This window comes from Mesoplodon densirostris, chromosome 20, assembly GCF_025265405.1.
Source record: "Mesoplodon densirostris isolate mMesDen1 chromosome 20, mMesDen1 primary haplotype, whole genome shotgun sequence".
NCBI classification, from domain to species: domain Eukaryota; kingdom Metazoa; phylum Chordata; class Mammalia; order Artiodactyla; family Ziphiidae; genus Mesoplodon; species Mesoplodon densirostris.
In genome coordinates this window covers 18032779-18104867 of record NC_082680.1, presented here as the reverse complement: position 1 = coordinate 18104867, position 72089 = coordinate 18032779, and positions in this window count along the sequence as shown.

Sequence of the window (72089 nt, the reverse complement as noted above, 5' to 3'; positions counted from 1 at the left end):
CGTTAGGTCGGTTTATTCCTAGATATTTTATTCTTTTTGTTGCAATGGCAAATGGGAGTGTTTTCTTAATTTCTCTTTCAGATTTTTCATCATTGGTGTATAGGAATGCAAGAGATTTCTGAGTATTAATTTTGTATCCTGCTAGCTTACCAAATTCATTGATTAGCTCTAATAGTTTTCTGGTAGCATCTTTAGGATTCTCTATGTATAGTATCATATCATCTGCAAACAGTGACAGTTTTACTTTTCTTTTCTCATTTGGATTCCTTTTCTTTTTCTTCTCTGATTGCTGTCGCTAAAACTTCCAAAACTATGTTGAATAATAGTGGTGAGAGTGGGCAACCTTATATTGTTCCTGATCTTAGTGGAAATGGTTTCAGTTTTTCATGACTGAGAATGATGTTGGCTGTCCGTTTGTCATATATGGCCTTTATTATATTGAGGTAAGTTCCCTCTGTGCCTACTTTCTGGAGGGTTTTTATCATAAATGGGTGGTGAATTTTGCCAAAGTTTTTTCTGCATCTTTTGAGATGATCATATGGTTTTTCTCTTTCAATTTGTTAATATGGTGTATCATGTTGATTGATTTGCATATATTGAAGAATCCTTGCATTCCTGGGATAAACCCCACTTGATCATGGTGTATGATCAATTTAATGTGCTGTTGGATTCTGTTTGCTAGTATTTTGTTGAGGATTTTTGCATCTATGTTCATCAGTGATATTGGACTGTAGTTTTCTTTTTTGTGACATCTTTGTCTGGTTTTGGTATCAGGGCGATGGTGGCCTCGTAGAATGAGTTGGGGAGTGTTCCTCCCTTTGCTATATTTAGGAAGAGTTTGAGGAGGATAGGTGTTAGCTCTTCTCTAAATATTTGATAGAATTCGCCTGTGAAGCCATCTGGTCCTGGGCTTTTATTTGTTGGAAGATGTTAATCAGTCTCAATTTCACTGCTTGTGATTGTCTGTTTATATTTTCTATTTCCTCCTGGTTCAGTCTCAGAAGATTGTGATTTTCTAAGGATTTGTCCATTTCTTCCAGGCTGTCCATTTTATTGGCATATAGTTGCTTGTAGTAATCTCTCATGCTCCTTTGTATCTCTGAAGTGTCAGTTGTTACTTCTCCTTTTTCATTTCTAATTCTATTCAGTCTTCTTTTTTTCTTGATGAGTCTGGCTAATGGTTTATCAATTTTGTTTATCTTCTCAAGGAACGAGCTTTTAGTTTTATGGATCTTTGCTACTGTTTCCTTCATTTCTTTTTCGTTTATTTCTGATCCGATCTTTATGATCTCTTTTCTTCTGCTAACTTTGGGCGGGGGTTGTTCTTCTTTCTTTAATTGCTTTAGGTGTAAGGTTAGGTTGCTTATCTGAGATGTTCCTTGTTTCCTGAGGTAGGATTGTATTGCTATAAACTTTCCTCTTAGAATTGTTTTTGCTGCATCCCATAGGTTTTGGGTCATCGTGATTTCATTATCATGTGTTTCTAAGTATTTTTGTATTTTCTCTTTGATTTCTTTAGTGATCTCTTGGTTATTTAGTAGTGCATTGTTTAACATCCATGTGTTTGTATTTTTTACAGATTTTTTTTTCCAGTATTGATTTCTAGTCTCATAGTGCTGTGGTCGGAAAAGGTACTTGATATGATTTCAATTTTCCTAAATTTACCAAGGCTTGATTTGTGACCCATGATATGATCTATCCTGGAGAATGTTCCATGAGCACTTGAGAAGAAAGTGTATTCTGTTGTTTTTGGATGGAATGTCCTATAAATATCAATTAAGTCCATCTTGTTTAATGTATCATTTAAAGCTCGTGTTTCCTTATTTATTTTCATTTTGGATATCTGTCCATTGGTGAAAGTGGGGTGTTAAAGTCCCCTACTATGATTGTGTTATTGTCAATTTCTCCTTTTATGGCTGTTAGCATTTCTTTATGTACTGAGGTGCTCCTATGTTGGGTGCATAAATATTTACAATTGTTATACCTTCTTCCTGGATTGATCCCTTGATCATTATGTAGTATCCTTCTTTGTCTCTTGTAATAGTCTTTATTTTAAAGTCTATTTTGTCTGATATAAGAATTGCTACTCCAACTTTCTTTTGATTTCCATTTGCATGGAATATCTTTTTCCATCCCCTCATTTTCAGTCTGTATGTGGCTCTAGGTCTGAAGTGGGTCTCTTGTAGACAGCACATATATGGGTCGTGTTTTTATATCCATTCAGCCGGTCTGTGTCTTTTAGTTGGAGCATTTAATCCATTTACATTTAAGGTAATTATCAATATGTATGTTCCTATTACCATTTTCTTAATTGTTTTGGGTTTGTTATTGTAGGTCTTTCCCATCTCTTGTGTTTCTTGCCTAGAGAAGTTCCTTTAGCATTTGTTGTAAAGCTGGTTTGGTGGTGCTGAATTCTCTTAGCTTTTGCTTGTCTTTAAAGGTTTTAATTTCTCCACTGAATCTGAATGAGGTCCCTTCTGGGTAGAGGAATCTTGGTTGTAGGTTTTTCCCTTTTATCACTTTAAATATATCCTGCCACTCCCTTCTGGCTTGCAGAGTTTCTGCTGAAAGATCAGCTGTTAACCTTATGGGGATTCCCTTGTATGTTATTTGTTGTTTTTCCCTTTCTGCTTTTAATATTTTTTTCTTTGTATTTAATTTTTGATAGTTTGATTAGTATGTGTCTTGGCGTGTTTCTCTTTGGATTATCCTGTATGGGACTCTCTGTGCTTCCTGGACTTGATTTCCTTTCCTGTATTAGGGAAGTTTTCAACTATAATCTCTTCAAATATTTTCCCAGTCCCTTTCTTCTTCTTTTCCTCTCTGGGACCCCTATAATTCGAATGTTGGTGTGTTTACTGTTGTCCCAGAGGTCTCTGAGACTGTCCTCAATTCTTTTCATTCTTTTTTCTTTATTCTGCTCTTCAGTAGTTATTTCCACCTTTTTATCTTACAGGTCACTTATCCGTTCTTCTGTCTCAGTTATTCTGCTATTGATTCCTTCTAGAGAATTTTTAATTTCATTTATTGTGTTCTTCATCATTGTTTGCTCTTTAGTTCTTCTAGTTCCTTGTTAAACGTTACTTGCATTTTCTCCATTCTATTTCCAAGATTTTGGATCACCTCTTCTGTCATTATTCTGAATACTTTTTCAGTTAGACTGCCTATTTCCTCTTCATTTGTTAGGTCTGGTGCATCTTTACCTTGCTCCTTCATCTGTTGTGTGTTTCTCTGTCTTCTTATTTTGCTGACCTTACTGTGTTTGGCGTCTCCTTTTCGCAAGCTGCTGGTTCATAATTCCTGTTGTTTTTGGTGGCTGCCCCCAGTGGCTAAGGTTAGTTCAGTGGGTTGTGTAGGCTTCCTGGTGGTAGGGACTAGTGCCTGTGTTCTGGTGAATAAGGCTGGATCTTTTCTTTCTGGTTGGCAGGTCCATATCTGGTGGTGTGTTTTGGGGTGTCTGTGGCCTTATTATGATTTTAGGCAGCATGTCTGCTAATGGGTGGGGTTGTGTTCCTGTCTTGCTCGTTGTTTGGCATAGGGTGTCCAGCACTGGAGCTTGTTGGCCATTGAGTGGAGTTGGGTCTTAACGTTGAGATGGAGATCTCTGGGAGAGCTTTCGCCATTTGATATTACATGTAGCTGGGAGGTCTCTAGTGGACCAATGTCCTGAACTCGTTTTCCCACCTCAGAGGCACAGGCCTGACATCCGGACTGAGCACCAAGACCCTGTCAGCTACACAGCTCAGAAGAAAAGGGAGGAAAAAAAGAAAGAAAGAAAGAAAAATAACATAAAGTTATTAAAATAAAAAATAATTATTAAACATAAAAAGAATTAAAAAGTAATTTAAAAAAAGAAAGATAGAAAGAAGAGAGCAATCAAACCAAAAACAAATCCACCAATGATAACAAGTGCTAAAAACTATACTGAAAACAAACAAACAAAACAAAGGACAGGCAGAACTCTGGAACAAATGGTAAAAGCAAAGCTTTAGAGACATTTTGTCTCTGCCCACGAAGGGGATCCTAGTGTGTGGAAATCTTCCCTCCTTCACAGTTCCCTCCCAGAGGTGCAGGTCCCATCCCTATTCTTTTGTCTCTGTTTTTTCTTTTTTCTTTTGCCCTACCCAGGTATGTGGGGAGTTTCTTGCCTATTGGGAAATTTGAGGTCTGCCAGCATTCAGTAGGTGTTCTGTAGGAGTTGTTCCACATGTAGATGTATTTCTGATGTATTTGTGGGGACAAAGGTTATCTCCACATCTTACTCTTCCACCATCTTGAAGGTCTCCTATCTCAATTATTAAAGTATTGTTATAGGGAATGGTTTATGCATATTTTTGAAATTTCATCTGATCCTTTCTTGGTTTACTAGAAAATCCTAACAATTATAAAGCTATTATTGTTTTGAAGTCACTGAGGTTGAAACTGCATATATTGTGACAGTCCTCTGGGATGTGTAAAGTCTGCCTTCCACCTGGTAATTCAGAAAGCCAGCTTCTTTCTCTCTTGTGATTTTGCCATCTCCTGGGACATTGGAGTCCTTTGCCCTCAGCTTCGTTGTGGAATTCGAAAACCTGCCTAACTTTTAAGTTATTTTATTTACTTAAGCATAGGTATTTTGGACTTTATGGGATGGTTCAAGAAGTGACTGTATTGCCAAATGTAAAAACCTAAATTATCTTCCAGTGTTCAAACCACTAACAGTCTTCAACAATGTCCACCCAGTGTATGTTTGACTGTTTATGTTTGACCAAAATATGTGTGGGGGACACGAGTGTATTATAAAGTAAAGACCTAGAGAAGTGGACTCAAGAATTCCAGTCTGGATCTTTAAACTGTGATCTACACTTCCATGAAGTAAGTACTGGCTGGACTGCTGTCTCACAGTGGAAGTACTGACTTTCACTTCCTGCTATGACCTTATATAATTTATCCATTTGTGCTTCCTGTTTGCATCTGGTTATCATCTTTAATCAGCTTACTTCCCAACAGGGGAGGATTTATTTCTGTTGCTGTCTTGCTGTTTTGCAACTTAAATTGTTTTTGCCTTTAAGCTTCTTATACTTTTTCTATTCCTTAACCTCAAAGGCCTGCCAACATATAGCAACAGTGATTGTAAAAATCAAACTGTCTATATGTGTGAAGGTCAAAAAGGTACTGTTAAAAAACAATCAAATGCTGTTCTGAAATTTTGTGTGTATGCTATGTATATCTTTGTATATGGTAACATGTATCCATTTAAATAAATGTAAGCTAATGTTCCTGTTAAACTTCTTTAAAAAACACTAAATTTTTAATATTTGAAAATAGCTCTCAAGAATCATTTCCCTTACAACTGATTAGGAAACAGCAACATGACCAGAAACAACACTAACCAAAGGAAGCACCAGGGCCTGGACAATGCTGGAAAGCCAAACTGAGGGCTCTTAGCAATGATCCACAACATGTCCTGCAATTTATATTCTATGTGTGGGCAGAGAGTATATTAGGCATGTTCACCTGTGTATCCTGAATGCCTGACACAGAGTAAGATTTTATATTTATCTTTGAAGCTTTCATTTATGTTGAATTAATTGGTAGGCAACTTTACAGTGATTTTTAATTTACTTAAATTGTACATTTATGATCTTTATTTAGAAGAAATGATATCATTGGTAATCCCTGTGATTTCATTGGTATTTCTGAGGATGTTGGTGAAATATTATTTGATAATAGTTCTATATGACTGGTTGGTGAAAAATACTATATATAATTAGCAGTATTTCTTTTTCTAGAACTAGCAATTTTCTGTTGCAGGTTATAAGTTTATTGCCTTGAAGAAAGACCGTCTGTCAGACACAGGATATTTTCATGCCTTCCATTGTTTTTTTGGGGGGGGGAAACGATGTTTCTTTATGACTTGGAATAAAATTATAAAGCCAAATAACTGGACTTGTGCGACATAGGAAAATTTCTCATGTAATATATTCATTTCCTAAAAAAAATATTTTAAGGTCAAATTTATATTCAACTACATAGGGCAGTGAAGTAGGTATCCTCATATGAGTAATATGTAACATGACAGAAATATAATCAAATCAATGCTGAATAACAGAAATTAGTTACAAAATTAAACTAATTTTTATTTCACATTTGTAAGATGAAAGACAAAATCTCAAATAGTGATTTTTTTTCAGAAGACTAACTTAATCATCAAAATATAGGCAATATATTATATGATGATCTGTCAGCTTCTGGTTTTCACAGAAATAAATTAACATATGGAAACTCAGGCAATATTTCCTTCAGCTTCCCTTTGTAATAGGAATACTGAGAACTCAAAGAGGAACCACGGGAGAGTGTCAATGGTGATGAAAGGACCATACACTATACTAAATTTCTGAATTATTTTAAGCGGAAAAGAGCATGATTTACAAATGAATTAAATACCCTATGATTGATAGTGAATAAGTGAAATAATGGGAAGAAAAATTATGACTATTCTAATATATGATATTTAAATATCACATTACAAAGCAGTCCCAGACAGGAAATATTTACACTATCTTGCGATGGTTAATTTTACATGTCAACTTGACTGGGCCCTGGGTGCCCAGACATTTGGTTAAACATTATTTGGGTATTTCTGTGAGAGTTTTTTGACTGAGATTAACATTTAAATCAGTAGACTGAGCAAAGCAGATTGCCCTCCATCATGTGGGTGGGCCTCATTTTATCAGTTGAAGGCCTGGATAGAACAAAAGGCTGACCTTCCCCCGAGTGAGAGAGAATTCTCCTGCCTGACAGGTGGCCTTTGAACTGGAATATTTGCTCTTGCTGGTTCCATAGCAGCTTCCAGCCTTTGGACTTGAACAGGGACACTGGCTCTGCCTGTTCTGGATGGCCAGCCTCCAAAATTGCTTGAGCCATTTTCTTAAAATCTCTCTCTCTCTCTCTGTCCCTCTGTCCTTGGATGGATGGATGGATTGATGGATAGATATAGAAGTCCTGTTGCTTACATTTCAACCCCAAAATGCCCACATTCATCCTATGCATTTCATCCCCACATACAATACTGTCTCATTGGGAATGGCCTGTAGGTGGGGGACAGGAATGGCTGGAGGCAATGTATGAGATAGTTATTACAAGTTTTCATCAGGCATGGATCTATAAATTCTATCTTTAAGATTAGTAGATATATTCTTTAATAGTTAACATAAACTAGAGCACAGTTCCCAATCCTTTTCTGCAATTCCAAAATCCAAAGATCCCTGAAAACAAGTTTTTTCCTGGGTTTGGTGTTAAAACTCATTTGGAAACAAAACTGATCTGAACTGACAGCAGAACATTCCTAACTCTTTTTAATCCCACTTAGTGTGAGTGTTCATTTATATCACTATAGAAATCTTAATGAGTTTGTCTCCAGAGTGCTGCCCTGCAAACCCTGGAATTCTACATGACATATCTAAATTCTGAACTGTATCTGGCACCAAGGAATTAGAATAAAATACTGTGGACCTGCAATTATTTTTCAGATACTGCCATGAGGAAGGTATATAACAGGTGATATTCTTAGGTTTCAAGAAATTTAAGAAAAGAATTTAAAATAAAAAGGAGATTTACAGAAGGATACTTCAATTGCACACAGAAATGAAGAGAGAGATGCAAAATTAGAGTAGTTTCAGTTTAACATGATTTCAATCAGGGAATTCAGGCAGTCAAAGCAAATTGTTGGCTACTGTCTCTCTCAGTTCTCTGCATGAAGGAAGACAAGGCTTCAGGGGCTCAGAGATCTGATACTTACATCATAGAAGAAAGAGGTTTTTCTGTGCCAACTCCATATAGAAATACATTGGATAAAATATTCAATTACTTTACTGGGTTCACATGTTAATTCTTAGGCCAGTCTTCCTGGTCATGGAACAGGGAGCAGGCCTTTTTCATGGGCTGAACTGTGGGCAGTGTGCCAGGGTCTGTCAATTGATAGCTCCTGGACTGGAGGAAAACAGAACCTCAAAGAAGGCTGGTTTTAAACTAGTAGGTAAAAAAGCTGTCTCCCATAAGATGACTAACCAGCAAAAAGAAAATCATACCTAGTATTCATCACTCTGGCAAAACTAGGGAACAGAGAGAACTATTTCAGATCACATTTCGAATTTAAGATTCCTAAACGAAAACTAAAGATAACGGGTCATTACATTTTAGGCAAAATCAACCTACTGAATCCTATTTTTTATTTTTAATACTTCAAAAAAAAATTTTATGGTATAATAGAATCATGCTTTACTTTATATTCTTGTGATCTTTCTCCACATATGCTGATAAATGAACAAGTATATCATCTACTATGCCAAAGGGTTTCTTTGAAAAACAAATCATTATCTGCCATGTCACCGGTATGGTATTTCATCAATTAATATTTTCAGTGGCTTTGAAATAATTCAAGGATATACATACCCAATGGGTTTAATAAAACTAAATTTGAACATCAGTGCTCCAATGTGGTGATGAATATATTTTCATTGAAAGAAAAATGAAAGGAAGAAATCCAAAAAAACAAATGTAGGCCCCTGGACTACATATTGATCATAATTATTTCTGCTCTTTGTGAAATAAAGAAAAATCTAATGCAAGCATTTCATTTGTTAATAAATAATTCTGTATCAACAGGCTGCAAAAATATTTAAAACAGTCATTTAGGAATAATGAAATGGTGATAATCATGAAAAAAATAAAATGACATAAAACTCTAGGGAGATCCTAAGATGTCTTTACTTTATCAAGTTTTCTTCATCCAAATCATTCCATATTGGTCTCCCAATTATTTGAGCTTTTATTACATCTGCTGCCAACCATTCAATTTGCCCTTTATTATATACAATCCAACATTATCACTGAATCTAATACTGAATGCAAATTATAGCTTCCATTAACTTGTGAGCTTTTTAAGGTAAACATATTACACTTCATTTATATTTTCTCTTCAGTACCTATTATTATATGTATACACTAGGCATTAAACAATACTTGAAAACTGAATTGTTATTTTTTTAAGGGTTAATGGGGAATTCTTGGATAATTAGTTTTAGACCCAGGGTTAATTTATTCAACAATTTATATATGAGATTTTTGCCAACTATAATGAGCTACCAAATTTCCTAAATTTTTCATTAGTGTATATTCCAATGACATCCCTATTAGATCAAGTGAGGAAAGTATTCACCTAAAGACAACACAAATGTCTTTTCCAGGACTAAGTTGATCACCTCTCACACATTACTGAAAGTTTAAAACATAAGTACTAACTCATGCATGTGATGTAAATACACTGTTGTAATATTCTATTTTTTATCTTTAATGCAGATCCAGGAAATATTTTCTGAATTATTTTTTCTACCACTATACTCCTTAATGCTATCAGGGCAGTCGATCTAAAATACATCTGTTGAATGGATAAAAAAGATGTGGCACATATATACAATGGAATATTACTCAGCCATAAAAAGGAACGAAATTGAGTTCTTTGTAATGAGGTGGATGGACCTAAAGTCTGTCATACAGGGTGAAGTGAGTCAGAAAGAGAAAAACAAATACCATATGCTAATGCATATATATGGAATCTAAAACAACGGTACTGATGAACCTAGTGGCAGGGCAGGAATAAAGATGCACATGTAGAGAATGGACTTGAGGACACAGAGAGGGGAAGGGGAAGCTGGGATGAAGTGGGAGAGTAGCATGGACATATATACACTACCAAATGTAAAATGGATGGCTAGTGGGAAGCTGCTGCATAGCACAGGGAGATCAGCTCGGTGTTTTGTGACGACCTAGAGGGGTGGGATAGGGAGGGTGGGAGGGATGGATATGGAGATATATGCATACATATAGCTGATTCACTTGGTTGTACAGCAGAAACTAACACAACATTGTAAAGCAATTATACTAAAATAAAGACAAAAAAAACACATCTGTGATTGTGTCTCTTTGTAACTTAAAAACTTTTCAGAATGGTCCAATGCAAACTGAAAAACTCAAACTCCTAAGTAGGAGGGTCCTTTTCCATCCCTGCCTTGCTGTCTTCTCATCTTGCTCTCCCAATCGTTATTCTATGTAACCTGTTGTAGCAACAGCCAAGGTATTATTCTTCTCCAAATACTCTAATAATTTTTCCACTGTGGTGAACTCCACTTTAAATACTTCTTCCCCTCTCATTTACCAGCCTAAGTTCAAATACTAAGTTCAACAATTAGCATTTGGAAGTTTCTTCTAGCTTACCTATAGTAAAAATAAGAAAACTTAAATCATCCAGAAGTCCAACATTTAGAAATAACCATTTTTAAGCAAAAGATAACCATCAACTCAAATATCTCTTTAGACAGATGTACCAGCCACTTGCATGTTTATTCTGCCTTTTCTCTGCATATTCTGCCATCCTTGGTCACTGGGTTCTGGCTAGGTTTTGCTGTTATGAGGAATTGACAGGATCACAAAGATTGGGGAAGAGTTAGTTCTCTTTTGTTTCTGCTTTGAGATGCTTCTCTGTCAATAGGTATTTCTCTCCATAGCCCCAGCTCACTTTGGACAGTCCCTGAATCTGTGGTTCTAGCTGCTACCATGCAGCTTTCACATACATTCAGTCAACCCATTCCAATCTGGTAACCCTAGCTTTGGGACTGAGGTACCATCACATCTATCATCTCCAGCTGTAGGGTGATACGGACTTCTTGGTGTTGCTAATCTATAAATTCTCTAAATGGCCCCTACTTGCCTTTCAGCTCTTTAAACATCTTTGCAATTAGTCTCCTGTAGTCAAGTCCTTCCATTGGACTACCTGGCGCGTGAGCTCGGTTTCTTGGACAAGATCCTGACTCATATGACATACTCAAGTAGAAGGACTGATCAGTAAGGAGATAAGGCAATTTTTAAAATGTGTTCATATAGTTTACACTATTTTAGTAACAATATTTACTTGGATTTATTTAAATTTAGTAAAAGAACATCTCAAGTAAAACTGAAAACCTCAGTAAAACCCTGTTGAAAAATTAAGTATAAATTTCTTTATCATAAGAGAGATTGTTCTCTTAAAAGATCCCTCAGAGGTTAGGAATAAATAGTAATTAAAGCAAAGGACTTCAGTTGGTATTATTTAACTATGTGTTTTAATTTTAGATATTACCAGATTCAGAGATTAAAGCTTGAAACTGATAGTTCTCACTTCCACTCTGATCACTTCCTTATTTTTGTAAACAAAATGTATAATATTTCTATCTCTTCTGCAACCAGTTTCACATATTTTCTTATAGAAATTCTGACAATCACTACTGGATCAAATTTTCTGCCATTCCTGAATTCTCTACAAGGATGCAGTACATAATTTGTTGAATTATTTTTTCAATTCTATTGCAGTATACAGTTTACAATTACAATACAATATACAGGTGATGTATTGCACAACTTCTTTCATATTTGAGAAGGCCTGCCTGTCACTTCTGTACATAAAGGAATGCTTGGTTAGACACTGGAAAGGGAAATGCTGTAGGCAGCTTTACACTACTATCTCAACCTGGAATTCTCACTTGCATACTTTTAATGTGGATATTTTTCCATTTTACTACAAGTTTAGCAAGTCTTGAACTATTTATAATTCAGCACTATAGGTCCCTAACCCCTGGCATATAATAGATTATCAATACATGCTTGATGCACAAAGATTAATGCATGAATGAATATATAAATATAATATATAGCCGCTAGAAAATTATAAAGTTTTCAGTTCAACCAAACAATCCTTACACATAAACGACACAAGAAATCAGTCTGAAACCTGAAATGTCTTTTCATGTAGTTGGATGAAATGAGTACCCCTTGTTCTTTGACAGAGTGGTAAGAAGTTTTGTACATCTTTTACATTTTTCCTTTTTTACTGATTTTATAATGGTTACAATGGAACAATTAAATAAGATTTCCTCCTCCAAAATAAAAGGTTAATTCTCTTGGGAGAAATAAAAATTTAGCTTAATTTTGAGTGAGATAATAACATCATTTTCTAAGGCTCAGGTTTGATGATAAAAGAAAGATCATACCTAAGCAAATGAATATGTGATATGGGCAAAATATTGCTACTATACAATGGAAAAGATTACAGTATAAAAATGTACTTCTTGGCCATCATCAAAAAGTCTACAAATAACAAATGCAGGAGAAGGTGTGGAGAAAAGGGAACCCTCCTACACTGTTGGTAAGAATGTAAACTGGTGCAGCCACTATGGAAAATAGTATGGAGGTTCCTTAAAAAACTAGAGTTACCATGTGATCCAGCAATCACACTCTTGGGCATATATCCGGAAAAAAACTAACTCGAAAAGTACATGCACCCCAATGTTCATAGCAGCACCACTTACAATAGCCAAGACATGGAAGTAACCTAAGTGTCCATCAACAGAGGAATGGATGAAGAAGATGTGGTATATACATATAATGGAATATTACTCAGCCATAAAAAAGAATGAAATAATGTCATTTGCAGCAACATGGATGGACCTAGAGATTGTCATACTGAGTGAATTAAGTCAGACAGAGAAAGACTAATATCATATGATATATCGTTTATATGTGGAATCTAAGGATACGAATGAACTTATTTACAAAACAGAAATAGAGTCACAGATGTAGAAAACAAACTTATGGTTACTGGGGTTGGGGGGAAGCAGGGGGAGGGATAAACTGGGAGATTGGGATTGACATATACCACTATTATATATAAAATTGGTAACTAATAAGGACCTACTGTGTAGTACAGGGAACTCTACTCAATACTCTGTAATGGCCTATATGGGAAAAAAATCTTAAAAAGTGCATATATGTATACGTATAACTGACTCACTTTGCTGTATACCTGAAACTAACACAACACTGTAAATCAACCATACTTCAATAAAAAAGATACTTCTTGGGACTTCCCTGGTGGTCCAGTGGCTAAGACTCCATGCTCCCAATGCAGGGGGCCTGGGTTAGATCCCTGGTCAGGGAACTAGATCCTGCATGCTGCAACTAAGACACAGTGCAGCCAAACACATAAATAAATATACATATAAAAAAGAAAAAATACTTATTTTGCTTCATAATATTATTACTTTACTATTATTATTAATATTATCCATTCATAGACTCTAGCCATCTCTAACAACAACTGGGAAGGAAGGAATATGGTTCTCATTATTTTCGTATGATGATTATTTACAGCAAAAATACAAACTAAAATCTTCCAATATGTATTTACAATATCAGGTTTCTGGATACAAAATCAGTATACAAAAATAAATTGCATTTTATTCAGCAGCAATAAAATCTCTATAAGTACTTTACAGGGGAAAAGCAATGAAACATTCTTTGGTCATTCCCAGCTGATTAAAAATGTTATAGGGCCTCCCTGGTGGCGCAGTGGTTGAGAGTCCGCCTGCCGATGCAGGGGACACGAGTTCGTGCCCCGATCCCGGAGGATCCCACATGCCGCGGAGCGGCTGGGCCCGCGAGCCATGGCCGCGGGGCCTGTGTGTCCGGAGCCTGTGCTCTGCAACGGGAGAGGCCACAGCAGTGAGAGGCCCGCGTACAGCAAAAAAAAAAAAAAAAAAAAAAAAAAAAAAAAAAAAAAAAAAAAAAATGTTATAAATATTGTACTAGAGTTTAAAAATTACCATGACAGTGACATTCAGTAGCATTTCTGCCTTTTACTGCTTTGCTTTGATTCCTTGCTTATGATTGATGCATACTCAATTAAAGAAAGTATATCTTCCTATATATTAGACTACAATTTAGGAATATATACCATCTCAAGCAAAATCACTCCCATCTGTAAAAAAGAGATTAGATCTCTTCTGGAGGAAGGTACTTGATCTTACGTTTATCAAGAGATACTTAAGATATACTAATAAGTTATTAAGAGGTAAATATGTTTAATATATTAGTTTGGACTACATGGAATTCCTAATTTGTAGGTTAAGAATGACTGAATATTAGCAAACTCATAATGCAATCTAATATGTCATGGTTTGGTGATACGTAATCTCCCATGGAAAAAGAAGTTTGAATTATGTGGGAACTTCTGAAAAGAATAAGTCTCAAACATAATTCCTTCTCCTCAAAATATGGGTTGTATTCTATAATTTGATATTTCAGAATAATGAGTTGTATCTCTTACTTGGATGAGATGTGGTGAAAAAATATTTTACGTTCCTTATCAAATTCTTTTATTTAAATTCAATTTAAATGTATAATTTATCTTCCACAGTAACACAACACTGTAAATCCACTATACGTCAATAAAAGACAAAAACAAAAAAAAAATAAAAAAATACAGAAAATGTATATCCAGAGTCAGATCACTTCTCATTATCTCCAACCTACCACTCTGGTCCAAAATACTATCTTCTCTCCTCTAAAATGACTGCAATAACTTTTTAACTGATTTCTCAGTATGAAGGATACTGTAAAAATATAGGATCATTATTTCACTCTTGAGTTCAAACCCTTCCACATCTTTCAGAATAAAACTCAGACTTTTCATGTGACTGTCAAGACCCTGTAAGATCAGAACTTCTGTTGCTTCACTGCTCTCACCTCTTGACCTTCACCCTGACCTCTGATATTTCCTCTCTTCCAGCCAGAAGAGTGCACCACCTTTCTGTTCCTTGAAATGTGAGAGAAACAACCATCTCAGGACCTTTGCACTTGCTATTTCCTCTGCCTGGAATGCTTTCCCCTCAGATACATTCATTGCTCCTTCCAGAGCTTCCTTCAGAAGGAACTTTTCAGCAAGACCTTTCCTGGCTGCCCTGTGAACAACTGCAACTCATTGACGCCAACCATCACCATCACTTCCCCACTTTATTACAACTCCTAGCGTTTACCCTTGTGCTGTAAACGTTCACACATGTAGCCAACTGAGTGTCCTTCCTCCCTCATAATAAAACTCCATTAAAAGCACAGATTTTTATCTGTATTGATCTCTAATGTAAACATTGCCTAACACCTGGTGGGTGTTCAGTTCCTATTTTTTACTTAATGATTGAACATAAACTGTATAGACTCAAAGTTTGTGCAATAAGATTAGCATTAGAACAAAAAATCCACTGCTGCAAAGGTTTTTTTAAATTAAAGGTTAATTTAATACAATTCTACTATAGACTATGGTGATTTATATAGGAATATTAATTTTAATAAAGAGTATAATTGGCCCAAAGGTAAACAGCATGTGTTCTGGACCTTTTGAATTGGAAGAAAGGGTTTTTAATCTCATTCCGTCCTAGATTTTCAGCTTTTTAAATTATGGCACACATTTTATAAAGGACTGGTCATGGAAATCCAGATTACATAAGCATGACAGATGGTTGTGTCTTTGTTTGCTGTAAATTTTATTTAAAATGTGCAAACAATCCTACCGTGAATACCATAAACAGTGCACAGTCATCTCATAATGACTTTGGGACAGGGAAACTGACTGAAATGAACAAATAATCAGAAATCTCATTTGTACCATATTTGTAAATTACTATTTCATGAAACCCTCTGTTGGACTAGCCAGTATAAAACACCTGATATACTGCCTTCCCTCTGGGGGTACAGCGCTCATATAAAAGCTGAAGGAGGGAGAAACAGTGAGCCCAGACCGTCTACGAACTGAGTAATTGAGAGTCCAGGCTGGTGGTGTGCTGTCTGAGGGTGCTTGTTCTTGATTCTCCCACCACATTTCAGCGACCACACTTCAGCAGTGGGTATATAAATGTGCCACAGTGTTCCCAATAAAACTAGTTATTAGCCTTCAGAGCAGCATGACAAGTACAATAGATTGTTTTCCAATGAGACCATAGCTAAAAATCTTAAGAAATGCATTGCACATATTCTTTGGTCAATATATTAAAAGCTGTAGATATAATTATTCATTCAACATTCATTTACACTCATCCAAATGTAATTTTCTTTTCTTAGCAATTTAGTAGTGCCTTATAAAACTGGCAGTACAGTGTGTTCCCTATGAGGATTTGACACTCTGTTACATAATCATTATTCTGTATTTTTCAGAAGACATAAACATTTACTTGCTGTTAAGGGGCTGAAGCAGAAAAGGCAGCAAGACATAATAAAAATGGAGATCTTTCTATAACAATTGTTTGAGCAACTTCCAATTTGCACATGAAGCAAAACTGTAAAAAAATCTATTTTTCAGTCTGTCATTTCTTCTTTCTTCAGGGTCGGCACTTTTTGTCAATATTTTATTTAACAGAAGCTTTCTTCTCCTCCTTGCTCCACCTGAGGTTTTATTTTTGTCAGAGTTCAAAAGCTAAACAAAGTTGACTGCCACATGTGCTCAAAGACTGAGGAAGTTATAAAAAAAGTTGTTTTGGCTGTAGAATTCCTGTGGCTGGAGCAGCTTTGACAAATGTTTAAGGCAACTGACATTGTAGTTATTACAGCAATATTCTGCTCAAAATTTATATAATATTTTGTCAACTTTATAGTAAAGCTTAAAATATACAGCTGAGAATAAAGACTGCTGTGGGATTCCCCTAACCATGGATGGCAAATAGGGATCATCTCTGGTATCAGCTATAATCCATTGGTAGATAATGGCATTTTGGTGTACTAATTCCTGAGACTTTCAAGTCCAATCTGAACTCAGGAAGAAAGAGGGTCTTGAACCACTGGTCGTGTCTGCCAAGAACAGAAGATAGGAGTAGCCTTCCTGTTCTAATACTGAAATTCCAACAAAGCTCATCATTATACTTATGCATACTGTCCCCTGTGTAAAGGGTCACAGCTCAAGAAAATTTGTGTTTCCATGTCTTCCAATTTCTTCTCCTATGGAATGAATTAATTTCAAAGACACCTTATTGGGTAGATAAAAGTTAGATAACAATGTATTCAAATCATTGAGTCAAGAGTTATTCTAATATGTCTAATATTTTTTGAAGGCCTAAATTTTTCCCCTATTTTTAACCCTTTTATTTGCCCTCAAAACGTGTAGAACTCGTATTTGTTCAAGTTCATGTAATATCTCAGGGAAATTACTTTCAGAATGTGGTCAGACCACAAAACCCCTTCCCTACTTGCCAAACTTATGGTGGTATCTGAAATGTGGAACAAGATCTCTTAACCAAAAGTCATATGAAAGGGCCTCCCTGGTGGCGCAAGTGGTTGGGAGTCCGCCTGCCGATGCAGGGGATACGGGTTCGTGCCCCGGTCTGGGAGGATCCCATATGCCGCGGAGCGGCTGGGCCCGTGAGCCATGGCCGCGGAGCCTGCGCTCCGCGACGGGGGAGGCCACAACAGTGAGAGGCCCACATACCGCAAAAAAAAAAAAAAAAAAAAAAAAAAAAGTCATATGAAAGGAAATATAATTGTTGAAACAGGATAGTATAGTCATTAACAAGAGCATCTAATGGCCCCAAACTTCCAAGATTCAGTTTCTTCATCAATGAAATGGAGATAATATAATGACACCTCATAGGATTGTTATGTGGATTCAGTAAAATATTCTTTTAAAGCAATTTGCACGTGTCTGGTACAAAGTGAATTCTCCTTAAATATTATGCATTATCTTTATTGAATAACAGATGAGTTGACTAGATTTGCTACCATTGTAGAATTGGCCTTCCTCAGGACTCATCACATACCCTGACCCGTTAAAGCTGCCAGCACTCTCTGGCCACTTGGCTTCTCTTCACTCTTCTCTGCTCTTTCTGGCACCATCTTCCTAGCTAATTCAATGTGTTTTTAAAAATTTGCCTGCCTTGGGGAAATCACTTTCTAAGAATTAGTTACGACTTCTTTAGTCTACTTTCTACCCTAGACACACAGGATGTGAAGACCTTCTCAATATGGTGGAGGGGAAGTTAATTATTTTTGCTGGCTCTCACTATGTTTGCCTCTCTTTTCCCTGTATTTTTTTTCTCTCTGCCTTGGCTACAGGCTTGTTTCTCCTCCTCATATGCATCTTCTCTATAGCCACATCCCTAGATTCATCCATGACTCAATTACAACTCTGTTATAATGTGCTCATTTGCTTCCCTCCATCCCCATACCCACGAGATTTATGAATAAAATTTGGGGATACTGGGGCTCATGATTAGTACCTTGTGAAAGGGGAGGAGTAATTTTTCTGGAGATCTTTGTAGATATAACCTATACAATTATTTTTGTTTCTTTTCATTTTAAAGCTGAATTTTGTTTTATAAGTATCTTTACTTTCACTACTCAGTAATCCCATATAAGATTAGAATAGATTTAGCCCTGTTCCTTAGGGATGTGCTTCTCAAAATATTTGTGATAAAGGATCAGGCTGTTTCCTCCTAATCTATTTTATACCAGTACTTTGTTAAAATTTAAAAAATGAATAACTAGAACAATGACATAAAAGCAGACACATCAAGTAAAAGCCTCAAATTTTTAAAAGTATAACATAGGAAAAATAAAAGAATTCCAAAATCTATACATGTTGTAACTCTTTCTGTTTTCACAATTTTACTTATACAAAAGGTTGTGCTTGAAATAGTGATTTTCCATATTAAACAGCTATAAGCACACCTGGCACTCTAAATGAACAGTATATCTATCAATAAAGTTGCAACTGTGGCAAATGAGTTTGTCTCTTTCTTGTTAGCTTATTTACTTGGTTATATAGGCATGCTACTTATGGGGTAGGATACAATGTACATCTAAGCTATTTTAAAGCAGTCTTGCTGGGAGAGTAGACAGGTATAGAAGAAGAGATTTTAGAGCAGTTTGGGCAAACTCAGCATATTCATACTTAATGTTTACCAAAATGAAAGGATTGATGCTGTACTACAAAATTCATTTTCAATGCTTCATCAGTAGCTAGCTGTATCTTACAAAGTTACAGTTAAATTTCAATTATTTTTCTTGAAACAAATGGGTTCTGGATTTTATATACTTATTGAAATGGAGCAGGACCCTTGGGGCCTTCCCAGGACAGACACCATCCTCCCTTGTCCTCTGCCTGCCTTTTCTCTCTAGAAAAACTTTAGCCACAGAATAAGTTTAATCCGAGAAGTGAAAAAAATATAGAAACAAAGGAAAGCAGTCAAACAGGACAAAATAATAATACTTTGGTTAAAGCCACGGACCTTTAGTCCCTCCTAAAGGGCTACAGATAATATTCTGAGCTGTATCCTTTGAGCTGTTTTATAGATGCTGAAACCCTCACCAGGTGGAAGAAGTTAACTACATGATGACCAGACCTTAGCCATGACATAAGCTGCCAAAATTCCAAGAAGTGGCCTCAAGAAAATGGGAACAAACCAACCCGGGAACTGAAGATTAACTGTACTTAAAATAATCAAGATGATGCTGACCAGACCACTGCATCACCAATTTCAAGAAGACTGTCAGAGCCGAGTGTGCTGTTTCTGAAGGCAGTCCCCTCCTTCCACCTATACACTATTGAAACTCCCCTTTTAAAAACTCTGGCCCACTGATTGGCAGTGGGAAGTTGGCCTTTGGACACGAGTCTGCCTTCTCTCCAGGTTGTCAGCCTCCTGAATAAAGCAAACTTTTCTTTCTACCAACACTTGCCTGTCAAGTATTGGCTTTTGAGCAGCAAGCAGCCAGACCTAAGTTCAGTAACATTACAGGTTACAGTTGACAAACTCACCTTAAAACACTATATCCCATGACAGACAGCATGCAGCTCTCTCCACTGTCAATTGGCTTTGTGAGGTCTACAACACATAAACTGCCTTATACCCTATGCAACAAATGGAATAAACCAAATACTTATTCTCAGTGTCTGCACTTATCATGTGACAGTAACAAACTTTACATAGTACAGCATTGTCTGTAGGCCAGTGTCTTAGCCTGGGCTGCTATAACAAACCACCACAGACTGCGTGGTTTACACGACAAACATTTATTCCTAACGTCCTTTAATCCTAATTACCTACAAAGACCCCACCTCCAAATCCCATCACATTGGGAATTAGGGCTTCAGGATGTAATCTGGAGGGATACAAACACTCAATCCATAGCACACAGTTTGTACAACACTAATGAAAGCTCCTCTCCCTTCTCTTCAGTGAATTTAGGTTAAGACCAAATCTTATAGCCTTGCCTTCATTTGCTAAGTATAAGAAAGGAATCAGGACCTCAGTCTGCTTCAAATTTTAGAGTTATTAAACAGGACAAATTTAACTCTAAAGTGCCAATAATCTCTCCCCCAAAGAAAGAGTACTTAAGAAATAGAGGAAAGATTTGTCACTGAATTATGTTCAATTGCAGAATTATATCATAAAAGACTATATATGTTAAAACATAGCAATAACTCATTCTAAATAATAAACAATGTGTAAAATAATCCAAGAAATTTGATAAAACTGGTCAAGTTTTATTCCTCAAATACTGAAAGAAGCAATTTTTAAAAAGCAGCGTTTACTTTTCCAGATAAAAGGAAAATATAAAGAAATTATCAACATGTATGTTTATAGAAGCAATTGTAAGTAAAAATATAAAGCAGAGGGGTATGAGATCCCTAGCAACTTTATCAGACAAAAATGGAAGGCAATTATACCTGGAAGAAATTTGTTTTTAAGGCACAAAATAGGAAAGTAAAAGACAGCCATTAGGAATTATAACATGTTATTTTTTAAAAGGCCAAGTTTTTATTAGCATATCACTTCTATAAAGTTCAATTTAAGATACTTTAAAAAAAATGTGCTGTTGCCCTACACAAATGACATTCTGTAATGGTCACAATGCTTCCATTTTCAACATCCATCTACACAAAATGAAATCCCATTTCCCTTTTCTGTGAATGGTTTAGGGAAGGTCAAATAACTCAGGCCTAGATAGCAGGGAGTGAGAAAATATTGATACAAAAGAGAAACGTTTCTTTCTCTTTCTCTTCAGAAACATTTCTTGCCTCTATAGAAGAGACACAAAGATAGTTGATTTTGATTGTTTTCAGGACAAACGATGTTTGAAACTGCTAAAGCTGAATTTATTTCCACCAACCTGGCCTTGAAGCTAAGCAATGGAAATGGGTGAAACTAAGAGAATCATAACAACCAAGAGAGCCAGAGTCTTGACATATGAACCTGGAGTCTGCCTTATCTGTAGATTTATTGTAGAAGGAGATCATTCAAATGCCTATTGGAATCAAGCATTCCTATTGCTTGAAGCTGAAAGCATCCAACTTTATACCTTTGCTTCTGGCTGATGAGGTGCCATTCACCATTCAAATTTATGTACCTACTCATCACATGAAGTACTGCTATTTATAGGTACTAATCCTTGTCTGTCAATAGGTATGTGACTGAAAAAAGATCAAACTAATTGGGTCCACTACAGTGTGTTTGAAGCTCTAGGGTCTCTGGGATTGTTTTGTTTGTTTTTAAATGTTTTCTGCTTCCAATGTTGCAAATAAAAGATTAGCTCATCAGTTTCTGTAGAAGATAGACTATCAGAAGAAAATGGTAAGCCAATGTTAGCTATCTGCTTTGTCCTCACAATTCAATTGTCTTATTTGGCCAGAATCAAAAGCATAGTTCCAGGTTAGACTAGGGTAAAAATGAGGCACAGAGAGTTAGATCTTGCTTTTAGACAATAAGCACTGCAGTTTTGAACAGTCCTCATCTTTGTTTAAGCTATACTTAAATCATAAAAACCAAAACCAAGGGGAGACACATAGATTGTGGAATTGCCTGTGAACCTTCTCTGAATAAACTAGAGAAGCTACAAAATTTCTCAACTAAAATGGATACCAAAGCCCATTGAGACTAAATCTGAATGTTAGCAGCAACAATGATGCAGACCAAGATTTCCTGGAATTCTTTGAAACACAAATGACTTTGTTTCTGGGGTAGATAGTTGTTTTGTTCAATCCAGTTTTAACTGGATTTATTCAGTATTCAAGCCTGTAATTATACAGCAGATATCAAGGTCACACCTTTCAGTTAATACTCTTGAATGTCAATCATGCTTTTAGCAAGATTTTAATCTTCACACAGACATTAGTCAGGGTTTCATGGGCAAAAATTAATTTTAATCAACGTTTGTTCAAACTTTACAGTCTATTTTCTCCCTTGATTTATCTAACAGCGAGGGTTAACTTTTGAAACCTTGTACAAATTGAATTCTCTATGAGAATATAAGTCTGTTGGGCAGAGATAGCAACTACTTTTCTATTCCAAACAGAATATGATTCTTAGTGCTCAATAAATGTTAAATTATGAATAATAATAAATGCACATAAAGCTTGAAAGAAAAATGTTGCTGAATGCACAGTTATTTATTGATTCAATTTCTACAGTAACCTCTTGTTGAATGCTTTATAAATCTGACCTAAGATTATACCAGTAAGATAAGTAAAATAATAGAAAACTTAAAGGATTATACAAAGGAAAGGAAATCTAGCCCATGAGAGTCTAAAATAGAAAATTTCTTTTGGTAAAATTATATGTGTATCCTAAAACTACACAGTGAATTTGTTAGAATTTTGAAAAGGATCCCTAGTGAGTTTAAACTCATTTATATTATAGAAAAGTGACATATGATGGCTGGCTCAATTTGGCAGAAGTCTTTCAGGCAAAACAAAGGAAATGATGAAGACTAAGACCCTGAAGAGGATATATTAAAGTAATCAGGAGAAAGTTCCCAGGAGCCTTTTTTATTATCCCTGGAGATGAAAGAGTCAACTCAGAACCAGACTGGACGGAGCCCCCACGTCTTGTGAGGGATATCAAAACATAGAGGTTAGACAGTGCCAGCTAACTTCTTGATGAAATTCTCATGAGAATACAGAAAACATGAAAAGCTGTGTCTTTGGTTGTGGTAAGAGTCCTGACACAGAATATTAGGAAGGTGAAGGATTAGGAAGGGGTGACCTTTTCACCCTTTCCTTCCTTCAGGGCCAGGTCCCGTGCTGACCACAGTGGACCCATGGCCATCTCTTTCATCCAAAAACCCCGGGGATGCTGACATTCCACAGCCTTCATAGTGAATTGTTTCTCATAAGAGCAGAACAACAAATTGCTAAAAGTAACAAGGACAGACTACTGCTTAGGCATTAGCAATCTGGCAGTAAGAGCTGGAGACACCTCCTCAGGTCAGTACACAGACAAAAACATCTGACAGACCCTCAAACTCGGTCTAGGGGTTGAACATGACAACCAAACCTCCAGTTAACAGAAAGAAGGGTTCCAACAGAAACCAAGAGGAGAACAAGGAAAAATGTGGAGAGCTTGCCCAATCTCTTGAAAGACAAATGTGAGGTCCAAACCAGTTTCCAAATGAAGCACAAGAGAACATTCCAATAAATACACAAATTATAAAAATGGCAGGACTTCCCTGGTGGTTCAGTGGTAAAGAATCTGTGTTCCAATGTAGGAGACTGGGGTTCGATCCCCGGTCGGGGAACTAAGATCCCACATGCCATGGGGCAACTAGGCCCACGTGCCACAACTGGATAGAAGAACTAGTGAGAAGCCCACATGCCGCAGCGAAAGATCCCGCATGCTGCAACTAAGACCCGACACAGCCAAAAATAAAATGTAAATAAATAAATAAAATATTTTTTAAAAAAATGGTAAGCCTATAAAAAGACTGAGCAACATAAAAGAAAAGAAACCTTGTATTCAAAACTTAGAGGGAAGGCTCTAAAAAAGGAGCAAATACTAATTTATAGGGAATCTGTTCCATTTTCTCAATGCATTTCACAAAAAAAGGATGCTTCTGGTATGAAAGATGAGATGTTTGGGCAATAGACCCTAGAAAAAAAGTTGGCCAAGAAGAAAGTAGATATGGCAAGAGAGTTAGATTGAATAAAGAAAGATGAAATGCAGTAATGGAGTTTGTTATTATTAAAATTTTTAAAGTGAAAATTAAGGCTACTATTGGAGAAATCAAATCAGCGACACTGAAGGCCAATCCCAAAATCAGAGTAAAAAAAAATGAGTGAGAACATGAATAGGATGGAGGCTGGAGATCCAAACTGTGACAACTGGAAAAGTAAGACAACTAAAGAAAATAGGCGAATGTCCCAAAGAAGTGATCTCTTCTGAGCTGAACAAATCCATGAGCCTATTCATTAATTATTAATAAAAGCATAAATAAAATGAACTAATATCTAGTTATATCCAGATGAAATGTTCTTATCTTTGTCCCCAGTGTTCCAGCATTTCATGATGATGTGTCTTACAGTAGGTATTCATTTAATTAATTGTGATAGGCATTTGGTAGATCTTTTCAATCAAAAAACTCAAAACATGCCAGACTGTAAAAATGTCTTAATTTAATTTTTTGGTGGGGGGGAGGCTCTGTACCATTTGGAACTCATTACATTCAACCTGAAGAACTAATCCTGTCATACTTTTAAACTTTTCTATGTATCGTATTTTAAACTTATAATTTACTTAGTACGTCATTTCTGTAACTTTAACTGGCAAGCCACCTGTTATGTACTGAATTTTGTGCCCCCATTCCCACAAATTTCTAACCCCAGTACCTCAGAATGTGATTGTATTTGGAAATGTGGTATTTAAAGAATTCTCCTTTAAGTTGAAATGAGAATATTAGAGTGGACCCTTATCAGAAGAAGAAATTTGAACATAGACAGGTAAAGATGTACCGAGAGAAGGCCATGTGAAGACCCAGGGAGAAGATGGTCATCTCCAAGCCAAGGAGAGAGGCCTCAGAAGACATTAACTTTGTGCACACCTTAATCTTGGACTCCCAGCCTCTAGAACTACGAGAAAATTAATTTCTATTGTTTACGCCACCCAATGTGTGGGCCTTTGTTATGGCAGCCCTAGCAGACTAATATGCCATCTATTAAGCTCTTCAATTTCTTGCAACTCTTTTTTGGATCTCTGAATTTCTCTGTTAATAGTGTCCTTTTGTTTTTAAGGGATATAATATTTCCTCGTCTTTTTGCAGGTATTATTTTAAAATGTTAAAGCATTTACAACTTTTAGATTTGCAAGTATTATTTAAAATTCATTTTCCTTCCAGTGCTGCTTCTTATTTCTGATTGGGTGGTTTATTAAATGACTCCTCATATCAGTTATTTGGGTCATAAGTATTTTATATTCTTAGGTTACTCAGAGTCATCCGAGAACATTTATGCCCAATGGTGCTGAATATTAAGAGTGAGCTCGGGGGCCTCCCTGGTGGCGCAAGTGGTTGAGAGTCCGCCTGCCGATGCAGGGGATACGGGTTCGTGCCCCGGTCTGGGAGGATCCCATATGCCGCGGAGCGGCTGGGCCCGTGAGCCATGGCCGCTGAGCCTGCGCGTCTGGAGCCTGCGCGTCCGGAGCCTGTGCTCCGCAACGGGGGAGGCCACAACAGTGAGAGGCCCGCATACCGCAAAAAAAAAAAAAAAAAAAAAAAAAAGAGTGAGCTCGGGGGTGGGAAGAGGTTGTTAACACTCAGTACCTAGATTTACATAATCGCCAGATTTTAGTATGGTACTCCCCCTCTGCTCTGCTGATTTCTCTTAATCAGGGTCCCTCTGAAATACCCTCATCAGAAAGTAAGCCTTCACCCTTCGTCCTTGGAACGGGAGGTCAATCAACCAGTTGTGCATGGTGGGAGATCGAACACAGGGACCTACTGCATACTAAATAGATTCTCAACCCAGCTTCCTGTTTTCAACCTCACCTTAGGCCCAGTTTCAAAGGCTCCTGGCAGTCTTTAAGTATTATAATAATTAACATTTTTATATCTTCATCAAAAATACGATGCATGCTCAGAGTAAAATTTAATCAAATCCAGTCCAATGTTCTCACTACACACACACACACACAGCTGCAACTAGATGAGGTGAAGGATATGTTAATTTGCTTGACCATGGCAATCATTTCACAATGTAAATACACATCAAAATATCACACTGTACACTTTAAATATATACAATTTTTAATAAATAAATTTATAAATAAATAAATAAGTTCTTATCCTCAAAAAACAGTTGTAAAAAGATTTAGGGATGTTAGAGGATTCTTGCCAATTTGTGTCTTTTTATTTGAATGCCTAAATGATACGAGGCTTTAACAGTACTTCCTATATGAACCAGGGTTCTTAGCTTTAGACAAGAGAAATCGTTTCAACTTAAGCAATAGGGAACGTAGATTAGTCAATGAATTGTTTGAAAGGTGCAGAAACAGACTCTAGGCAAAACTGGAGCACCAAAGGAACTGCAATGCTGATTCCATCAGAGTTAAGAAGCAGCAGAATCCAGAAGCTGCCACCATAGCTGCTGGGGCCAGAGCCACCCCCTTCTCTCAGGGCAAGGCCAGTCACATGGGCACCTGTAACTGGCCTCTCTCTCCATATAATGCAGTTTTGAATTAAAGTTTTGATCAAGTGGAACCTAAGTCACATCTGGAATCTAGCTGGGGGTCTTGGAATTAATACTGACTGAAACAATCTACAATACTGGCCCTTTGCCTACTCCACACATATGCACACGTTTCTTCTCACATTTAAACTCCTGAGTAACAGCAAGAGCAACGTGCTCCCATGTAACACAATGTGTCCTCAAATGAAAGCATACTCATAATCTCCCTGAAAGGGAAAACCCAAAGTCTCATTAATTACTACATCTATTCTGGATAGTGTTAATTCTCCTTTACACTCACAATGCTGTCTTCATATCTTATAAATTGTGGGGAAAAAAATTATTAATGGTGACCACCACCAAAAATTCAATATAAAGCAGTAGAGAAATGAAAAAAAAGGACATGATTAAAAAGATATATAATCTAAAAATGTACATGACAGAGCAAGAAGCGTATGTGCAGCTATTATTGTTATCATTTCTGCAACGTTCATGAAGGTTTCATCAGTGTTTATGTTACTCTCCCTGATCCTATCAATGTTCCCTTTTCCCTCAGCCTGCACCTTAGTGGGTCCGCGTTCTTACCCAATGAGGTATCCAAATCTACATTTCTGGTGTTTGATCTCTTAGAGAATATGCCTACCAAGATTTCTTTATTTTCTCTTAACTTCTATCCCTCAACAGGCGATGCCCTGGATTGAAGATTTGATTTCATGCCCGCATTGTGTAGAAGGCACTATATTTCAACTTGATCATCAGAATCAAGCACCCCGCCCACATCCTACCATTTGCAATGATGCCAATTATACTCTGGAGCACTTGGGATATTAACCCAGAATTATTTTATGAGCTCCTAGGCCAACTACGAGACAGAGGTAAGACAAAACTCCAGTTATCAACTGATACCCACAAGGCACAACTCTACCTAGCAGACAAGAAAGGCATTGTGTGCCCTGGGGACAGGCATAAACTCAGAGCCAGTGGTCAGTAGCCCTCTAAGGTGAGCACACTGATTCTGAGAAAATGTGACTGGTGTCTTTAGGGAAAGACAGGAGGAAAATCTATAATGTGCTAATGATAGTATCACAGGAACCTTTTTTCCAAAGGTAGCCATATTCCCACACACTCCTAGGGGTTGGGGACTATGAAGTGATTCAGATGTGGGAGTTGAGTGAGACAGTTTATTACTCCCCAGGGTAATACCTCAGTCACTGTTTTTCATCATATATAGAATTTATTCGCTTAAAAAGAATAAAAAGGGTCTCAGTGAGCTTTCCATATTTTGGGTTCTAGAGAAACTATGATCAATCAGCCTCAACCAAAGATTCATAGAATCTAACCATTTCATAAACCACTGCTGCCCTGTGCCCTGTTATAACCACCGCCATCTTGCCCGTGCGCTGCTGCTTCCTCACTGAGATCAGGGCACTTATTCCAGGGGATCACTTCCTCCTTACATCACTGGCTGACAAAGGACAACCACTGAAGGGCACTTAAGGATGCTGATGCTCCTGATACCAACAGATTTCTCAGCACCTTGTGGAAGGCCACAACCTCCAGGGATGAGTTTGACAGCAGGTACGGTGATAAATGACTAAGTCACGCACAATAAATCCACTCCAATATTCCAATCACCCTAAACCTTTAGGTTTCTTCTTTTACAATACCAAGGAGCTTCCTCAAAATCATTCCTCACATTATACAACTAAAGCCCAGTTTTAGTTCGCCAACTAAATAAACCATCTGCAGTGTCTTCTACCTTCTTAAGCTAGCAATTTCAATCCCATGGAATCTAGAATCTCATGAAGGAGCAGTCAGGGTGCCACACTGAGGCCACGACAAGTACCCTAAAGTGCGTAGCAATTTATCTCCTCATTGTTTTAAAACATTAGTTAAGTAATTCAATATAGCTTAGCTCACATCCAGGGTTTGGACAGCCAATTGTGCCCCTTAACACAAACAATAATAAAAATATCTCTCAGCCTAAGAAATGTGGTTAGAGGCATGAAGAAAAACTGATAGAGGTTGTGTTTGTTTATTTTTCCTAGCATTTCCAAATTCTGCCTTTGCAATGAGAATCTGGGGGGGAAAATAACAATAACAATAACTAAAATGACTCAAGTAAAAGATGTGTATGTTTCTGTTAGCATACAGCAGTAAGTCTGACAATTTCAGAATGTGTTCTTATTTATTAAAAATATTTATGGGGCTTCCCTGGTGGCGCAGTGGTTGAGAGTCCGCCTGCCGATGCAGGGGACACGGGTTCATGCCCCGGTCCGGGAAGATCCCACATGCCGTGGAGCGGCTGGGCCCGTGAGCCATGGCCGCTGAGCCTGCGCATCCGGAGCCTGTGCTCCGCAACGGGAGAGGCCGCAACAGTGAGAGGCCCGCATACCGCAAAAAAAAATTTATGTAGAAAATTATAAACTTAACAGGGGAAATTATGGTATATAAATCATACCTCAAGAAAGTTAATTAGTTGCAATTACTAAAAAAAATTGTATAAACCCTATGCTCTAGCAATTCCACTTTTGGGAATTCATCCTTTATAACAAATCTCAATCCAAAACATTATAGAGCACTTATCAAGGGCTGGTCACCATTTTACATGCTTTATAAATAAATTATTTAACCTTTATTCCTTTACTGAGGACATAGAAAGCCCAATCATTTACTCCTTTCATAAATACTTATTGCAAGCCAACTACGCACCAAGCAGTATGGTAACTCACGATGATCTACAGCTCTTGAAGAGACAGTCAATCAAATAGTCAATATACAAAGTACATAAAATTACAAACACTGGAAGGAAAAACTGACTTAGATAGAGACCAACAGAAGGAAGTCTAATTTAGATAAGGAGCTAATCAGGAACGCTTTCTTTGAGGAAATGCCATTTAAATTGAGAACCAGAAAACAGGATAGATAAGGTTTCTCCAGGCCAAGAGTTAGTAGTGGGGAGGGTGTTCAATTCTAAATATAACTGCCCGTTCTGCATATGTATATGACATCAAATTAGATGATTTAGTTGATATGAAATTAGAGGTTTATTGCATGAAGTGAGAGAAAAGAGTAAACAAAAATGGTGTTAGTTTGTTAAAAGTAGTGAAAAGAGATGAGATGTGAGGTATTGTTGCAGTGACCATGATAATGGAAACATCACTCTCAAAACAACTGTTTATTTGAAAACTGTGTGTGTGCTATGGAAAGTTAGAATAATCTCGAACAGACAACATAACACAGACTGCAGAAAAATAGTGCACAAATCAGACAAAAAAAAGAGTGCATTTTTGGTTCAGATCTCAGCAGCATAATCTTTTCTACATTAGTTAGTGTTCACTCAGTACATTGCATTATAAACAAAGGTGATGAACCCACTTCTCACTTGTCATCCTTTGGCTATTTCCTAAGGGCTCAGATTTTTGTAGTTTGTAGTAGTGCACCTTGCAAAAATGAAACCATCGCAATAGCTCTGGTTCTTTCAACAATTTTATAAACAGAAATCCTTAAAAGATTCAGAGTAAACTACAAAAGGAGTATGTTAATGCTACTTTCTACTTCATGGATATCAAATCTAAAAGCAAAGTCTTGATCAAGTAATCTATACTCCATGTAAATAGGGTTCAAATATTCTTTTTTCTATTATATATTTTTCTCCAAAATATATAAGAAAGAAGTTTAGTGAGAAGTCTCAAGCTATTAATTTTGAAGTACACAATGTATCATCATAAATGTTTTCTTGGGTTTCCCTGCAGTTTGGACTGAATTATACATATAAATTTGAAGTGTAAATACCACAATGACTTGTTTAAATTTGATGTGATAAATACCAGTGTCATTTCACATTTGATGTTCCACTTGCTTTAATTTCCCTGATATTATGTAACCACCTAATTTATTGAGATTTAAAAGTCATCTGCATAACTAAATGTAGGATAATAACACATAAAGCTGTGGAATTTATTCATGATGATCCTGTCTAAATTATCATTTTTGGAGCTATGTTTCGTTACCATAAAATAGCCATTAAAAATCATAAGTGAGGGGCTTCCCTGGTGGCGCAGTGGTTGAGAATCTGCCTGCCAATGCAGGGGACACGGGTTTGAGCCCTGGTCTGGGAGGATCCCACATGCCGCGGAGCAGCTAGGCCCGTGAGCCACAGCTGCTGAGCCTGCACGTCTGGAGCCTGTGCTCCGCAACAAGAGAGGCCGCGACAGTGAGAGGCCCGCGCACTGCGATGAAGAGTGGCCCCCGCTTGCCACAACTAGAGGAAGCCCTTGCACAGAAACGAAGACCCAACACAGCAAAAATAAATTAATTAATTAATAAAAAAACTCCTACCCCCAACGTCTTTAAAAAAAAAAAATCATAAGTGAGGTGAGTAAAGTGTTGTTCAAGGTTTTCAAAAGTCCCTGCTCTACTTTAAACAGTTTTTGCTCCTTTCAATATTTGATATGCAAATAGACCATTAGGGCATATTGCTGTGTCAGAAATTTATCACTACCTCCTAACAACCCCTGCAGTCTGCTCTTTATAAACTGAAAGCATTGATTAATTTTTTTCTTCTAAGAAATGTAAGTGCCTTTCATGTACAGCAGACACAGTGCTGGCTACTGAACCTCTTGATTGCAACTTCAGACTCAGCCTAGATCTCTTTCTAGGCAAATTTTCAAACACAGCAATAAGGTTATGAGGTGTTCTTGCCCAAGACAGTGCAGCTGAGCACCAGACCAGAAGCTTTATGAGAGAATTCATTTGTGATCTCAGTGTGTTCCAATTCTACTTCTGAAATTAAAACAATTCTGAGATACAGTCTATACCTTCTGCACAGTTTTAATAAATACATAATTTAGTTTTCCCTGAGAATTCACTTTCAAAACTTTTCTACAATTCAATTTTCTATAAGACTAAATTCTACTTTCCTCCTGCCAGTACCATTTTGATCAGCTCTACGACACTGCTTCTGTTCCTCCTCCATTGCAATATTCCATTGACCTCTTAAAACTTTTAATTGCCTCATGTTTCATCTTCATTATGACATTTCAATATCAAAGGGCCTCATTTTTATTTATATTAGGCTTCACATACTATCGCTCACTCTACCTTTTAGCAATATTCTCTGCAGGTGTTATTTTTATCTCTCTATTCTTTCTCTGATCATCTTTATAGAGAAAAACTGTTCCCTCGGTTCTAAAGAGAAATGTTTATCCTTTAAATCCTAGTTAATAATAGAGCTTATTCTCTGTGCATAATTTTCCCTGAGATATGTATCAAATCTTATGATATGTGGTCATAACAATATTGAGATAAGAATTTACAGAATTGATTAATAGAAACAAAGAGATTAGTAATAAAGAAACTAAGCCCTTGTTAATTAAAGGTTGAATCTCTGCAAAAAGATGTGATGAAGTCCTGATCTCCAGCACATAAGAATGTGACCTTACTTGGAAATAGGGTCATTGCAACTGTAATTAGTTAAGATGAGGTCATACTAGAGTATAAGCCTTTAATCCAATATGACTGGTGTCTTATAAGAAGATGACCATGTGAAGAAACACTGACATAACATGGAGAACACCACGTGATAACAAAAGCAAAGATTGGAGTTATGTGCTTCCAAACCAACGAATGTCAAAGATTACCAGTAAACCACCAGAAGTTGGGAAGAGACAAGGAAGGATTCCCCTATAAGTTTTAGGGGGAGCGTGACTCTGCTAACAACTTGAATTCAGACATCCTAGTCTCTAGAACTTTGTGACAATAAATTTCTGTTTTTTAAGCCGCTCAGTTTGTTGTATTTTGTTATGGCAGTCCTAGGAAATCAATACACTTCTGTTTCAGCTACAGAAATTTTTAAAAATCTAAAGAAAGTAGAAATAAATAATAAGGAAAATTTGCAGGTAATTAACTTTAAAATAAATATAAATGCAAATTAACAAAGATCATAATTGATTTTTAAAATGCCAAAAATTAGATGGCTTTTTGACAGCTAGATAGTATAAAGAAATACTATGTATAGCTTGAAAATAAGGTCTAGATGTAACATTTAATGTCCATTCCAGATTTTTTAAATTTCATTTTGTTGGGTTTCCAAAACTTGATATAGGGTATCTGTGAGAAACACACAAAAATTTTTACTTCACGTTGAACAGTTAGAAGTGTTTTCATCAAGTCAGCAATTCAGCTGATACAAAAGAAATGAGGAAGAAATATTGTAAGGAAAAGACACAGCTGTTTTTATTTGCAGAGATTATGATATTCTACTTAAAAATCAAGACAAATACCTGCAAACTAAATAGCACTAAGTAGAGAGTTCAGCAAGATTACTCAATACATCACTACCAACAACAAAACTAATGCATTGCTAGAAACTATTCATAACCAGTTAAAAATATAATGAAACAGAAAATATCCCATTCACAGAGCAATGCATTGTTTACAAAATACAAATTAATCAAATATTTATATGAGATATTTTGTGGCTACTAATCTATTAAATATATAAATTAAAAATACAGTATTTAACCACAATTAATGTAGATACCTATCAAGATGATGAAGAGATGTTATTTTAAAAGATGGTATTTTTCCCTTCATAAATATATGTTTCATGCAATCTGAACAAATATTTTTATGGAATTTGACAACTGATTTTATGTTATTGGAAAGAGAAAGAAAGAAGAGGTAAGGGGAAGTTGTCTAACAGGTGACAAAGCAGAATATAAAACTAGAGTCACTAAAAATGTTTTAGTGAAGAATAAAAGAGGGCCTCCCTGGTGGCGCAAGTGGTTGAGAGTCCGCCTGCCGATGCAGGGGATACGGGTTCGTGCCCCGGTCTGGGAGGATCCCATATGCCGCGGAGCGGCTGGGCCCTTGAGCCATGGCCGCTGAGCCTACGCGTCCGGAGCCTGTGCGTCCGGAGCCTGTGCTCCACAGCGGGGGAGGCCACAACAGTGAGAGGCCCGCATACCGCAAAAAAAAAAAAAAAAAAAAAAAAAAAAAAAAAAAAAAAGAATAAAAGAAAATAGAACTATAGAAGTTAATGCTCAGAAACACTGTAAATGTAAATATGTATCAATGATTATCACAAAGTACTTCAAGTTATTGGTGAAAATATGGAGTATTCAATAAATTGTGATGGGGCAATTGATTATTTAATGTAATTATATATCTATTAGAAAAATATCCCATACTGAAACTAAAAATAAATTCCTGACAGATCAAAGATATAAATAAGGGAAAAACTAAAAACGTGTTCATTGTATTATTACATCAAGGAAGACTTCCATAAACAACACACACAAAAACAGAAAAACGTATAAAGGTAAAGTTTTATATGTTTAAACATGCACAAATACAAATTTTTTCTACACCAAAAGGGGGCTTAAGCAAATTTAAAAGACTAATCTATGACTAGGAAAATGTAATTTTAATATATATAGAAAAAATAAGTCTCTAGAATCTATAAAGATATACTGCATATTTATAAGGAAAAAACATACCCTATGAAAAATGGTCAAAGAATATGAATAGATGATTCAAGAAAAATAATTAAAAGCTATTAATAAATATACTAAAAGCTGTGCAACTTCACTAATCATCAAGGGAATTTAAAATAGATAACCAACAAGGACCTACTGTAGAGCACAGGGGACTCTGCTCAGTATTCTGTAATAACCTAAATGGGAAAAGAATTTGCAAAAGAATAGATACCTGTATATGTATAACTGAATAATCACTTTGCTGTACACCTGAAACTACACAACACTGTTAATCAACTATACTCCAACATAAAATAAATTTTTTAAAATCAAAATAAATTAAATCAAAAAAGAAAACCACAAATTTTATTTCATGTCCTTGGTAAAATAATTTTTCATGAAATGAAATTCTCAAACATATGGAAAATCGCTACACTTATTTGCTGTTGGTGAGGATCTAAATTTACAAAGTCTTCAGGAAGAGAATTTGACAATATCCATTACAATGTAAATATTTATTTCACGGGAACCAACAATTGGTTTTTCTTCCTCAGACTTTGGGAAACAAATGTAAACTTAAAGAGGAATGTACAAGGTAGGTCCTTATAATATTACATGCCCTAATGAAAACTAGTGAAAAACCTATCATTAGGATCTGGTTAAATAAACCTCCACAGAAACAAATGCTCTTAAACAATTAAAAAAAAATAAGGTAGAACTGTAAGTACTGATGTGACAAGTTCTCCAAGACACTGTCAAGAGAAGACAGCAATTAGCACAATAAAAAACAGATTTTATTTGAATTTGAATTTCATTTTATGTGAGGATGTTTTGCGGTATACACATTTTATATCTAAGTCCACTAATAAAGGATTTGTGGGGATAAATGCCAAATTACTTGCAAAAGCTTTCTTTGTTTTAGCGAGTAAATGTGACCAGAGGGGAAAGAGGTTAAAAGGAATTTCCACCTTTGACCCTGAATTTGGGTTTTTTTTTTTTTTAGAGTATAATCGTAAAAGAAAGTGGTAACATGGACAAGTGTTTTAAAGTTATATTTCTAACATGATGTTTACTTAATACTTTAATTCACGTACTTAACCTCTTTATCAGTTTAAAGACATTTATTTTGAAATAAGAATATAAAAATTATTAAGAAGAAATTGCCTTATCAGCATGTGAACCTCTCATTCTTTTTTTTTTTTTTTTTTTTTTTGCGGTACGCGGGCCTCTCACTGTTGTGGCCTCTCCCGTTGCGGAGCACAGGCTCCGGATGCGCAGGCTCAGCGGCCATGGCTTACGAGCCCAGACGCTCCGCGGCATGTGGGATTTTCCCAGACCAGGGCACGAACCCGTGTCCCCTGCATTGGCAGGTGGACTCTCAACCACTGCGCCACCAGGGAAGCCCAACCTCTCATTCTTGACAACGAAAATTATTCCCTCCATAAATGTGCACAAGACTGAGTTTGAGAACCTTCAGTCCACTTCTTTATTTAATGCCAACCCTCAGCCCTGAACATGCATAAGTACATGTATAACGTAATAAAAAATAACCCCTACATGAAAGGCATTAGAAATGACTGATTTAGGATGTACCTTTATCACAGCATTTTGCATCCCAGAGAACTGGTGGGTGGCTTTTCCATTTCTGAAACATATCAGGCTTACCTGGATTTCAGTTCAATCAGTTGTATCTGCCTAGAATCCTTCATTTTCCCTGTTGCAGAAATTCACTGCTCTAATGAGCAACAGCAATGCACATGAAATTAAAGAAGTCATTACTTCAGGTTAGATAAATAGAGGAGCTAATTAAACTAATGAAAAAAGATCCTTTTTAATCTGCTGGCATTTGATATGCCACACTCAATTTTAGAGCTTAGTGAAAGTGAATTTGAAGAGTTGATCAAAGTCAATCTGTTGACTGTTTAGCACATAAATAACTCAAAGGAGAATGTTCTATTTAAGAACATTTCTTAAAATTTGTGGGAAATTGCCAAGAAATAGTCTGCTAGGAGTAACTCAGGGCTTTTCCAGTTATAGGCAAAGGGGACTCCTACAGGCTAGGAATAAGTACTTGTCTTTCGAAATCTCCTTTGTTCTATCAAATGGGTGAAAAAAGAGCTCTAGTCACCCACCCGACCCTGTCCTCCCTGTCTCTTAACTCCCAGCCTGGCCAGTTTTATTGACTGTAAGTTCACCACAACTAATTCTATGCTCTTCCTTCCTCTTTATGTCATTGTATGTATTGATATGTGTCCTCCCAAAACGATACGTTGAAAACCCCCAATGCCTCAGAATGTGACTTCACTTGGCAATAGCGTCTCTACATTGTATTCAAGTTAAAATGAGGTCATTGGGGTAGGCCCTAATCCAACATGCCGGTTGTCCTTATGAAAAGGGGAAATTGGGACAGAGAGACACACAGAGGAAAGATAATGTAAAGACACAGGGAGAAGATGACCATGGGATCTGAATGATGTATCTAGAAGCAAAGGAATGCTAAGGATTACCAGCATACATCAAAAGCTAGAAGAGGTGAGGAAGGATTCTGCCCCAGGGCCATCAGAAAGACCCTGGCCTTGATGACACTCTGATTCCAGATTTCTAGCCTCCAGAACTGTCTAGTCAATGAATTTCTGTTGTTTCAAGCCACCAATTTTTGGTGCTTTAAGGCAGCCCTGGGGAACTAATACAGCAATAATCATGAGAGCCCCAGACTTGCAAATCTCACCTAATCTAACAACCTCTAAACCTCATAAGACTCCCCAAATCCATTATTCTGTTCCATTATCAACTCCCCTTTAAACGCTGGAATCTTCCACTGTGTACTCTGGTATTAATGGTCCATTATCAGCAAAATCTCCTACACCCTGAATCTCCTCCCCAAACATATGCTGAATTTCTTGATCTAACAGAAATCTGGCTCCTCGAAAGACACTGCTTCCCTTGCAGCCCATGAAGTTCCTCTCCCACAGCCCTTGTATGTACCACTGAGTGTTTGGTTTTTTCCAAAGTTTCTTTCTTTCTTTTTTTTTTTTTGATGTGGACCCATTTTTAAAGTCTTTATTGAATTTGTTACAATATTGCTTCTGTTTTATGTTCTTTTTTTTTTTTTTTTTTTGGCCTCGAGGTATGTGGGATCTTAGACTTCGCCTTGACCACTGGACCACAAGGGAAGATCCCTGTACCTGTGAGTGTTTAGGTAAGGGGTACCCCTGCCCCTCACACTCAGAGATGCATAGATGAGTGGCCCCCTGACACTCCTCTTTACCAGCCCCAGATCATTCTCCCTCCTGCCTACGTGAAACCTCCTTTAGAACTCTAATGTCAATAGACTCTGTTACTCCCTACTTCCATTTTTGGTGTTATCCACCCGTTCTTGGGTCAGTCATTCATTTTTCTATGGCTTGGCTCCTAACTCCTTGATTTCCATCTGAACTCTATTATTTTAATACACATCCAAACAATCCTTCAATAAACTTGTGTGCTTAGTTCTTTGAACTTCTCTATCCCAAAGATTTTTGTCTTTGTCTTAACCCAACAACTTATCTCCATAACCTTACTCTAGATCTAGTTATTACCAGTATCTGTGACTTCTCTGTTAATTGAAGGCACCTCTCTGCCTCATACCTTTTCAGTTTGCTTTCTCCCATATGCAACTCTTACATTCCCTAATTCTTCACTAGGATTACCCACCCATGCATCCTCCCATCCTGACATTTTACTTCGCCCAGATGTTGCCCCACTGTCCTCTTTTGTCAGTACAAAATCCCATGGGGGCAACCTCTTAATCACTCCCTTGTATGTGATCTCAATTCTCTTGCCTCTCTCTTGCTGTCACATTCACTTGGAGAAAAACACAGCCTTGGTAAAATCTAATTCTTTGCCTCTCTGGGCTTGTATCTTTTCAACTAATGTGGTTGCAAAAACAAAAAAACAAAAAATGATGTCTCTAGTTTTACTGTGAATTTATGACCATTAATTTCAACTAGGCCCACAAGGATTGCCTTGAGGCAAGCATACTGGGAAGAGTCCAATCACTCTTTCTTCTAGATGACTGTTTCACTTTTCTATGAGTTCTTCAAACTTTGATCATCTCTTTCCCCATCTTTCTTCTAAGCTGTAAGCCTTGCTTTTTGCTGCACTGGAAAAAAATTAAACCACCGTAAGTAAAATTCCACAAAATGCTGATACCACATATGCCCACTTAGCAGCATCTGTATGTATATTCTCTGCCTTCCTATTTCTAGAAATTAACTATGTGTCTTCTGCTAAGCCAGCCCCTTCAAAGGGCACTAGATCCTATTTTTATTTCTTACTTAACGCTCCAGAATTTCTCCACTAACTCACCTATAGTAACAATTTTTCCTTCCCTACTGAATCAGTCCTATGTATTAATTTACTGTGTCCAAATGTAACCCTGATCTTCTCTCATGGCCCTCTTCCCACAGTCTCTTCCCTTTAGCTGATGATACTCTATTCCGCCTGTTGCTTAGTCCAGAAACCATAGACACATCTCCACCTCCTCGTTCTGTCCCATGCCCCATGTCGTCGTTCAGGTAATCCAACTGTATCTATCCACAAAATCTATCAGACAACGTTTCCCTACCTCCCATTACCACTGTCATCAAAGCCATCATCACACTTCCCCTGGGTTACTGCCATGGTCTCAGCATACATGATTACCCTCCATGGTCTACTCACAATTCTGCAGCCAGAGCATCCTTTGGAAACATAAACCATATCATGGCCCTCCTCTGCTCAGAAACCCTCAGTGGTTCCCCATTCTCTTCATAGTAAACACCAAAAGTCCCAACAATGCCCCTTAGAGAACTCAGCTTCCCATTAGTCTTCAAGCACGTCTTGCCTCTTTCTCCCTCCTTTCATGTCTTCCAGCCACACAGGCATCCTTGCTGCTCCTCAATTAAGATAGGCACTCAGTCACCTCAGGACCTTTGCACTGACTGTTTCCTCTCCATGCAGTGCCCTTTTTCTAGAAATCTGCTTGGCTATGTCTCATATCTTTTTTACATGCCTTTGCCCAAATGTCCCTTTCTCATAGATGCTTACTTAGAACACTGAATTTAAAACTGAAAACTCCACCTCTTCCAAGCATATTTAAATCTTCTGACTTTGCCTTATTTTTTTTCCATAGCAGTTATCACCTTCTAACACATTATGTAATGTATTTATTATATTTACTATTTCTCATTGCCTATACTCTCTGCTGGAATGTAAACTCCAACAGGGCAAGGATATTAATTATACTCACTGATGTATCCCAAGCACACATGTATGTTTATTAAATGTTTACCAGAACAATGTAAAAACCCAGGCCACCTACCAAAGTTTCTTATTAATTCAAATAGTTTATTTCAGCTGTTCATCAATTTAATGTAAAAGGCGTGTCACCTGTGAATAATGCAAAATGTTTTCTCCCTTTCTAATCCCTATGTACTTTAACAATTTTGTACTAAGAGATCAACAGAATGTGATACCACAAATCAATTAAGAGTACAAGTGTAGATGCATGTTTTTATATATGAAAAAGTGCTCACAATACGTAATTTAGTAAAAAATATCAAGTTCCTAAGTCGTATACAAACTATGACTACTAAATGGTTTTTGTAAAAAGGAAATCATATGCATGTAGATGTACACACACATGAGTACATACCCCTTACTGAGTTTAACACCTATGAAGCATTTATTATTAGGTATATTTTACAAATAAGAAATATAAGTCCTAAGTTGTGGAAAAGTGAGAATTAAAATCCTATTTTTACCTTTCAAAAACCCCCTGAACACAACTGCCTCAAATGCTGAAATTTTAAATTGGTCATGAAAATTTTCAATTTCCCAGTACAAGATACAAAATGAATTCAATGTTTTGTTTGCTTGTTAATATAGGGTTCATTTTGCAATAATTCAATGGGTGAATATCGTATGCTTCTTCTTCTTATGTTTGGGTGACTCCTCACTAATCCAAATCAGAAGATCATTCCTGGAGTTAAATTTTAAGGAAAACCTAGCAATTGGAAATGTAACCTATTGAGCCTTCAATGTGAAAGTTTTCTCAGTGACAGATTCCACTGATGAAGTTACAAAAGAATAATTTTCAAATGGAACAATCTGATGGAAATTTATCATTTGTTACAGAGTTGTCCACCAAAATCTGCTTTCCCTCCTTTTATAGATAAAACATTTAGGTGAACACAGCCTTCCTGAATAAAGACTGTATTTTCCAGTCTCCATTATGATTCAGTGTGACCACGTCATCAACCTCTGGCTCATGGGATAGAACCTAAAGTGAGCCCTGCAGCTTCTGGGGTGGGTTTTTAAACAGCACGGACATAACTTCTCTGTCCCTTTCGTCTTTCCTGAAAGGGTCTGAGTGCATTTGTTGGTCCTGGAGAAGCCATCCTGGACCAGGTGCAAATCCTGGCTCTCAGATCCTGCATCACTTATTTATCCTCTGGGTGTTTCTGTTTCCTAATTTATAAAATTGACGAACAGAATTTTTTTTTCCTGCAAAAAGTTGAAATTTTTTTCCTGGGAAAAGCTATGAGAGTCGAACATAAGATAGGAAAAATGCTAGCAAAGTAGGTGGTCCTCAAAAACATCATGATTTTTACAGCGAGGAAGAGGTGGTAGTGGCAAATACACTTTCCTATTTCTTATCTTGTAAAAAGCAAATTTTTATAGTCTCATGATATAGGTACTGAATGGAAGGAGGAGGAGACTGGATTTCTCGACCTCCACAGTACAAGTTAAGGACATTCATACACATGAGCCTCGAGTCGACTCCTGGAAAACCAGGCCACCACTGCACTCTCCCTAATCTCTAACTGCACTCTTTTCATGGGCAGAAATTTCCTCTAAGCTCAGGCCCTTAACAAGCAGAACAAATAAATTCCAAGTTTGTATTCACTTTAGCTATAATGATATATTTTTTCATTTTCCACATTTTTGGAAGCTTTTAAAATTCCTACTATGCTGAGAAACAACATATATATATATATATATATATATATATATACACACATATACATATATATATATATGAATTATTGATGGCGTCTGACTGTCCCTTGGTCCACAAATAATCTTACCAGACAGCAGCCATATCTCCTAAAAATGTATACCTGCTACTTAATTGCTTCAATATAAATATTTCCAAACATAGAAACTATGTTAAATGCATAGTTTGTAAGATTTATTTTAAAAAATAGAAAAATCCATGTGTCACATTATACAATGCTATTTTATATTTATTATTTCAAAAATACTACCTTCACACTACCACATTTGCTATGTGCTACGTATTTTCAATCGCAAATACATAGTGAGAAATATTTCCCAGTGGGAATACATTTAGGCAGTGTTATATCAATTACACATAATTTGATTTATCCCTGGATATGACAGACTTTATTTCATCTTAGTAAGTAATTGTTATGTACTCAAGGCCAGTTAAATGTTCTTTTTAAATAACAGGAAGTAAATTTATTCGCAACTTGATAAATTAAAAAATGTCTCTGCTTTTGAAAAAAGTCTTAGAGCTTAATCGTTCTGAGGTCATGCTTTAGCTAAAATTATAGTTAGTAAAATTACTACATAACATGTTTCCCTGACTGTTAACAGATTTGATTATCTGCTGTTTGACGTGCGAGATTTACTCTGAGTTCTCTGCGCCCTATGAGATGGAAAAGTGCAGCATACAGTAACTCTTTCCGTTTTCCCCAAGTGCCTGCTTAGTACAGCCTGCACTGCCATTTATAGTGAGACAAAGAAAAAGGTACTTGTGTAGAGATACTCTTGGAATCCCTTAAACACTTGAATGAATAGAGTGAAAGTTATGTCACATACTCTTCCAAAGTGTACAGCATTTTTTCAAGAAAAAGAAATGATGACCCAACAATACTTGCTTTAAAGTTCCTCTATATCACTCTATAAACAACAAAAATGACAGAATAAACAATAACAGCATCAATAATACTAATTGATATATTACTATGTGCCTGGCTTAGTGATAAAAGATGTACATAAGTGAAGTCATGTAATCTTCACAATAACTTTAAGAAGAAGGCTCTATTATTTTTCTCAGAACTAAGAAGCGGCAAACCCGAGAATTTTTTCTAACAGTAAAATACAGTAAATCCCCTACATACGAATGAGTTCCATTCTGAGAGTGTGTTGGTTAAGTCCAATTTGTTCGTAAGTCCAACTAAGTTAGCCTATGTACCCAACTAACACAATTGGCTATATAGTACTGTACTGTAATAGGTTTATAATACTTTGAACACAAATAATATATAAAAAACAAACAAAAAATAAAGAAAACATTTTTAATCTTACAGTACCATGAAAAGTACAGTAGTATAGTACAACAGCTGGCACTTCTTAGCAGTACCAGCTACATCACAGCTGCGTTTACACTTGCTTCCGGACATCCCGGGCTTGAAATAAAAACACTGTACTGGGCCTCCCTGGTGGCACAGTGGTTGAGAGTCCGCCTGCCGATGCAGGGGACGCGGGTTCGTGCCCCGATCCCGGAGGATCCCACATGCCGCGGAGCGGCTGGGCCCGCGAGCCATGGCCGCGGGGCCTGTGTGTCCGGAGCCTGTGCTCCGCGGCGGGAGAGGCCACAGCAGTGAGAGGCCCGCGTACAGAAAAAAAAAAAAAAAACAAAACACTGTACTACTGTACTCTATTCAGTACTGTACAGTAAAGTACACAAAAGCACAACCACTTGTAGAGGATGCACGCACGTGACAATGTATGCCAGACACATGAACTAACTTACGTGATTGGACATGCAAACGCACGTTCTCATCTTTGCAAGTTCGCAACTTGAAGGTTCATATGTAGGGGGCTTACTGTATTTATTTTAGCTAGCAATTGCATCCCCAGGAAGTTTCACATTTTCAGTCTAGGAAAGAAGATTCGTAATTTGTTTCTTTAGTTAATTTTTATTTAAATTCAGTTTTGGGGATGAGGGTTATTATGTTTTGGTTTAGATTCACAAGAGGATTGAAACTCACGTGGGTTTTTTTTGAGAACTGGGAATTTAGGAAAGGGGACAGAGATAGATCACTTTATTTTCTCATTATAAAATCCTCATTAGTTCCTTTTGTAATCAAAGTAGTATAATTATCAAAAGAGTAATCTTATAGACACAATGATTATGTGAAAATTATTTGGATATTGTGTGGTTTCAAGAGTATGAAATTTCATGTTAAAGTATAAAATTCAAACTAATATAATATATAATGTTATAAGTTAATTTTTCATATATTTAAAATTTGAATATCTAAAAACCTAAAATTATTACATTATTATTATCCTGCATCTCATCAGCTGGTTTTCTTCAATTAAATAAGATGCATTTTGATATGAATATATCAGTTAAATGCTGAAATATTTCTATGATATTCACATTATATGCAAAATTCAAAGGGGAAAATAAAGTCATGGAATAAAAGATAGAAAGCTAAAATAGAGAACTCAAAGAAAGTAATGAACTTTTGTTTCATGTACTTTTCAATTCTTTCCTGAGATGTAGTACATAAATCCAAAGTTATTGTAAATAAAATATAAATGACTTCCAGTGAGAATATCAACTTACCATATCATTATACCTAGGACAGTTGATAAACACGTCTATGACAGCCATAAAATTATTTCTAGAAAATAAAGAAACTAAAAGATGTTTTCTGAATTGTCAAAAACTTGAAAAACACTCAAATAGAGACAATTTTTGCAACAGTTAATGGTTTTCATTATTATTAAAAATAATCATGCTCATTTTAAGAATTCTAGAAAATGGAGCAAATTATCAAAATAATGTTATTAAACATTCAAATCCCCTGACCCATGGACATGCACTTTTTGGTTCAGTGAAACAAAACATTACAAAATAGAGACCATACATATTGAGAACTTGTTTCTGCACTTAACATTCCATCATGAGCATTCCCTCAAGAAAACAGATTTACTTTCATACTTTATTATTAAGATATATCTATATATCTATGTATCAATATATAGATATATAGATGTATATCATATAATATATATTATATATTATATATAAGGCACTCTTAAATGCACAACTGAATTCTCTAGAAAATAAAGGAAGCCATCTAGGCCCCCAAATCAAGAGTAAGTTGAAAAACAGAGAGAGAAGCACATAGGCTGGGGTCCCTGGGAATTTAGAGTCATAACTAAGATTATGGTTTAAAGCCAGGACCCTTGGAAAGGCCACCTCACCATTCAGAGGACAGTCTCAGAAAAAAATTCCACCACTCCAGGGTGAGTAGAAGGAAATTTGTTTACCTTGACAAGGATCCTGAGTAGAAAAAAATGAATCCCCTGAAAATACCACTTGCATTTTCTGAGAACTCTGAGTGAGAAATTAACACAAAAATTGGTTCCTTTCAACAGAAGTAAAAGATTGTCTGCTACAGTGGGAAATATTCTCAAACAGATCCTCCTGCATTTCTATTACACACTCCTATTTACAAGGCTCTGGAAAAAGAACTAAAACTCCAAAATAATATATACACAGGAAATGCACCAAGTAAGGTAATCTGCAGAAGAAAAACAAGATTGAACATCTGAAAACTTCAGTTAATGGAATTCTAATAGGCATTTTAATATGAAAAGGTAAAATAAGTAAAGATGTAAAAAGAAAGAGAAATCACATTAGAAAACCAGGTAACTTTTCAAAGAAACATGCAATTTTTAAAATAAGATAGCCAATAAATTATCATAAAAGTGTATTATAGACAGGTAAAGAAGGAATTTATGTATTTAAATGTCAACCTGAGGACATTACAAAGGAGGCAAAGACAGATGAAGAAATAAGAAATATGTCAAAGTCAGTTAGAAGGGTGGGAGAGAAAGCATGAAAACCTCTAACTCTACCTACTTGGAGTTCCAAAAGGAAAAAAGAAAATAGGAGAGAGGCAATAGTTGAAGAGTTAATGACAAAGAATTTTCCAGATTTGATAAAAGACATGAATCTTCATATACAAAAAGCACAATATCTCCTGAACATGATAATTAGAAATAAACCTCATCTTAATGCATTGTAGTAAAATAGCAGAACTTCAAAACCAAGAGGATCTATTCGCAACAAACAGCAAGAAAAACATTACCAATATAGAAACTGATGTGGACAGTAAATGTCTGCAGCAAAAAGAGAAACCAAAAGGCATTAGAAAAATGTCTTTAGACATTGAGAGGAAACAACTCATCATTTGAGAGTCTAGAGCCAGCTAAGGAAGTATTTAAGAGTGAGAAAATACATAGATGTTTTGATAAAAATTCTGAAAGATAATACGACTAATAATTTTTCCATGAAAGGACTTTCTTCAGAAATAAGGTAAGTGAAACCTAAAGGAATGATTGAGATGAAACAGGAAAGAAAGAACAAATATGTTGTAAACTGTGGTTATATACAAACAAGCCCTGATTTTATAAAAACAATTAAAAAAATATTGACTATAGAGTTGTTAAAAAAAGAAGTTAGAGCTATATAATGGACCAAAAAACATAGTAAGAATGAAGGAAAAGTGAATAAATTTTAAGCCCCCTAAGGTCTTGGGAAGTGGGTTAGAGTTACTTAATAGTTTCAGAGAGAGTTTTTTCAGGTGTGGATATTATAGTCTTAAGAATTCAAGTAATAAAGGAAAATAAGATAAAACAGAGAAACACTTTAAAATATTATTCAATAAAACAGAGAAAACACCATTAAAATATTTGGAATAAAATGGACCCATTATCAATTGTTGATGCCTTAGATAGATTGTTAAAGTTACATAGTAATACAAATAACTAAGACTTACTACATGCCAAGCACATTTTCCAAGCACTGCACATATATTGCCTTACTTAATAGGGAATAATTGAAGATGTGAATTATATAAAACCATTATTAAATATGATTTATGTTAAACCACTAAATTAGAAAAAGTTTTAAATCCACTTTTTTTCTAGAAAGATATGGTTTTAAAAAACTGTCTTAAGAAACAAATGGAAAATATGAATAAATCCATAAATATTAAATAAATTCAATTTTGGGGGGGTTAAGAGCAGGAGAGAAGAACTTTATTGCAGCATGGCTGAAGCCTATACTTGGAGAAAAATAAGGCAATTCTGCTTTAGACCCCTAATGAATTCCTGTTCAATAAATTGGGTACACATGTGCCAAGCATGACTAGAAACTATATATCCAGATATATTCAGAAAATAATTCTGGGAAGAGGGAGTAAGGGTTGTGCTCTGCATGATCCAGGAGCCACCATTTCACCCAGCCTTCAGTATGAACACTGCTTGCTAGGGTTGTATAGTCCACAAACTGAAAAAATCATACACAGAGGCCCTGGGGAGCAGCAATGTGATGTTTTCTTCCAAATATATTTATACAGTGAAATAAATGGGGAGATATTTTAACTTGAACACACAAATGTTCATCTTAAAATTGTTTATTCTCTTCCAAATGCTTGATATACAAAATGCTAAATATAAAGGAGCAACACAATGCATCATTTCTGTGACAGAAGGAAGTATCTGCTACCAATGTTGGATAAGTGCCTTTTCATTTCTAAAAGGTGAGACACTGTAAATCAATAACTTTTTAAAGTGTAAATAACATTGCAATACTTCCATTAATAAAGCAAATAAAAGAATGATGGTTAATTTTTTAAAGTTTTATTTAAACCATTAATTTTATTATTCTGCTTATCAATGGTCAGGGGCAATTTGCTCTTATTTAAATTCAAGAGTTTTGACTAGTTGATCTCTTATATTCCATTTAAATGACACCTTATACAGCTTTACAATTTGCAATTCAAAACTTATGACTTTACTTTGGCTATACAAACAGAGGATTCATTTCTTAAGTAAAAGGATCTTGAATTATATTAACATTACATTTTACTAAGCAATTTAGCCAGGTATATAAATTCCTTTTGTAAATATCTTACCAATAAAAAAATCCACTATTGCTTCTTTGTGAATATGACAAGATATTTTTGGAGGATATTTGAATCAATGTTTATGTCATATTCTGAAAATTCAGTATGACATCTTCCATTACAAGTCTTGTGCTTTTGATATATTTTCTATTAGGCCATTTTGTTTAACCTCAAACATCATAAGATCCTTTGTAAGGAGGGAATAAAAGCAATTTTCTTTTAAAATGAATTGAAACCTGATTTTTTTTTAAATTGTTCTTTTGTCAAACTATTATTTCAGTTAGCAAGAAATCACACACAGGGTATAAAGGGACTCCATGAAATTATCATGACAAGAAGAAATGCCAGAACAATAGGATTAAAAGTGTTCTTTCTTCTTCAGGAATGATGTGAACAAACTCGAACTTGACAGTTTCATGTCCAAACTGTGAAGCCTCTTCAATGCAGTATACTTGAGTACCGTATACATTCATAGCAAAACTAAAATGAGTCTTCCTACCTAAATAACCTAATGAACACTGGAGTTGTACCCATAATACTGTGCTTTTTTGCTGACTTTCAATTGTTCATTCTTTTCACTTTTCCCACAAAAGTAAAACATTCTCATGTTTAGTAAAGATTACTATAAATTATAACATGAAATAAATAGTAAACAAAAAGATTATTTTATTTTCATCATAACCACAGTATAGTACAAAAAACTGTTACTGTAGAGGAATATTAGATGTTTTTATTCTGTGCATTTTTCTAGTTGCTATAGGTGTACAATGAAGTGTGAAAGAACCCTGTTCTTATGCTACTAACTTCACTGTGGCGCTACTGTAGCAGCACCCACAGGGGTGAGAGGGGCTGAGAGGATTGCTGTGGACATGCATGGCTGAGGAAGACCTCCAAGGACAGGCCTGACCGGGCTTCCCCACGTGATAGGAATAGACAGGCATACGTGAGAAAGTTATGAATTAAAGGTATGAAGTAAATAATAATTAAATTATTATTTTAAGAGATTAACTGGGGTCTTCCTAGAAAATATTATGAACTTTCCTCCTTGTAGCTGAATTCCAGTGAAGAAGACAGTATTTATAAATTAAGCCCCTCCCCTACTTGCTGAAAACAACTAACGCTGCTGAATTATAAATGTATACTTTTTAGGAACATCAAAAATGTGCAAAGATAGTAAAGACATGCCAAAACAGAAGGGAAAGGAGTTCCCACAGAAGCCAGTAGGGCACAGCAGCACGGAAGTTGATTTAGGGCAAGAAGATTTACCCACTCGGGGAAGCTGGCTTCAGTTTTGGAGTCTTGTAGAAGGAAACAGATGTCTGAGGACAAGACCTGATCAAGTCATGCAGCCTAAGAAGTGACTTCCCAAATTAGGTTGAGATACCCATAGTGCCAGGCTGAAAGGGAAGGAAACCAGCAACTCAACATACCCTGAAAGTGTCATAGCTACAACTGTGCATCCCCAGGGTTTATTAAGAAGATATTAGGATACATGACAAAAATAACAGTAAACAAGAGGAAGCCAAAAATGATGAAATGTTTTTGAATCCTTATGGTTGGTGGGGGAAAGTGTTAGAGCTTGGTTAACCTTAGACTTTGATTAGTTTTGCACAGATGTTTTCATTTCTATGTATGAACTGTTTTTACTCACAATAATTCTGTCACCAAATGTGTGGGTTTTTTTCCACACCAACAACCAATTCTCCAACTCTCTGAACACCAAAGTGGGTGTCCTACAATTCTATCCAATTCTGACACTAACTACTGGAGTTAAGGCAGACCACACAGCTTAGGGGCTCAGACCCACAAAACTATGCCTTACTTCAGATACCAATCGCAAGTCCTGGGCCTCTGGTACTTCTGATTGATTAGCTACAAATCAGGGGTTCCCACAGTACCCTCCTCAGGTTCAATAAACTGCTATAACAGATCACAGAACTCAGAACGTCTCTTTACTTATTATCACTGCTTTATTATAAAGAATTCAACTCAGGAACAGCCAAATGGAAGAGAGATGCATAAGGCAAAGTATGGGCATGGAATTTCCTTGCATCCTCCAGGTGTGCACCTCAATGAGTTCACCAACCTAGAAGCTCTTCAAATCCCATTGTTTAGGGTTTTTATGGAGATTTCATTATGTAGGCATAATTGACTAAATTATTGGCTGTTGGTGATTAACTAAATCTCCAGCCACGCCCCCCATACTTAGAGATCAGGCCTGGTTGGTCCCTCTGACAACCAGTTGCCCTCCTGAAGCTCTATAGGGACTCACTGAGAGTCATCCTATTAGCATAAACTCAGATATGGTTGAAAGGCACTTATTATAAAGAACAAAAGACACTCCTATCACTCAGAAAATTCCAAGGGTTTTAGGAACTCCTGTGTCAGGAACCAGTGGCCGGAGACTAAAGACCAAATATACATTTCTTAATATATTACAATATCACACCATGACAACAACTAAATGAACTGAAAGAGTATGCTAGAGATTTTTAAAAAATAAACAAGCAAATAATTAAGCAATCTCAAAGACAATATAAAAGGGAAAAAATTGAAATAGAACAGATGGGACAAATAGCAAAAATTAAATTGGGGAACATACAATCAATATGACTAGTGATATTAAATATATGGAATAAATACACTAATTAGAACACAAATATTGTAAGACTGGATTTAAAAGTCCAACTATAAGTTGTTTACAAGGCACAAACATAAAATATGAGAACACAGAACAACTGAAAGTAAACATATGAATAAAGAGCATGTAGATATTAAACAAAAGAAAGCTGATGTAGCTACACTATTATTGGAGAAAATAGACTTTAAGGTAATAAAACTTTAATATAAAGTGACAAGATCATTTCATAGGGATGTTCTTGCTTGTTTTCTAGTCTTCTATTTCTGTCAAATACTGAATGACGTATATTAAAGATTCTGTACTATGTTTTTTGAGATTTCTCTCTTTCCTTGGGGGCTATGAAAATTTTCATTTTATATAATTCTAGGCTATGTTTTTAGGTACAGACAATTTTAAATTATTCTTGGTAATTTAAAATTTTTATATGCTCAACACTGCTAATTATTAGAGAAATGCAAATCAAAACTACAATGAGGGATCACCTCACACTGGTCAAAGTGGCCATTATCAAAAAGTCTACAAATAATAAATGCTGGAGAGGGGGTGGAGAAAAAGGAACCCTCCTACACTGTTGGTGGGAATGTAAATTGGTGCAGCCACTATGGAAAAGAGGATGGAGGTGCCTTAAAAAACTAAAAATAGAGTTACCATATGATCCTTCAATCCCACTCCTGGGCATATATCCAGAAAAAATGAAAGCTCTAATTTGAAAAGACACACACACCCAATGTTCATAGTAGCACTATTTACAACAGCCAAGACATGGAAGCAACCTAAATGTCCATAGACAGATGAATGGATAAAGAAGATGTGGTACATATATACAATGGAATATTACTCAGCCATAAAAAAGAATGAAATAATGCCATTTGCAGCAACAGGAATGGACCTAGAGATTATCATATTAAGTGAAGTCAAATAGAGAAAGACAAATATCATATAAAACCACTTATATGTGAAATCTTAAAAAATGATACAAATGAACTTATTTACAAAACAGAAAAAGACTCACAGACATAGAAAATAAATCTATGGTTACCAAAGGGGATGATTGGGGTTGGGGGGAGGGATAAATTAGGAGTTTGGGATTAACATATAAACACTACTGTATATAAAATAGATAAACAACAAGAACCTGCTGTATAGCACAGGGAACTAGAGTCAATGTCTTGTAATAACCTATAATGGAAAAGAGTCTGAAAAAGCATATAGATAGATAAGATAGATGATAGATAGATAAACTGAATCACTTTGCTGTATACCTGAAACACAATGCTATAAATTAACTATGTTTCAATAAAAAATGGTTAATAAAAAATACATATATAAAATTATAGAGCAAAGATTTTCTAAATTACTTTCAAAAATGTTATGTAGGGCTTCCCTGGTGGCGCAGTGGTTGAGAATCTGCCTGCTAATGCAGGGGACACGGGTTCGAGCCCTGGTCTGGGAAGGTCCCACATGCCGCAGAGTGACTGGGCCCGTGAGTCACAGCTACTGAGCCTGCGCGTCTGGAGCCTGTGTTCCGCAACAAGAGAGGCTGCGATAGTGAAAGGCCCGCGCATCGCGATGAAGAGTGGCCCCCACTTGCCACAACTAGAGAAAGCCCTCGCACAGAAACGAAGACCCAACACAGCAAAAATAAATAAATAAATTTAAAAGAAAAGAAGAAAAGCCAAATTCTAAAAACTCTTTAAAAAAAATGTTATGTAGTGCCTATAATTCTCTTACTATTTTTTATTGGATTATTTTTGCAGTTTTTAAAATTAGCAGTGGTAAGAAATGAAGATACAAATAAAATAGCCCTAAGTTTCCTATTTTTAATAGAAAAGAGGGAAATCAAGAATGAGGGAAGGGGGAGTTTTGGGAAAGATGAGGGAATGGATAAAACAAAGGTACATTACTTTCTGACACAGCTAGGACAAAGGCAAATGGGTTGATGGAATCAGATCCGAGTGTCCTGTACTGCATTTGTGTGCTCAGGTGTGTGGTTTCTTTAATGGGGCTCAAGTTACATCATCCTGTGCATTGAGGTCTATCTTCAACGCACAGGAACCACCCCAACACAAGCAGCACATGCACATTACCTTAGCTAAAGTAGGTGCTTATAAAGCTTCCTTAAGTGTCTTCCTGGTTAAAGTATTTAAATTTCTCCTCATCTCAAAAGCACAATGGAAAATGAATGTTAACCCAAGGGGTACTCATAAAACCCATCAAATCTCTCCCACTCCCTCACCCTCCACCACCTCTGCCCCCCTGCATCTTTAACTTTTAAGTCTTGGGGCTTCTCAGGATCCACTCTATAAATTACTTAGGATTTTAGATGAATTCTCAATAGAGGTTCTCTTTCTGTCTCCACTGAAAAGATTTTCTAATCTAAATCACTTTCAGTATTTGAGATATAGTTATCTTGTTTTGGTATTTATTGTATATTAAGTTTGTTTTTATGATTTTATAGTATTATAGTATCAATGGATGTTTAAACTCTTCTAGCAGGGCTCACTACCTCTCTTAGCTGAAACAGTAGTAGGCCAATAATGATAATAATAATATAAAATTTTAGAACTCCTCTAAAACACCAAGCTTGCTTCCACATGCAGGCCTTTAAACTTAATTGTCTACCCTGCCTGTAATGCTCATTCCCTGTATCTTTATATGGCTGGCTTCTTCCCAACCTTCAGCCTTCTCAACCTTCAGATCTATGAATACATTTCCTGAGGAACCTTCTCTGATTATCCTGTCAAACAGAATACCCAACAGTCAGCCTCTATCTCAGGACTTTCTGTCCTTCAATGCACTTAGCACTTTCTTAAACTATGTCATTTATTTGGCTACCTGTTGTTTATCTGTCTTTTCCAACTAGAACAGTGGACGAAGTGCAGTAACCTTGTTTGTCATGTTTACTTAGCACCTGGATCCCTAGGAGCAATGCTTGAAAAATAGTAATATGCTCAGTCAATATTTTAAAATGCCATTGGATGAATTGAGGCAGTTACGGATAAAGTCAATATCTGTTTATTATCATTGCATTCTTTGGTAAACGTCAGGGGTTAAGATCCTGAGGGCTCTGAAGTCATACTGCCTGACCCAGGATTTGGATCCTGTGTGGCCTTCAGTTTGTTGATGTTCAAATAGGAAAAAAGAAACACTGCTGTATAGGATTATAGTGAACTCAAGTTGAGATTACTCCATGATTCTATTAGTAACTAAAACATTAGAAATGACACATTCTAAATTAACTACAAAAGGCAGATCATATGCAAAAAATAAAAAAAACAAAGAATCAATCTATAATGCTCTTGCATTTCAGAAAACAAAACAAAACTGGGAATTCGGCCAACAATCTAAATACAGCATTTTTCATCTACTTGTGAAATTATACTGTAAAAGCTCAGTAAAGAAAGAAAGATTATGCATATTTATATAATGCTTCAGTGAAGATGATAAATGAAACATAGTCACAAAAATCATTCATTGAACATGACATGATTACATTGCTTTCTATCATTACCTGACAAAGATTACTACGCCAAATTCTCATATGTTTTTAGGAGAAAAAAAAGTCTAAATTTCTGAATGAAGGTAAAAACAGAACACACATTTTTTACAACTGTCAAATATAGGCTTTCAATGTGCTTTTCTGTTTTTTAATTAAGAAAAACAGAATGAAACAAAGACTTACAAGAAGATAAGTGGTTATCCTGATTTCTTGAAGATTTCAGGAACTTGACTTTGGCAATGCTTAACAATAAAAAACAAATTACCATTTTTATATTTTAATGAGTTTTCCAAGTAAAAATTAGATAGTCTTTAAGAGTAGTTTGTTTACCTTTTTGAGTGGTTCTTAAGTATAGAATAGCATTACTTTAATGCATACTCACACTTCTGTTGTTCAAAAAAGATATCATTAGCATACTCTATCAAAGTGATGGGATTCTGATGATACGCCATAGCAATAACTCATCAAAAAGACAGCACTTTGATTATGCCAAATATTAAATATCTCACCAAAATTCTCATCCTTTTGATAGCTATGTAAAATAACTCCTACCAGAAACTCTTTTGTGGTTAAATTAGTTCTCTTTAACACTACAGATTCATTTTGTTTTTTCTAACAAGGATTTTATTAGACAAGATTTTATTGTATAATTATATATTCTTTTCTTCTTTATGCCTGAATTGTAACTATTTTCTCTTTTTAAAATTGAGGTAAAATTGACATTTAACATATTAGTTTCATGTTCATATTGAACATGATTCAATATTTGTATACTCTGTGAAATGATCACCACAATAAATCTCATTATCATCCGTTACCATACAAAGGTACAATTGATTTTCTTATGTAAGAAAATTTAAGGTTTATTCTCTTGGCAACTTACAAATATGCACTACACTAGTATTGACTATCGTCACCATGGTGTACATTACACCACCACAACTTATTTATAACTGGAAGTTTGTACCTCTTGTCCCCCTTCACCCCTTTCATCCACCCCTCAACCCTCCTCCCTTCTAGCAACCACAATTCTGTTCTCTGTATTTATGAGTTTTGTTTTGTCTTGTTTGTTTGTTTGATTCCACATATAAGTATATGTCTTTCTCTGTCTGACGTATTTCACTTAGCATGAAACCCTCCAGGTTCATCCATGTTGTCGCAAATGCCAAGATTTCATTCTTTTTATAGCTGAGTAGTATTGCAGTGTGTGTGTGCGTGTCCATGCGCTCACACACCACATCTTCTTTGCCCATTCATCCGTCAATGTACACTTAGGTTGTTTCCATGTATTGGCTATTGTAAATGCTGTGATGAATTTGGGGTGCATATATCTCTTTGAATTAATGTTTTCATTTTCTTCAGAGAAACACCCAGAAGTAGAATAGCTAAATCATATGGTATTTCTATTTTTTATTTTTTGAGGAACCTCCATACTGTTTTCCATAGTGGCTGCACCAATTTACATTTCCATCAACAGTGCGTGAGGGTTCCCTTTTCTCCACATCTTTGCCAACACTTATTTTTTCTCTTTTTGATAACAGTCACTCTGACAGGTGTGAGGTGGTATCTCATTGTGGTTCTGATTTGCATTTCCCTGATGATTAGTGATTTTTAGTATCTTTTCATGTGCCTGTTGGCCATCTGTGTTGCTTCTTTGGAAAAATGTCAATTCAGATCATCTGCTCACTTTTAAATCAGATTGTTTGGTTTTTTAGTACTGAGTTATATGAGTTCTTTATATATGTGGGGTATTAACCTCATCAGTTATATGGTTAGCAAATGTTTTCTCCCATTCAGTAGTGTGCCTTTTCATTTTGTTCATGGTTTCCTTTGCTGTGCAGAAGCTGTTTAGTTTGATGTAGTCCCACATAATTATTTTTGTTTTACTGCATTTGCTTTTGGAGTCAGATCCAAAAAAATCATAATCAAGACTGATATCAAGGAGCTTACTGCCTATGTTTTCTTCTAAGAGTTTTATGGTTTCAGGTCTTATGTTTAAGTCTTTAATCCATCTTGAGTTAATATTTGTGGCTGGTGTAAGATAGTAGCTTAGTTTCACTCTTTTACAGGGGGTTGTTCAGTTTTTCTAACACCATTTACTAAAGAGACTGTTCTTTCCCTATTGTATATTCTTGTCTCCTTTGCTGCAAATTAACTGACCATATATTTACAGGTTTATTTCTGGGCTCTCTATTGATCTATGTGTCTGCTTCTATGTCAATACCATACATTTTGAATATAGTTTGAAATCAGGAAGTGTGACGTCTCCACTTTTGTTCTTCTTTCTCAAGATTGCTTTGGCTATATGGGATATTTTGTAGTTCCATACATATTTTAGGATTGTTCTGTTTTTTTGAAAAATGCCATTGGAATTTTGATAGGGATTTCATTGAATTTGTAGATTGCTTTGGGTAGTACGATCATTTAAACAATATTAATTCTTCCAATCCATGAGCATGGTATATCTTTCCATTTATTTGTGTTGTTTTCAATTTCTTTCATCAATACTTTACAGTTTTTAGAGTACACCTCAGGTCTTTCACCTTCTTGATTAAATTTATTCCTAGGTATTTTATTATTTTTGATGCAATTGTAAATGGGATTTTTTTTAAGTTTTCTCTTTCTGATAGTCTGTTGTTAGTGTATAGAGACACTTGAGACATTTTTATGAATTTTTACCCTGCAACTTTACTGAATTCATTTATTGGTTCTAACAGTTTTTGGTGAAGTTTGTAGGGTTTTCTATATATAAAATCATGTTATCTGCAAATAGTGACAGTTTTACTTCTTCCCTTCCTATCTAGATGTTTTTTCTTTTTTTGCTTAATTGCTTTGGCTAGGACTTCCAAAACTATGCTGAATAAAAGTGGTGAGAATAGGCATCCTGTTTTTACCTGATCTGATAGGGAAACTTTTCAGTTTTTCATTGTTGAGTATGATGTTACTTGTGGGACAGTCATATATATAGCCTTTACTATGTTGAGGTAAGTTCCCTCTATACCTACTTTGTTGAGAGTTTTAATCATAAATGGTTGCTAAATTTTGTCAAATGCTTTTTCTGCATTTATTGAGATGATCCTATGATTTTTCATCCTGCATTTTGTTAATGTGGTATATCACATTGATTGATCTGTGGGTATTGTTCCATCTTGATTCTCTGGAATAAATCCCACTTCATCATGGTGTATGATTCTTTTAATGTATTCTTAAATTCAGTCTGCTAATATTTTGTTGAGAATTTTTGCATCTATGCCATCAGAGATATTGGTCTGCAATTTTCTTTTTTTGTAGTATCCTTGTCTGGTTTTGGTATCAGGGTAAAGCTGGCCTCATAAAGTGAGTTTGAAAGAGTCCCCTCCTCCCAAATGGCCCCTGCCCCTGTGGCAGACACTTTACAATTAGATAATGAATCTCCTTCCCATTTAGTCCAAGCACTTCTCAAACTGCTATTTGTGTGCTGGACCCTGGGGGTGAGTGAGTCTGCATGTGAGCCCTTTAAGAGCAGTATCTCAGTTCCTTACAGCCCTTTGGGTCTCCAGAATATAAGCCCCATTGTTTTGGGGTTTGGGTTTTTTTTTTTTTTTTGCGGTACGCGGGCCTCTCACTGTTGTGGCCTCTCCCGTTACGGAGCACAGGCTCCGGACGCGCAGGCTCAGCGGCCATGGCTCACGGGCCTAGCCGCTCTGAGGCATGCGGGATATTCCCGGACCGGAGCATGAACCCATGTCCCCTGCATCGGCAGGCGGACTCTCAACCACTGCGCCACCAGGGAAGCCCCATAAGTATATTTTATATTATCTCTTTAGAAAAAAATACCAGTTGTAAAACTGTGTGGATAAAGAGGATGCATAAGAATGTAAAACTCTCTCCAGAAATGATATTCAATTTGCAACACTGTCACAATTTGGGTTCTCTGGGAGCAGATGCTAAAATTGAGCTTGGAGTACAAGATATTTATTAGGAATCAATACCTGTGAAAGGAAGGGCAGTCAGAAGAATTGAACAGAGGAGACTAATAAGCAGTGTAGGTCCAACATTTAGTTATTTTTTTCTTTTTTTTCCTCAGTGCCTAGTCATGTCCTTTGCTTTTTCCGTTTGGTATGTTTTATCTTATTTCTTTTTAGGAGCTTATCATATATTAAAGATATTAAACTTATCCCTCTCATTGTAATTTGCAAATAGTTATCCAGGGCTCATTAATATTGTTAAAAATACATTTACTTTAGGTAATATTAACATGTCTTTAACTGTGCTTTTAAATGCTATTATAAAGAAGATTTGCTTATCCTATCATTAAACTTGCTATTGCTTGTAAATAAGAATGTTATTGATTTTTTGCATATGTTAACTTGCTATTTTACTGTATTTTCTTATTGCTTCAAGTAATTTCTAAATTGATTTTCATGGTTCCTAAGTATGCAGGCTTTGAATCTATAACCTTCAACTATTCTTAAACATCAATTATTTGGTAACATTCAATTCCAATACAGCCTGATGCCATGATGGAATGAGATGTTAGGGAGTTCTTGGGGGAAAAGATGAGTGGATTTTGCTTGCCTGAAGGATGAGAATTTTTGTTGCCAGATGGTGAGGCTGTGATAGACTGTGGTTTCCCAAAATGGTCAGAGCATTACTTCTCGTTACACATGCTCTTCAGGACTTTGCCACTCCTTCGTCAAGAGGTGAAGGCAATCTCCCCCTATCCCGGATGGGGGAGGGAGACTGTGACAACCTTCACAAATGCAATACCAGATAAGTTACCCTAACTTCCAAGGCTAGGTCATCAAAGGTGGCTTGGTTTTTATCTGGCTCTTTCTCTCAGGATGCTTGACCTTGCAGTTCCTGAGGAAGCCCAGTCCACAGAGAAAGGCCACTCATAGGTGTTCTGGCCAATAGTCACTGGTTAAATTTACATACACAAGACAAAAATGTTCTACCTTAATGCTTTGGGCCTTGAATTTTATTGCATCTAATATTATTTCTCTTCTTTATTTCTGCTTAAATGATATGTGTTTTATCATTAGAAATCTAGCAAGTTTATTTTTTTACATGAATCTCTTTTATAAAGCATGAATTGGATATTAATTTTTGACACCATCTGAATATCTCTATCTTTAATAGGAAGCTTTAACTTACATTGACTGTCATGATGTATATGTTTGAGCTTCGTTCTCTTATATAACGTTATAAGAATTTCATCTTTAGTTAAACTGATTACTTTTGCTATATGAATTTTTTGGGGTTTTTTTTGAAGGCATACAGACATTTCATTCTATTTTTAATTATTCTAGAAGTTATATTCAACATAAATCAACACATTTGGCCCTCTATTTCTCTAATTATTTGTGTGAATATTTAAATAATACTTCTTGACTCTCGACCCTATATAAATTAGGTATCATGAGTTGATTGTTTATCACAAGCCAGCCATGATGCTAAGTATTTTATAAGTAGGTCTCTTGATCTGCATAAGAAGCTTATGAAATAAGTATTATTTTTATTTGTATTTATCTTCAGAAAGATTAACTAACTTGTCAAGGTCACAAGTGTATTAAGTGATAAAACAGGAATGCAACTTAAATTTGCCAACTCCTAACTATAAGATCTTAACCATGACATACCATTGCTATAAATTACATTTCTCCTTCACCAACCCAATTCCATTTGCTCACTTGGAGAATACAATATCACATACCTAGACCAAGTTCAAACATCACTCCCACCCCCCAACACCACACCTACCCACCCCCCACCCCCACCCCCACACAACCAGAATTTCTGATTTCCCAAACATAGTTAATTACTTCTTTATTGTGCTTCCACATCACTTGCTGTATAAATCTGTGAATATTTGTCATGATGCTTTGTAACTACTGGTTGGCCTGCCTGCTTCTCTAACTGCATGCTGAGCTGGACTTTGCATTCTCAGTGTCTGCCATGATCATTTACCCATAATAGGTCATGGGTGAGTCTTATCAAATGAACAATAAGTGGTTGAATATATTGTCTTCTATAACTGAAACTACACATCCAGGAGATGTCTTGAATATGCTTGTGTTATAAAGTAAAAGTGTTTTCTCTGCGTTTAATGTATTTAATTAAAGGAAATCCAGACTGAACCAAATTTATATCACTGATTAGTTAATATAGATAGCACAGAAATACCATAATTTTTCTGTGCTTGGGAAGATTGTTTTTGGCAATGGAATTATAGAAAATAGATTAGCATGTACTGAAGTAAAATGAAACATAGTACCAAAAAATTCTGATCAGCACGCTCTCAGAATCTCAGTGAATAGGGTCCTAGGGAAAGCAGTAAATATAGACATCAGTAAAGAAAAAGAAATGAGGTATCTAATTCCAGAACTTCAAAGGAATTTTGATTTGCATTTCAATCCCACTCACCATTAACTGCAGAGAGGTTGACTCTTCCTGAAGATGTGAAGAGTAAATTCCCTTGAGACAGATGGGGTTCGGAGGGCTCTGGAGGGGGAGCAGCAGTTCTTCTGTCAAAGTCCCACTGCCAAAGACCATTTCCAGTTAATACTACAGGCTTTGTTGTATCAGATCATAATGCTTTAAATTGTATCTCCAGTGCTCATAATTATAATGTTTATAGTTGAGAACAAATGACTCAAAGTGATTTGCATTGAAATGACTATCTATTAAAGCAGAACGCCTTATTAAAGAAATAACCTTTGCATAGAAATACGAACAAAGAGTAATGAAAAAACTACTCATTATTCCCTTCAACTTCAGAGAGTATCCTTTCAAAAGACACTGACTAACACGCACTCTATCCTCATTGGTAATGAAGTGAATCAGTTGTGTTTTAGTTCTTCATATAGAACTCTATTTTCTTATACATTTTACTTTGTCAAAACTTGTGTCCCATAGTCATGAGGAAAGCGGATCCGCAAACACTTTATAGTCATAAAAAAATACATTTAGCATATAGTCAGTAAATCAACTGAAAGTTTCATATTTTTACCTTCCTGCAACAAATAATACTTTATATCATGATATAAATATATATATAAATTATACCATAACACTTAGCCTAACTGGCAAATGAAAAGTGGTCTTATTTTAAATATTTTCAAAGTAATTAAGAATTAAGCAATTAAGAAAATAGTCAATAGTAATAAACTATGAACAGAATTCTTTCATTTCTCATATATGTAACACTTCTACATTTTTGTCAATCATCACTGCCTGTTCCTCACAAAATACAGTAAGGCTTTTAAAAGTTTGAGTCAGTAAGACTTAGAAGTTCAAATGCTGTCACTTTAAATAGTAATGTGATGCAAAGTAGTGTCTTGTAAACCGTTTAAAGTTTATTAATTTATAATCTTCTGGCATACATATTTTTAATAAATTTTAAACATAATTATATCAGAAAATTATAATGAATGAAGAGCAGTATCACCTGTAGTCTTAGCACAAAAAAGTAAAACACTACTTTTTTTACTGTATGATTATACGTAAGATGTTTAAATCAAGAATTTTTTTCACAAGAATGTTAAGAACACTAGTTTTAAAATAAGCACACATTTCTAAAGTTTAAAGTTTGCAAAGTTCTCACTTTTACTATATGATTTTAGATTAAGTCGTTTATAACCCTGCTTCTTAAACTTCTAAAATGTCATATTTAATTTTCCTATTTATTAAAGCAATAAATACTTATTTGGGAAAATACAAAAAAAAACATTAAGAAGCAAACTGAAACCTCCAGTTGTTATTTGATATTCAAGGCTTTGACTGAAAATAATTTATAAGTATTTTGATAGAAACATCTCCATTTCAATATTCCAAAAGCCAAAGGAAATGATGCAGTCAAAATTATTGAATAAAAATCGAGGCATTAAAATCAACAGGTGCAAACCTGCAGATATCACACATGTAAAAATAAACTTTTGGAATGGGAAAAGCAATATTTAAATCTATCTGGATAGTATTTTCTATACTATGGTATGTCTTTAATGCATGTCTGAATCTGTTCAATTAGCCTTCTGCTCTACTGTGAGGGGGTGGGAGAGGGAAGCAGATCTTTCGTAGGCAATACTTCATGGCAGATAATGACTTCCCTTATTCTACCTGAATCCATATATTTTTACAAACCAGAAAGATGCCAAGTGTTAACCTGGAATTTCAACTTGTTTCAAAACAGATCCATGACTGAATTTGTTTCTTAAAGACTGATAGGCACATATACATATAAAATACATGTGTACATATATGCATACATACATACATACTGTACAACTTCCTTCAGTAAATCATTCCAATACTGAATTCTTCTATGATTAAGACTTTTGTTTTTTCTTATTACAGGTAAAAATTTGCACTCTTCAATTCACCTGTTGTCCTCTTACTTATTTCCCCCATACATAGGTCTTTTATACATTAAGACATGGGTTAGAAAGAGATAAAACCACAAAGGAAGCAAATTTTGTCTTTATCATGTTCCTCCTCATCTTTGATTCATTCTTCTTCCTTCAAATCCAAGAGACCCCCACACACAAGCCTTTTCCTCACAGCCCCACCCAACTAATGAGAAGCACAGGCATCAATCTCAGTGCTTTGAGGTCCTTCTAGCTCCTAAGAACTATTCTAAGTGCTTTATACACATCTCAAGTGAACCTCAAAACAACATTTTGAACTATGTATCAGCTTCAATATACAAATTTTTTAAAATGAAGCTTAAAGTATTTTAACTGCCCACGGTCATAAAAACAATTAGTAATGGTGAAGTTCATATTTGAACACTGGTCTCTGTAACTCCAGTATTTCTACCATATTGATTTTATTAAAGAATACTCCATGAAATGCATATCTCCACTCCTATCCCTCTCCTTTTCAAAGCATTCCTTCTGAGTTATATTTTCTTATGCTTTCCTTTGCTAGGAAATTAATGAGTGGCTCTTTCTAATATATAATTACTGAATGCTGGAAACCAAGGAAATGTTGTTCCAAGGAGTGAGTTTAATGATTAAAAAAAAATAGACACAATGACAATTTATTTAGAAAGGAATAACTTTGAACATACTTGAAATCATAATACAAGGCCATTGTTTAGCCTGGTAGGTCCAAGGAACAATAACGCTTCCTTCAAAGATGTGTTTCCTCAAATTACTTCATAGGCCAAATGCCTGAGCCAAAGTATACAAGGTAGTGTTCAAGGCACCAAGAGAGAAGGGCAGAGGGTCAAACTGAAGCAGACCAGAAAACGTCTAAGAAATACCTCTGTGGATTCAAGTTCGGCAGCCCAGTAGACATATAAAGGACTTACAACGTGGAGGGTCATGGCACTGTGACTGGAAAAAGGACTTTTAACTGATACACCCACAGATGCTACCTAAAAATGAATGTCAGAGAAAAGTACTATTTTCAATTCAGAGTGTAGGCAATTACCAAAAGCAAGTGAGATGTTAACCTAAGCTAAAAAGTCAGGATTGGGAACTACTATCATAACGAAAGCAAAGGAATTAAGGGTTTTGAACTCTCCATCTGAGTTTAAGTTTTGAGGAATTGAAAATAACTCGGAGTCAAAGCACAAGGTCAGACAGATGGGCTTGCAATGGGTGATATGGTATTTGCACTGCATTATTACAGTACTCCATTTCCTCTCAAAATAGAATCCTATCAGTTTTTGCTTCATAACACACCATAGCAAAATGTAGGGACTTCAAACAGCACACATGTGTTACTCCTCACACTCTGTGAGTTCATCTGTAGATTCTTATGGTCTCAGCTGGCTGACTGGGGCTTAAAGGACAAGGATGGTCTCAGTCATTGCTGGGACAACTAGGGTCTCCCTTCACGTGATCTCTCATTCTCTCTGATCACACGGTGGGAAATGGGTTCCTGGCAGCAAGGGAGAGTTAGTGACAAAAGGTCTCAGCTTGCATCACAGTTGCTAATGTCCCATTGGCCAAAGCAAGTCACTTGTCCAGAATTAGATTCAAATGGGATGAGTAGCAAATTCACATTGCAAAAAGCTGTACATGCAGGGATGGGAGAGATCTGTGGTCGTTTTAGAATCTAACACAACATTCTAGAACCAAAAGCAAAATTTACTTGGATTTAAGCTATTTTTCCAACTAGAGGGTTGATAAATAGAGAACATAAAGAATACATATTCCATTTATTTCCTCAGTTTCCTTAAGTATTGCAAGAACCTTCTAACATCAGAACCAGTGTCACCACTTGAGCATAAAGACAAAAGAAAAACATGATCATCCAGCTCAGAAGGCAGAGAATTTACAGAAATGTTTACCAAAGTCCCCAGACACTCCACAGTTGGAGAATGGCTTCAGACATTAGCATTAGATCAGAAATAATTCCAAATCTGAGGAAAGATAATGTGAGACCCACAGGGGAGAAGGCCATGTGACAATGGAGTCAGGGGTTGGAGTAATGCCTCTACAAACCAAGGAACACCAAGGGTTGCAGTCTGCCACCAGAAGCTAGAAGAGGCAAGAAAAGTTCCTTCCGTAAATTCTTCAGACAGAGAACATGACACCTCGATTTTGAACTTCAAGCCTCCAGAACTATACTGAAACCCCACCAGGTGGGAGAAGTTAACTGTCTGCTGCCCACAAGCATGTAGATCCCAGACCAGTTGGAACCAGAAGGTTGATGATGTTGACCCCCAATTACCTCATCACCAACCAATCAGAAGAATGTCCACGAGCTGATCATGACCTCTTTGAACCATTGCTATAAAACTTCTCACTACCCCTTCCAGAGGGGGACACACGGTTTTGAGGGCATTAGCCCACTGTGGTCACCTTTGCCTGGCAAAGCAACAAAGCTATTCTTTTCTACTTCACCCAAAACTCTGTCTCCAAGATTTAATTCAGTGTCAGGGTACAGGGGCCAGATTCAGCTTCAGTCCCACTCTTGCTTCATCTGTATTCCCCAAAAGGGAAAAGTCTGGACCTTTTGGGAATATGAAGACATTAAGATGTAAATCCAGATCAGAAGGAGAAAAGCTATCCTGAGGTGTAGTCAGGTATCTAATATCCTGGCATGAACCTCATTTGTTGGCTCTTTCTGATTTGGCTCTGGAGTTCCAGACTCTGTCCTGTGCTGGTCCATTAAGAATCTTCACAGATCTTTAACAAAAACAGTCCTTTTGGGGGATATATTGTTTCTATTCTGAGATTATGCTTTTCTATTTTTAAATTGTTAACATGTCCTTTGTTTTATGAAATGAAGGTGATGCTAAATAGTAAGTTTTTTTTTCTTTTAATAGCCATCCTGGACAAAATAAACAACGTTGGTATTTCTAAAAAAAAAAAAAAAAAAAAAAAAAAAAAAGAAATAATTCCAAATCTGTTTTACACACACAAATAACTCATAAGGTCAACCATGAACAAGCACCTCCTCTAGGAAGGGGGTCAATTTATAGGCACTTTTCTGAATTTTTTCCAGAATATACATTTTAATATTTTTAAAAATCCAAAAGTAACCATACAATGATGCTAAAGATAAAGACCATTGTGGGATATTATTATCTTAGTATTCACTCAGTTATTTTACTAAATATATTATACAAAGTGATAATGTCAGTAGATATCAGATACTGCTCTTTTCACTTTTAGGGTAATATTTTGAATCTTGTGTCATTTGATGACTCAACAATTCCTTGCACGTAATCAATTGCAATCTCAGCTACCATATCATCTTCATTATTGGTCTGGCCGAGTATATGTCACAGTTCAGCACTTGTTTTAAATTTGTATGTAAAATGTTCTGCACTAAAGACTTCCAGCATTCTATAAGAAAATTCAATTTGAATAACAGTCACTTACAAGTGCAATTTTTTTTGCATCACTACACTACAAAGTAAATAACATCATTTGATTTCAATTAAATAAAGTGACACTAAAATCTTTGTAGGCAAAAATATAACAATAGAAATACATTAGGGTGGAAATTTATAGGCACACCATAACTTATACTTTAGGATGCATTGTAATGACTGCCAGCTGCTGCAATTGCATTCCTTAAAATGCAGAACAAACTTTACTCACTAAATTCATGACAGAAAGGAATCATGAAAAATTACACTTCTTTACAATGTCTAAGTCCAATATGCTTTCAATTAGATAAGAGTTTGATTCAGATGAGGATTCAAAAAATACATAACACCTGAAAAACAGATACATGCGACACAGAGGGTATTGTTCTATGAGAATAAAGTGATTAGATCACTAAATTACTCCCATTGTTTAATTCAATTCAATTTAATATATTCTCTAAACACCTCTGGTATTTTCAGTAATTTTCCTCAGTTATTGCAACAAAACAGAAATTCAAGAAAAAGTTATCATACTGGATTGGCTAAATTCTATTTTATTCAGAGTGTTTTAGGACGTATTTCTATCCCTTACTCAGAATCTGTGCCTCTATCTTAAAACCCTATGCAGTTCCAAGCCAGGTGCCATATGGTCCAAGAGTCATCTATCCTGACAAGTACTGTCCTTCCTCCCATCAGCATGACTTTGAGGACCTAGACACTCTGGATGAGTCCAAGCTCTGCCTGGGGCTCTGAGGTCTTCCTCTGAGGTTGCCAGTGGTCCCACTTGCCTATATGGCTTTTGTAGGCATTTTTCCTCCAGAAATATTGCTGGCCCTCTGCCTTCTCTGCTGGAAACCAGGGCATGTCCCCTGTGTGCTGAGACCCCCCAAACCACCCCATTTTCACCATCTCCCTTCACACGAGGCTGGAAAAACTTTCTAGGTCCCAATCTTTTCCCATCTCTGGAATTTAGGAAGATTCACAGGAGTCTTCTGTATTCTCTCTTGTCCCAAAACTCACTCAAAACAACAAACGTAAGTCTAACCATGTGCTTATATAGAATGGGTTGGGGTGGGAGTGGTCAGAAGAAAACAGAGGGAAAAAACATAATACCTCAAAATATCACATGACCCACACATGAAGTTTGCAGGATTGCAGTAAGATTTAGAAATGATCCATGTAAAATTTCTGGCATATTCTAGACTTGCTCTGGTTGTTGTTGTTATTATTATTATATAAGAACATGTAAAATTACTCCTTAGATTTCTGATATTCCTGAAACCTTGGAACAATTATTTGAACAAAGACTGATAATATTAACAATGAAATAAGTGTGTGTGTGTGTGTATATACACATACATACATATATACGTATCAATATATCTACCAGGTGGAAGATACTGAAGCCCCAAGATTCAGAGAACTTGATTCAGCAGAAGCAAGCTATTGATACTTTGAAGATGTAATAAAGATTTAAATCCCAAAGATTAAAAATCAAATTTAAATCTAAACAATGATCAAGGTTGCTGACACATTTCTCCAATAAGCAATCTTCCCACATTTCTATTGATGTTTTCTTAAAAGTTTCAATTCTCACTGGGCTATTGACTTATTGAGTGCATAGTGAATATCTATATATTCTTCTGACTAATCCTTAGTGGGGCTGTACTGGTGTTATTCTGACTGCAATATAAATTGGCTTTGCCTTTCTCTAGCTTCAATTTTTTTTCATAAAAGTTTATGTCATCTATAGATCATGACTCTAGAACATATGTCCAAATATGCCCACTTTCTGAGAGGAAAAGCAAGGAAGGTCAAGATTTCATGGCCTCCATACAATTTGAAAAGGTATTTGAAGAGCATGAGGCACTATGCAATACTACAAGGAACAGATTCTCCAATAAAGGGTTTTATATATTTTAAGAATAAGACCAAAAGGCCCCAACACTAAGGCCATTAGCTGTTTTAACATTATTTGAAGTGAGATCATAGTATATGTTTTACCACCTAAGTGAGGAGAAAGAGGCTGAGTCACAGGATGTGAACTTCATGGGTTGTGACAGCAACAGCCCTGTGGCAGCCACACCTGGAGATGAAACCATGAGCAGAATGCATTGCGGAAGAGGCCAACCTTATGCACCCAACTTCAATGCCAACAGACCAGGCCTCTGGGAGTCTGCATCACTGAGCCTCTAACTTCTTCTGAGTCACAGTTCTCTCCAGGTCAGTACAGGGCTTAGAGATGGAAAGTAAAAGACAGCCTTGGCCATCCTACCAATCTATGAGTCAGGAGGCCAAGAAAAAATGAATGAAGCCTTTTGCTCACCTTAAATCATAGCAAATGATCAACTAATAATGAGACCCCACAGTGGTCAGATTCTAAATCTAAATACATTAGGAATGAATTATCCAGCGGAGTAGGTTAGGAATTGAACATGAATGAAAGTGTTTATTCTAGCACTTTTCTCCTCTCTTGTACAGAATCGATTGGAATATAGTAATAGGGAGGAGATTATAAAGTTTACCCCTAAAATGTTGGAAGTTAGGCAAATACAGGAGACATACGGCCCATAATCTTTTGAAGCATCCAATATTTTTGAGAGTGGTAATTCTGAGATTGATGACAGAGGAAAGAGCCAGTGTGAATTGGATCAAGATGGTCTTAGTGAACAGAGAAAGAAGTAGATGAATTCTAAATATTTTGGGGGTAGATGACTTTATGATTGATTTGCTAAGATCCTGTGTTGGAAAACAAAGATTGAGGAGCAAACGATCACCTACAGTTTCCAGGATGAGTAGCTAAGTAGATAGTGGGGTCCTTTGCTCAGATGGGAAGCAATGGAAGATCAGAAGGCTGTAGATAATCATCTGTAGTTTGATTAAAGATGTGCCTATAGCTATTTCTACTTATATGTCCCAATGACATTTCAAGTTCAATGTATCTTTAACTTCTGTTATGGACTGAATGTTTGTGTCTCTTCAAAGTTCATATATTGAAGCCCTAACTCCAATGTGATGGTAGTAGGGGATGGGGACTGTGGGAGGTGATTAGGTTCAGATGAGGTCATGAAGGTGGGGCATCTATGATGGGATTAGTGCCCTTATAAGAAGAGGAAGAAACACCAGAACTACCTCTCTCTGCCACTTGAAGATACAGCAAGAAGATGACGATCTTTAAGTCAGGAAGAGGGCTCTCACCAGAACCCAACCATGCTGGCACCCTGATCTCAGACTTCCCAGCCTTCAGAACTGCGAGAAATAAACGTTTGTTGGGGTTTTTTTTTTTTCTTTTTGAAGTAAATTAATTAGCAAGTGTTTATTGATCATCAAATATGTTTAAGATATTACGTGAGGTGTTTCCAGAGATTAAAATAAGTACAATTCATGGTGCAGTTATGTTGAAAACTTTTGGAATGTGGTGGAGAAACGAGCAACAAACAAATACTTGAAAGATGATTTCTGCTTCCAAGGGGCTCAGCCTAATCGAGAAAAGCAAGGCATATCCACAAAATCAGGAAACACAGCAGTTTCTATTCTGCACGTGTAGTAATTGGTTACTACTTAAATAGACGTGTGGGATTAGAGTGAGAGCCGGTGGCCTCCATGGTCAAGAGGTTGCTGTGGGGAGCGGTGAGCAGGTCCTTCGAAAGGAATAAGACCAGCTGGGCCTTGAAGGGATGATGGAATCAAACAGTGAAACAGTTTTGCATCAGCTCCAGCCACATTCCGGAAGAAGATTTTTCGGCAGCCTCCTCCCCTCTCAATGGTATAAGCTCAAATTCTAGACTCCAAGTAAAATGTGGTAAAGCTCCAGAACTGTGCCTGCCTCGGTGCAGTCCCTGAGGAGGACGGTGAGTGTAAAAGGGACATGTTAGGAAGTGTTCCCAGGAGAGCCAAGAGGGGAGCCGGGGTTGGACAGGAGGGTGAAGCCCAAGGATGTTCACTTGAGCTCGTGAGGCAGCGCCGCTGAGGGTGTCCTGATGAATGTCTGTTGTTTAACTCACCAGCCTACGGTATTTTGTTATAGCAGCCCAAGCTGACAAAAACAATTGCTTTCTATATACTGGCTTTCTGCTAACAATCCCCAACTGTATATATCAAGCCTGGACTTTCCTTTGGAGAATTAGCTTTGTTTTTAAGTTTGATATATACATTTGGGAACTATTAGAGAGACAGTCATAAAATTTATACAAGTGGATAAAATCACCTAGGAGAGTGCAGGGTGAGTAAGCAGAGGAAGAAAGAAATTTGAGAAAGAACATGAAACCTAGAAAGCAGTACTTACAAGATGGCAAAAACATGTACCTGTATAGCTGACATGTACTTACTGCTTTCCTTTCCCCAGGACTGTACAAAGACCATTTTATACATTATTTCGTTTAGTCCCTGACAGCAATGTCTGGAATAATGACTGTGGACACAGAGTATACTCCAACAGTCAGTGGGAAATGATGTCTGAAATCATCCAAAACAATTCAAGCAATCATCTCTGTATTATTTTCTTTAGATTTGGGTAGAGGCACAAAAAAGAGACTGGTAAACATGTGCACTCTTTCTAAAAGTCTTTTATGCATTCTAGAAGTCAGAAATTTCTACATCTATTAAACCTCCGAGGGGCAGGCTAAGCAGATATTCAGGTTCTTAACAGGGCTTTTCAGGTTTTAAATGTCAGTGCTTTCAAGCCACTCTTAATTTCTCCCGAATCAAATAAATGAATAATAAATATTTGCAAGCTTTTTTCATGTATACCCTTACTAAACCCATGCATTCATTTAACAGATCTATGTATTTATAACTTTGACTATGGACCAGAGAGAGTATTATGGCCATTCTCCTTTCTCTGCATTCTATCATATTTTTATAAGGTGCTTAACATTTTAAATAATCCCTTTACACATCTAGGTTTCCCATTAGACTATGAGTTCTTTTGTGACTGAGAACATACCTTACTTAACTTGCATATCCAGAGCTTAGAAACAAATATAAGATATATTAGAAACTTAATTAGTGATGTTTTAAATAATTTTTGATATTTTTAAGTATTCATTTTAATTTGTTTTGTGAGGGGTTAAAATACAATAGTTGCCAGTAGATATTTTCTTTTAGATCATGGTTTACGGTCAAAAAAGCATAGTCTTAGAGACAGATTCAAGTTCATGTCCTCACTACATATTAGCTTTCTCATTTTTATTTTCCTCCTTTTTCATCTCCAATTCCATGGTCCATGGCGTATAACAACTTGCCTGCAAAGGACCTCAACTTCCTAAACCCTTGCATCGGTCCATGATACTTGCCTGGTAAAACGCCACCCTAGATAAATCTAAGCACCTCCCTCCTACATGCCTGCACCCCTGAATTATACTGGAGAGAAATCACCCAATCAGTCTTAGTTTTTTTTTTAATTCTGAATTAATAATTAAAAACTTCAAATGTACACCCAAGATTTTCAGGAATTCTACTGTTTATCAAGTAAACTTGATGTCCCATTCACAATGTTTTATAACATCTCCTCAATCTGAGAGAAACAATCAGGTGTATTTAGTGCCGTCAAATCTATAATGAAGCAGTACAAAAAAAGCGCAATTCTGAATAACTTAACCACCTCTCCTCACAAATGATCTTCAGGAGGATATGGTAGGAGAAAAATTCTTCAACTGGAAAATTTTGTCAGCTTCTGCACCCACATCCCCTTCAAAATTCCAGGCCTGTCCATACTTGCAGGCCTCTTGGATGAAATCTCACTACAAATCAATTGGATGAGGGAATTTAATTTCGCTCATGTTAAAATGGCAAGCCTCAAAGCATGGCCTTACCTTGTAGCTGATGTGGTCTACCAACTTTGTTTCCTGTCTTGATTTACCTACATCATCCTTGAGGATTTCAAAAGGCTTGCATCATCCATTCCTAAAAATGTTTACTGAGTGCCAACTTGGTGCCAGGTATTGTTATAGAAGATGGAGGAACAAAGTGAACAAAAATATAAAGTTCCCACACTTGTGAAGATCATATTCTAGTGGGGAGAGCTGCACTTATATACAAGCAAGTATATGAATAGACCATAGATTGATAAGTGCTAGAAAGAAAAACAAAGAAAATATGGGAAATAAAGAGGGCCATGTAGTTGGGACTCTTTTCTATAAGGCTGGTAAGGAAGAGCTCATTAATAAAACATTTAAGTAGAGTCCTAAAGAAAGTGATAGGGCAAGCCATGTGACTTAAAAGGCAAAGTCAGAGGAGGGGGGCGGAAATAGTAACACATGGTGTTCATGAATCCAAGACTACCAAGACTTTTACTCCATTGATACTACAGCATTATTTTGTGGTCCCTCATCCCCGTAATGCCCTAATTACTCTCCTTACATGTGGTTAAATATGATAGAGAATCCACTGGATGTTAACAAAACCCCCTTGCCTCTATCACTTTGACATAGCCCTTGGGTTAAACCATAACTCTAGTTAAATTTGGTTCCCTACATACTGTCTGTCTGCTCTCTTGTAGCTGAACGTAGCTGGAAAAAAGCACAAAGCCATGAAAACTAGTCCCTATAAACCCCATCACTAACTTCGGAGAGGTCCGTAATGTTGACACAAAGTCATTCTATATTTCTGAAATCCATCTATCCCTCCACTTCCTTTTCTTTTCAAATGTACACCACCAAAACCCATTCTCTCTATGAGATGGCGTTATTTCTTATTTCACTGAGAACACTGAGCCATCAGAAGAAAACCTCTACAAGATATCACCACCACTTACAGTGCCAGCATCTCTACACATATATTTTGCTTTTTTTCTTCTAACTATGGATATACTGCATGTTCTATTACCTAAGGCTAAGCTGTCTACTTGGGTATTAGATCCCAACCCTTCCCATATATACTTAGGGATGTTCTTCTAGAAATTCTTCCTTTTTTCCTACCATAGTTTTTCATAGTCATTAGTCCCCCCAAAATATTAAATTATTTATCTTATCTTAGAAATACTGCATTGTGCCTCATTCCTCCTCTAGCTACTGTTCAATTTTTCTTTTAGAACAAAATGTGTACAAATAATTCATTTTATGTGTCGTGTCTGATTTTAATCCCTCTATTTTCTACCTCCCACTGTAACTGTTTTTATCAACAACATCTCTGTTATCACTAAGTCCCGTGATCTTTCTCAATCTTCCACTCTCCTGACATACAGCAGCATCACAGAGCAGTTCTCTCTCTCAGAACCATTTTCTGCTCCAGGTTATCAGGACTTTACACTAACCTGGTTCTTCTCTTTTGTGCCCCGGTGTTTTCTGACGGTTCTTCTTCCTTCCCCCGGTCTCTACTGGGAGTATCCCAGTGTTTCATTCTTGAATCTTTTCTATT